The 72,089-nt window shown below is 45.0% G+C and overlaps 1 protein-coding gene across 1 annotated transcript; it reads right to left on the bottom strand.

Annotated features, from left to right (window-relative positions):
* Positions 1-31,781: 31,781 nt before the first annotated feature.
* On the bottom strand, positions 31,782-34,117 carry LOC123446648. The gene is made up of 9 exons (XM_045123215.1): positions 33,960-34,117; positions 33,820-33,881; positions 33,615-33,705; positions 33,430-33,516; positions 33,262-33,315; positions 32,976-33,160; positions 32,754-32,836; positions 32,365-32,465; positions 31,782-32,217 (listed from the first exon to the last, which is right to left on the bottom strand). Exons 1-9 carry the CDS (start codon positions 34,011-34,013, stop codon positions 31,999-32,001), a joined length of 936 nt encoding a protein of 311 aa, XP_044979150.1. The 5' UTR covers positions 34,014-34,117; the 3' UTR covers positions 31,782-31,998.
* Positions 34,118-72,089: the final 37,972 nt, after the last annotated feature.

Here is a 72,089-nt window from a genome sequence, read left to right as displayed (position 1 = left end):
TCAAGACGTCCTTGACGAACGAGGTCAAGACCATGCTTAAAGAGTTAATTGAGGGATTTAAAAGTTCACCCGAACCGGCTATAGTGGTTAAACCCACCGTTTCTGATTCGGAGGCCAACTCCTCTAAGGAAGCGGCTAAAGGTATGCAACCTCCCTCATCTCACAAAAAGGATGGGACTGGAACATATGCCTCAATTCCACCCCCCCCCATGGTCTATGGAGGATCCGTTCCCGCACCACGTCTTAATCTTGTTGGTCCTCCTCCTAAGCTTGTGAAAGGTGACTTTGCTAACTGGGTATTTTCTATTAAGTCTCATTTGAATCACAGCTCAACAAACTTGTGGAGAATCATCGAGCAAGGATATTATCCCCATGATCCAAGAAACCTCACTCCAAGAGAAGATGCAGACAATCAATACAATCACTCCGCTTTGTTTATCCTCCAGTCTGCAGTGCTACCTGAAGATCTTCCTCACTTGCGTCCCTTCACTTTGGCCAAGGATTGTTGGGAGCATATTATGGTGTTGTACAAGGGAAGCTCAAGCATTCAACGATCCAACTATGAAGTGATACTTGATAAGGCCGATGAGTTTGTGATGAAGGAAGACGAGGACCCTCGTGATCTCTATCGGAGGGTGACTGCTATTGTTGTGGCACTCAAGGATCATGGGAGCAAGGATGTGGATGATACATGGGTCAAGCGCAATTTCCTTAAAGCCATCATGCCTTTCAACAAAGCCATGTCATCTGTCATTCGTCAGCGGCCAGACTTCCACTCCTTGTCTTCCAGTGAGGTGTTGGATGAATTCATTGCAATGTCAATCATGAACGAAACAGCCGACAATGCACTTGCTCGTGTTCGATCAAAGACAACTTCACCCAACCTTGCGCTGAAAGCAAAAGCAATGCTTGAATAAGAAGAAGAAGAGGAGGAGGAAGAGGAGGGATGCCCTGAAGAAACAAAGTATGCCTATCATGAGCACATGGCTCTTGCATCAAGGCAATTCTGGGGCAACAAGAGGAACTCAAGACCCTCCTTCACCAAGAACAACTCAAGTGGATTCAAACCCAAGCAACGAGTAAGGACATGTTATAACTGTGGTAACGTGAGTCACTTCGTGGCCGAATGTCCCTATGAGAAAAGGGAAGGCAACGGAGGCAAGCTCATTCGCAAAGACAAAACCAAATCATTTCCAATCAAGAACAACTTTGTGAAGAAACCTCACCCAAAAGGGATGGTGACCCTTGAAGAGTACCCTTCCGATGATGATGATGATGATGATACAGTGGCAACGGCAACTGTTGCTATTGCCACTACACCTCCCCAGAAGGTGTCTCTCTTCAACGCCCCCAACGAGAACCACATCACCAAGTGCCTCATGGCAAAAGGTATCAATCAGGTAACTCCCATCATTAAGACCAACATTACTTCCGCCCCTTCATTGTTAAATTGTGTTGAAGATAGTGATGTTGGGGAACTTAATGAGCATGATCTTGACAAGTTTCTGTGCACTATTAAGGGAGAACCCAAGAAGCACTTTGTTGCTCTCTTGGAACAACTGGGTGAGGCCACTAACCTCATAGAGTCTCATGAGGAGACCATCTCCGAGCTTCAGGGACACAGTCGTGACTATGCCGATGAAATTGCCGAATTATCTAATGCTCTAGAAAAGGAGCGCACTCTTCTTTTGGCTCTTGAGGAGTCATATAACGATGAATGCGCTAAAATGCAAAAGAAACTAGATCATGATGTTGTTCTTACTCGTATGCTTAAGTCTGAAAAGTATGCTCTTGAGGTTGGCCATGACAGACTCAAAGAGGAGTTTGACACACTTGACAAGGCCCACAAGGTCTTGAAAGGTGTTCATTTCTCTCTAAAAGAGTCTCATGATCAACTCCAAGCAAATCTTACCAAGGATATCTCTACTTGCCCTCCCTTTGTGTTAATCGATAATGCTTGTGCAACTAACCCCTATTGTGAGCATGTACATCTTGTGGAGGAAAATGCCAAGTTAAAGGAGAAACTTGAGAAGGGCCTTCTGGCATGCATACAAGGTGAGAAGAGTCTGAACGACCTCTTGAGCACTCAAAAGGGTGTTGTAGGAAAGGAGGGACTTGGACTTACCTCCAAGTCAAAAGGTAAAAGGAGGAACAGGAACAAACGATCTCCCACCCTCATGGACATCTTTGTCAAAGAGGGTGAGGGGACTCAGAAGGTGAACAGGAACAAGGTGGACTATGGAAACCTCAAGAAGGGCAAAACCATCCCTACTAACACAGCCGGCAAATTCAATTCCTCTTATGTCTTATGTTGTGCTAGTGATGGGCATGTTTATGCCAAATTTGTTGGTTCCTACGATGAGGATATTGAATGGGCTATCTGGGTTCCTAAGACCCTTGTCTCTAACATGAAAGGACCCATTAAAAAATGGGTACCTAAAACCAAGCCTTGATCTATTGCAGGAGTTTGCTTCCGGTGGGGTGTCATGGTTGCTCGATAGTGGAGCAACAAATCATATGACCGGAAGCAAGGACTTAGTGGTGGATGTGCATCCTTCTCCATCTATGCCCACCCATGTCCAATTCACCGATGCATCCTCTTCAAAGGTATTGAGATTTGGTAAGGTGGTCGTCTCTCAAGATTTATCTATTGAGAAGGTCATGCTTGTTGAGTCACTTGCCTACAATTTACTTTCGGTTCGTCAACTCGCAATTATGGGTTTTTCGACATTCTTTAATCTTGATACTGTGGTCCTCCTAAGGAGCAAGACTCTTAAAGTAGCCTATGTTGTATATGTTGAAAATGGTCTTTATGTGGTGAACTTCTCAAAGCGACCCACTAAGACTGCGACATGTTTAATGGCTAAAGTTGACGTGGGCTGGCTTTGGCATCACCGTTTAGCTCATGTCAATATGAGATCTTTGCAAAGTCTTCTGACAGGGGACCATATTCGTGGACTAACAAATGTGATTTTTGCTAAAGATCGTGTTTGCAGTGCCTGCATTGAAGGAAACATTCATGAAACTGCTCATCGTCCATCGACTCTTATCTACACTAAGAGGCCATTGGAACTTCTCCATATGGATCTGTTTGGTCCTCCATCATTTGATAGCCTTGGAGGCAGAAAGTATTGCTTAGTGATTGTTGACGACTACTCAAGATATACCTGGGTATATTTCTTTAAAAAGAAGAGTGAAACTCAACAAACGGTCATCAACTTTGCTAATGAAGCGCAACGTCAACATCAAGCAAAGATCTTGATGATTAGAGGTGACAACGGCACCGAGTTCAAGAACTACACCTTAGATGAGTTTCTAGGTGATGAGGGAATAAAACACCAATATTCTGCACCATATACCCCTCAACAAAACAGCATGGCAGAAAGGAAGAACCGGACCTTGATAGACGCTGCAAGGACAATGATGGCAGAATTCAAATCTCCATATAACTTCTGGGCAGAGGCCATCAACACAGCATGTCATGCATCCAATCGGCTCTACACCCGCAAAGGCTTGAACAAGACTCCGTATGATATTCTAACTGGAAACAAACCCAATCTCAAGTATTTCCGGGCATTCGGTTGTAAGTGTTTCATTCTCAAGAAAGGTGCACGGTTAGCTAAATTTGATTCTAGAGCACATGAGGGTATCTTTGTTGGTTATGCTACAAACTCTCATGCTTACCGTGTCCTCAACAAGTCCACCAGACTAATTGAGGAGACGTGTAACGTAGAGTTTGATGAAAATAATGGCTCCCAAGTGGAGCAAAGTGGTCTTTGTGATGTAGGTGATGAAATTCCTCCCCAACCATAAGAAGAATGGGGATTGGTCAAATACTCCCCATTGAGGAACCCCTTGTGGACGAAGGAGAAGGACAATGCTCTACTCAAGTGGAGCCATCACCTCCACAAGCCCCACACGCTTCCGATGAACAAAGAGAAGATTCTCAACAAAATAAACAAGCTCAAGGTCAAGATAAATTGCACAACAATGATGATGTGTCTCAGGATATTCAAGCACTACCCCAAGACTCCGAACCAGCTCATGATCAAGATCAAGTGCAACCCCGAGATCCAGACCAAGTAGAAGCACAAGATCAAGAGCAACCACAAATACAAGAACAAACTAGTGAACCTGCTCAAGTCGAAGGACAAGATGATCAGGAGACTGTCTCACAATTCCCTTCTGGAGCACCAATAGCCGGCTCAAGACGCAAGGGCAAGCAAAGGAAACAAGTCGATGCTCCCCCATTATCTAATGAAGAACTCTTGGAGCGTCGAACAGCCAAGATTGCGAACAAGCTGAGAGTCAAGTCACATCTTATGAAGAATGTACTTGGCAGTTTAAAAAGGGGAGTATCCACCCGTCAACAGATTTGGAATTATTGTGAGCATCACGCGTTTGTTTCGTATTGTGAACCTCAACAGGTACAGGAAGCGCTCGATGATGAGGATTGGCTTATGGCCATGCACGAAGAACTTAACAACTTCGAGCGCAACCAGGTCTGGGATTTAGTGCCTAGGCCAACGGAGGAACATAATGTCATCGGGACCAAATGGATATTCAAGAACAAGCAAGATGCCAATGGGATTGTGATTCGAAACAAGGCAAGATTGGTGGCTCAAGGGTACTCCCAAGTCGAGGGTATCGACTACGGTGAAACCTTTGCCCCTGTTGCTCGTCTAGAATCTATTCGCATGTTGCTTGCATTTACTTCTCATCATAACTTCAGATTACAACAAATGAATGTGAAAAGTGCCTTTCTTAATGTTCCTTTAAATGAGTTGGTCTATGTCAAACAACCCCCGGGATTCGAACATCCCAAGCTCCCCAATCATGTGTACAAACTTAATAAGGCACTCTATGGCCTTAAACAAGCCCCACGCGCGTGGTATGAGTATCTTACTGAGTTGTTACAAGATCGTGGGTTTTAAATTGGGAAGATAGATCCCACTCTTTTTACTAAGAGGGTTAAAGGGGATTTGTTCATATGCCAACTATATGTTGATGATATTATCTTTGGCTCTCCTAACATTTCCTTCAATGAAGAATTTGCTGCACTAATGACTGAGAAGTTTGAGATGTCCATGATGGGAGAGTTGAAGTTCTTCCTCGGGTTCGAGATTAAACAAGGTCTAGAAGGGACATTCATCAAACAAGCCAAGTACACTCAAGATATGCTCAAACGGTTCGAGCTCGAAGATGTCAAACCGGTCAAGTTCCCCATGCCAACAAGATGCAAGCTTGACAGTGATCCCAATGGTAAAGTAGTGGATCAAAAGGTATATCGCTCCATGATTGGATCCCTCCTTTACCTTTGAGCATCCAGACCGGATATTATGTTGAGTGTAGGGATATGTGCACGGTTTCAATCCGCACCAAAAGAAAGTCATTACATGGCTGTTAAGCGAATCTTTCGATATTTGGCTCATACCCCAAACTTTGGCCTTTGGTATCCCAAAGGAGCAAACTTCAATCTAGTTGGCTATTCTGACTCAGATTGGGCAGGAGATTGTGTGGAGAGGAAGTCAACGTCTGGAGGATGCCAATTCCTTGGTCGCTCATTGGTAAGTTGGTCGTCAAATAAGCAGAATTGCGTCTCCTTATCATCCACCGAAGCTGAGTATGTGGCAGCTGCAAGTTGTTGTGCACAATTGCTATGGATGAGGCAAACTTTAAAGGATTATGGTGTCACTTGTGACAAAGTGCCTCTTCTATGTGACAATCAAAGTGCTATCAAGATTTCCCTCAACCCAGTGCAACATAGCAAAACCAAACATATTGATATTCGCCATCATTTCATTCGTGAACATATCAAGCTAGGTGATATTGAGGTTCACTTCATCCACACTGAAGAGCAACTTGCAGATATTTTCACTAAGCCTCTAGAAGAAGCAAGGTTCCGGGAGTTAAGGCATGAGCTAAATATCATTGATTCAAGTAATGTGGATTGAAACTAGGCATGTTGCACCTCACTTTGCATTCTATCTTGGTCTAGATGTAGGCATGGACATAGGGGGAGTGTTGTTCTCTCAATGAACTTTCCCTCCCCCCATTATGCATAAATCAATCTAGTCTTTCACTTTAGCCATTGTCAAATGGCACTTGTGCTTCAAAGACGAGCATTGGTCACGAACCCAAGGATAATTCTTCGCGGTGTCATACCATTGTCTCAAACATAGGTGGCCTCGGCCACCGCCCCTCCCACCTTTCTTTCGTATAGAAGAAAGGATATACAATGACAAGTCAGTTCATATTTCTAGATGCTATTTTTTTCTTACTTGTCATTTGCCCAAGTTCTTCTCTTATCATAGGCCGCGTTGTGTCATTTGCAGCGGTACTACCGCCAGGACCCCAGCGGTACTACCGCCAGGGGTAGCGGTACTACACCAGGACTCCAGCGGTACTACCGCTAGGGATAGTGGTACTACCGCCAGGATTCCCATCTAACACGACCTGCTAGGAAATTTTTAGGGCTGTCTCAAGGGGGAGCTGTACAACCGCCACGGGGAGCGGTACTACCGCCAGGACCCCAGCGGTACTACCGCCCGGCAGCGGTACTACCGTCAGGACCACAGCGGTACTACCGCTGGCCCGTACCCCTTGGGCTATATAAAGGAGGGGGAGCCCATCTTTCCCAGGCTCTTTCTTCTTCCTCGCGGCTCCTCCCTCCCCTAGCCCGAAATCCCCCTGTTTTGATCTCTATTCATGGAGCTCCTTCTCTCCGTTGGATTGGAAGGGTTGCTCCACTTCTCCTTCCTCCTCCAAGGGCCATGAATCCCGGTAAAGGTCCTCCCCTTCTTCTCTTGGTTGATGTTCTTGTTCTAGGGTTAGGAGCATTGGGGGTTTTGCATCCATGTCTTTGATCTTGTGCCTTGTTCTTGGAAGCATTGAGTGTAGGTCCTATGAATCGTCGCTGATTATTTTGCCATGCCCTAGGATTTACTTGTTTTAGATCAAGCACTTGAACTATGTTTGGATTGGATCTAAAACTTGCTCTCTCTTGCCTAGGCATGTACTTATTTCAGTGATACCTGTGTTCCTCATGCATGTAGGTCTGTGGTGGAGTTCTTAGTGTTCATATACAGTCCATGCCCCTCGTAAAAATCGTGTAGCCCTATCCATGAGGTCTATTTTTTCTGTCAGATCTGAAAGTCAAACCCCAGTCGTACTACCACCAGGGGTAGCGGTACTACCGCTAGGACCCCAACGGTACTACCGCCAGGGGCAGCGGTACTACCGCCAGGAGGATTCACTGTGCATTCTTTTCATGTGCTTGGCAATGAGTGTTTATTTGTCTGCCCTTTCTAGTTCATTGCCTTGACTCTTTTTGTCGCCTCTTTTCGCTGTGTGTTTTGTGTCACAGGTGGTTCTCGCCGTTCGAACCCCCCACGGGACACGCAGTCAAAGCAGTATCGCAACCCAGAGGCTCCAGAGGGTTCTGCCACTTCAGGTCTGCAACCCAAAAAGCAGTCCTTCAAGAAGACCGCGAACAAGGACAAGGGGATCAATGTCCGCACAATGTCCCCCAAGGACTTTCTGCGGTTCCGCACTCAGAACCATTATCTCCAAGAGAAGGCTGTGATCAAGAATGTTGACCATGTTTGGGCAAAGGATCACTGCAGGATCTACCGTGATATTGTCATGCATTTCAAGAAGAACTATGTCCCCGTTCAGTGGATTGACCTAGCTCATCTTCAGCGGAACCTGGACTATTTTGGTGATGCCCTCTCTCTGATTGACAAACTGGGCATCAAGGACATCATCACTTTCAAGATGGACTTTGACCCCACTGTTGTTGCCCAGTTCTATGTCACAGTCCACTTCTCTCCTGATGAAGAACGCTCTATGGTATGGATGACTGGGACTCAGAAGATGACCGGTACCTGGCGTGAATTCATGGCATTCCTCAAGGTTGAGTGCTAGGGAGCTGACGCTCCACTTGGGTCACGTCCTCATGCTGCAGCCCCCACTGATAGGCCCCCAGCCAAGGACAGACTGCAGCAACTCTATGTAAGGAAGGGTGTGCTGCCCAAGCATTTGGACATCATGCATCAGATCTTCCGCAACACCCTCTTCCCTCGCATTGGTAACTTCGACGAGGTTCATGGCTCTTTGGTTGAGATGTTGTTGCTCTGTGAGGAGGCTATGACTAAGGAGTCTGCCCCTCTTGATATTTCTGATGTGATGTTCACGGAGCTCTGGAACTGCATCATGATGCGTAAGGTTCCCATCTACGGGCCCTATTTGTTTGCTTATATTCGTCAGAAGTGGCAAGATACTTATCCACAGGAGGAGCTCTACATTCAGTCTGACTACATTGTGCATGACCCTCTCAAGCTTCGCGTCAAGGAGAAATGGGCCAACCCATCAACTTCCTCTCAGCCCATGGATACTGACACAGAGACTGCAGCTGACAGAGGAACTGCCTCTCAGTCCCGCTCTTCTGCCATGCCATCTTGGGCCATCAAACTGCAGGATAAGATGAAGACCCTATTCTGTATGCAGGCCAAGGGTCAGTACCAGGCGCACGTGGCTCAGAAGGAGAACCGCCAGAGGCACAAGCGTGTCCTAAGGGCTCTTGGTGTTGACATCTCCAGCGGATCAGAGGACGACATCACTCCAGAGGCTACTTGGATGCAGGCTCAAGGTTACAAGTGGTCTGGCGCTGAGGAGGAAGAGGAGGAGCAGGACGATCAGGAGGGTACCGACGAGTCTGGCGATGCTGAGGATGAGGAGTAACCACCTGTGGCGTTAGGTGTGCCCCTTTTTGCTGTATTGCGCCAAAGGGGGAGAGAGTCTAGGAGCTGGATTTACTTGCTTTCAGAGTCGAACTTTGCTTTTCTTTGCTTTCTTTCGTGGTTTGCTTCGAACTTGGTTTGCTTCTAGTTTGCTATCGTTTGAGAGACATGAACTTATGTGAGATTTATTTCCATCATATGTTGTGATTCATATGCCCCGTATTGTCATATATCTCTATCTTTTTGTTCTCATATTATTCTCTGTGCAAATCTGGTATTGTCATCAATCCACCAAAAAGGGGGAGATTGTTGGGGCATAGTTTATGCCTAAGTAATTTTGGTGATTGATGACAGTACCGTAAAGGACTAACCGTGTGTGTTAAGGTTTCAGATAACACACGTTAACGACACAAGACGACTCACCTCCTCATTCATGGAACAGAAGCACGGCGCTCTCTACGATTCTCTTTATTTGAGTCATAGGAAAGTCGTACTATTAAGAGGGGAACCGTAGTGGAAAGGTTTGGGTGGAATCTATCTTTGCACGCGCACACTTCACATATTTTCCCTTACCTTCATCTTTGGAGCGGCCCCCGCCACTGTGTTTCTTTCCTCCTAGCAAAATGGTCCCCAGCGGTAGTACCGCTAGCCCTAGCGGTAGTACCGCTGGGATGCTAGCGGTAGTACCGCTGCAGCGAGCGGTAGTACCGTTGTCTGGCGGTAGTACTGCCCCTGGTCAGCGGTAGTACCGCTCCAGGAGCTTAGTACCGCCTGCCTAGCGGTAGTTCATGGACGGACCTTTTTGCGAAGACTTTCTTGGCGGTGGTAGTGCTTTTGCACTACTAGGGGCCAGCGGTAGTACCGCTGGGGCCAGCGGTAGTACCGCTGGAGTGCCGGCGGTAGTACCGCTGCAACCAGCGGTAGTACCGCTAGTCGGCAGCAGTACCGCTAGTCGGTGGTAGTACCGCCCCTGGTCAGCGGTAGTACCACTGGAGTGCCAGCGGTAGTACCGCTGCAGCCAGCGGTAGTGCCGCTGGAGCTCGGGCAGAGAGTGGGAAAACGGTTGGTTTTTCCCCCCACTATATAAAGGGTTCTTCTAGCTGTGGAACCTTATCTCTCACCCTCTCAAGCTCCATTGTTGCTCCCTAAGCTCAAAAGTGCACGATCTCTCTCCCTAGCCAATCAAACTTGTTGATTCTTTAGGGATTGGTTGAGAAGGCCTAGACCCACACTTCCACCAAGAGAAAAGTTGATTCCCCCACCAATCCCTTGCGGATCTTGTTACTCTTGGGTGTTTGAGCATCCTAGACGGTTGAGGTCACCTCGAAGCCATATTCCATTGTGGTGAAGCTTCGTGGTCTAGTTGGGAGCCTCCAAGCTTTGTGTGGAGTTTGCCCCAACCTTGTTTGTAAAGGTTCGGTCGCCGCCTTCAAGGGCACCTATAGTGGAATCACGGTACCTTGCATCGTGCGAGGGCGTGAGGAGAATACGGTGGCCTTAGTGGCTTATTGGGGAGCATTGTGCCTCCACACCGCTCCAACGGAGACGTACTTCTTGTCAAAGGGAAGGAACTTCGGTAACACATCCTCGTCTCCATCGGTTCCACTTGTGGTTATCTCTAACCTTTACTTTGTGTATGCTTATATTGTTGACTATATCTTACTTGTCTTAATAGCTCTCGTTGTTAGCTCCATTAGGGTTCACCTCATTGTCGTAATATTTGTGAACCTATATGTTGTTTACCTTAACTTGCTAAGGTTAATTAAAAAGTGGTCGTTGTCTATTCACCCCCCCCCCCTCTAGTCAACCATATCGATCCTTTCAGCAGGGTCAGCGGTGTTCAAGTTACCCATTGATCGAAAACCCATCTACTCACGTGTTCAGGTATTGAGGATGGACTCTTTCAGAAAGTATGGAGACACGGACGAGATTGCGTCCAGTCCTAGTTGCCCGTAAGCAGTAAGTAAATGTGAGCAAGGTAGGTGAAGCAACTTCGGTTTGTTGCATGTGCACTCACACGTTGGCCGGACTTCATTTCCAATTTTCACCTCATGCGTCCTCACCTCATTTGCACATCCGAATTTGTTGTTAGCTAAGCGGACCTCGAACCTTCGCTCTAGATTTCCGATGGCGACAACACTGTATGATTGGGCTTTTTCCATCTTTTCATCCATGCAGTTCATAAACCTTTAACAGTAACGTGTGTTTGAGTTGTTAGTGATACGAAAGTCAGCGTTTTGATGTCTATATCTGAAATACTTCACCATCCCATAAAAAAATCTGTCAATGATGGTTGTAAGTGGCAAAGCCATGTTTCCTCTGAGGACAAAGTTATATGTTTTGGCGAGATTGGTAGTCACGACACCTTACCCTGCTCAATGTGTGTAACGACCAAGATGCAGTCCTTTCCGATCTGGGGTCGAGGCCCCCGAATAGGAAAGAAGCGCATCTAAGCGTTTCGCAAGCAAGTAACATAGCACAAATAATAATAAAAGTAGACAATTCAGGATTCAACTGTCTTCTTATTAATAACTCCGAGTACAACACAGATACAAACAAGGTAGTTCCGCTACGGGCTACAAAACATGGAAAATGCTATGTTACCCTGCTGCAGGCCCACGATCACGACCACGCCTCAGTCCTCGGGATAGTTCACGTAGAGGCGGTCTGTCTCCTCATCGTACTGCCACGCCAGCTGGGTGACGTCGGGATCATCTGTCTCTGGGGTACCTATACCTGCTGGGAGTTTCGGAGGAATCCGTGAGCCACGGGGACTCAGCAATCTAAGACCTTGGTGCCAGAACTAGTCATGTTATTAGGTAGGGTAAGGGTGAAGTGTATCAGGCTGCAGCATCCTATGATTGATTAAGTGGCTAACTTACGCAAAATAGAAGTAAAGGTGGTCTACACTAGCGGTCGGATTTACTTGATCAGTAAGTGATCCTGAACACCTACCTACGGCATTCATAACCCCACTGTGTTCCCGATCGAAGAGAGATCTTTGAAGGGACAGTCATGGTTACGCACACAGTTGGCAGTTTTTATATATTTATGTTTAAGTTCTCTAATACCGGATGTTAACAAAACATTCCAAGTTGCCACATAACCGCGGGCACGGCTTTCCGAAAGATTCTACCCTACAGGGGTGCTCCAACTAGTCCATCGCAAACGAACACAGGCCGCAAAGGCATCCTCTATCACGAATCTCGTGATCTTGTCGGATTCCTTAGGGGAAAACCTCAACTCTGGGGGAACCCAAAGCTTCACTGGGATTCCTATACGCAAGATATACCACTAAGGTAAGGCAAGCCTAGCAGGACCTCCCGACGTGTCGACGACCCTGATAAGAGCCGCGTATCTCAGTCTCAGGACACGCCGGATGAGTCACACTACAGGTATACCAAACCTCAGGTTGCCCTGTGGTGGCCCCATAGTCTGCCCAGTTTGGACCAACACTCATGAGGAGCACTGGCCCGGGTTGTTGATTAGATCCTCAGGGTAGCTATTCCCTATGCAGTTTATTATTAAGTGATTAGTAAATTAACACCAATGTTGGGTCCTGCCGGACAAGCCTTAGCACTACGCGATTTATCGAGGGGGTCCCCATAACAACCCCGAACGTGTTAGGAGTGATCATTATGGAATCAAACACCGGTAACCGTTAACTAAGGCGGCAATAACGGAACAAAGAACCCGGCAAAAGGCTAGGCCTCCCATCATTTACCAATTATATAGGTGCATTAAATAAATAACAGAATTTAAAATAATGATATCAAGCTCATGTTATCACATGAGTCAAAACACCTGCAACTAGCAACGCTAACATTAGTAGCTGAGCAAGCCTACTTAGCCATACAAGTTTGCTAGGAAGGAGTACGGTGTTTGGGATCATGGCATATGAAGAGGCAATTTAAATTCAGTGGTAGGCAGCGAGCATTATGACATGGAAACGAAACTAGCATAACAAGTCTAGAGATGGAATCAAGGTCATATCATCTTGCCTGTGATATCCTCAGCTTGGAATGGTTCTGGTTCGTCCTGCACGTACTCTCCTGACTCCACGTATTCGTTCTCCGATCCCGGTGCTACCCAACATAATAATAACAGCCAATGAACAGCAGCACCACAAGATGCAACAACCACATGATGCATGAGATGAAATTTGAGCATGCACCACTATTTCTATCACTAGCACAAGCAAATAAACTACTGCAAGTTTCTGGACAGAACTGTACACTAAGCTAGTTTGACATGCATGAGAATGACATGATCAGATGCGGCTCGTGAAAACGGTGCAAAACCATATAAAGAACATTGCAAACGGAGCTACGGATCAACGGGAATCAACGGAACAAGATATGAAGCTCTACGTGGAAGATTCAACACCACACTCACAATTGGCACAAATCTGGTATTCCCAGGTTGCCAAGACATGTAACAACCGAACATGAATGAATTGGAGCAAGGTAGAACACCACAACATCAATTAAGCACATACTTTGATCAAAATGAAAAAACTACATAATCTGCCATAATCTGCATCTTAGCTATTTGGGAGCTACATGCAACATAGCTACAGGCCTCCAAACATGACAAATAATATATGTTTCTGTTGCCAACCAAGATCGCTACAATCACCAGCAAGAATCATAGAAAAAGGAATTAAACTCTAGAAGATACAAGGCCCCAAACTTTCCCAAAACCATCAGATCTCAGGGACTTAGTGAAAATTCCTGCACCTGAGTATCTGTCTCTGTTCTGAAGCTTTTTGACAGCAATCAAAACACAACCTACTGGACTCCAAATGCTTTGAAATTTGACAGGGAGCTTCACAAACATCCCAGGTTCAAAATCCTAGCACTGAACTATGGCTAGTTCTCAACAGAATGACCAGCACATCCTCATTTATAAGAGAAGAAAATGTTTCCAGCATCCCAGACTTAGTGAAATTTCAGAGTTCACTAATCTGGAATTTTTCAGCCACATGCCCACTTTGTCTAGGCATAGTTTGTACACACATAACACCAAGAGGTAATTGACACCACTATGGTGTAGAGCAAAACCTCTACTACTATTACTCAAAAACTCATGCCCTTGGGCTCCACCTATTCCATGGAATCAAAGATCAAACTTGCAACAAAACTGAATATGCAACTCCATAAAGCACCCTACTAAGACAACCACTACCAAGGTAGAGTTCATGTGCACAATGACAAAGTGACATGGGGGTTTGAACCCCATGTTTGTGTCATGCACATCAACAACACCAATACTTATCACAAGCCAACCCCACACACAACATGCTCTCTCTCATATTAAACATGAGGAGGTGCACAACTTGCAAAGGTGGGAAGGTACACACACACACACACATTACAAGCATAACATAAAGCTAGTCCTACTCAATCTAGTTAGAACATACAATAGCTACACTCCCATCCTGATTCCAACACCATCACACACTATTTACTCATGTGCACATCAATGCACTTCATGCCTTGACATGTGTGAGGCTCACTCACACATCAAACACACTAGCACCACATAGTGCAAGAACCCAACTCCAAGCATCAGGGAAACACACTCACATGCACAAACTACCACCACCAAGGCTTAAATCTCAAGGACTTGTGCAATTGCACAAGCATGTGTGTAGGGTTACACACACACTTGCACACACACTCAATTTCAAGCACAAAACTCACACACACATAAATCTACTCCGCTACCACTATCACACTAACCCTACATACATGCCTTCTCTCACACCTCCATCAAACAACAGGGATGTTAAAAAAAATATAAGGCAATGGAACCCCATTGATCTAGGCATGGAGTAGCACACAAAGCAAGGGAAAACAACAACAAAAACAGCAAGAAAGAAAAAGGGAAAATAATTGGGGCTCTGTGGGATTCGAACCCCAGAGCCCCTGGTTCCACACACCACACATATCCACTGCGCTGTTGCTACGGCTGTTGACAAGGGAGGTGGAACGAGCAGGGTAAGGTCTCCCTGCAGTTCACTAAACCGCAAACAATACAACCTAAAAAAAGAAAGTGCCGAGGGGGGGACTCGAACCGACGCCCTCCTACAGGCACCACACACACACACACCACTGGGCTACGAAACGGATACTGGCAGAGGGGGGAACTGAAACAGGTAATCTAACACTTCAATTGACTTGCTCTGCACCTGCGCGTGCACTGCTGCTCGCCGGCGACAGGGTCGCTGGGTAGCCACTGCTGCTACTGCACAAAGGACAGCGCCTGCTGCTGCTGCTCGACGGCTATGCGCGGGGGGGGGGGAGGTTGCCCTGATGTTGCTACACCCATGCACAACGACAGAGACGCAAAGCTACAGCGGGCTACTACGGCGCCACGGGAGAAGTTTACGGCGACAAAGAAACTACCGGGGTTGCTGCTGGCGCTGCGCCACTGACGGAACCATCCGCGGCTTGCTCGACGGCTACGCGGGGAGGGAGCCCCTACTAATCTGCGACCTACGCGCATCTACTACCTCAAACATCAAGCCTCTACCGCTGCTGCTCTAACAGCGAACGAACGCGAAGGAAAACGATGAACTACCTCGGACCTAGGCCGAACCAGGGAGGAAGAAGGAAGGGGGACGACGTCCTCACCTAGAGAAGGAAGTAGGAGGCCGATCTGCAGGAGGAGGCTGGCCGGAGAGGAAGAAGGAGCCTAAGTAATTCCTGCTGATCCGCAGAACCGAAGAAGAGGAGGAGACCACCGGGTTCGCGGCGAAGACGGGCTCGTGCTCGTCGGTGTGGTCGCTCCCCGACCCTACCGACAACGGGAATGGAACGCGGGGCCAAACCCCGAGCTCCTGGACATGGCGGACTCGCCGGACGGCGACGTACACGGGGTAGACGCGGCGAGCTCCTCCCTCTCTCTCTCTCTCTGCTGCTAGCCTGCAGACCTTACCTGCGGGGAGGAAGAGAGATGGGGAAGGTGGCGGCGCACTGGAGGGGGAGAAGGAACCCTACGGAGGAGGAGGAAGACCGGGGGCTGCTTATAACGTCTCGGGAGGCGAGCTTGGAGCCACCAGATCGATGGGAAGGGAGATCAGTGGTGGAGCGTTGATCGTACAGCATGACGTCGCCACGAGGAAGAAGAGGGACGGCGAGTGGGCTGCGCTGCGCGAGGGGGCTTGGGCCGGGGAGGAGTTGGGCCACCACGCCAGGGAGAGAAGAGGGAGCCTGGCCCTTGCCAATTTAAAAACTCCACCTCAGCAAATAAAACCCCAAGAAAAACTAAGGCCTAAGAAAAAATAGAAACAAATACTCCTGGGCACAAGGGAATTATGCCCCAAATTCTTAAAATACCAAAATGATATTTTAACACTAAAAATAATTGTCAATCAGATTAAAATAATCTGAAAATAAAGGAAAATCCCCAAACAAAATAAGTTTAAAAACCCCTCTGCTTCATACCCACATACCAACTAAAATGCTCTAAAGGTGTAACATTTTTATAACAACATAGGAGCAAAAGGATTTGAACTTGGGAAAAAGAATAAATAAAAAGGTTTGGAACTACACAAGGGGGGTTTGTAATTGATGCCAAGCACCACCCTCTCGTTACTTCACACCACATCATAACATATGCCTCAACACATGAAATCACAAGATACATGACCACAAGATTAAAAACAGCACATGGAGTCATATGGCCACATGCACCAACACCTAACACATGAAATGATATGATATGCTATGCATGCATGCATGAGAAGGAAATAGCAAGGAACACACATGAAATCATGGCATCAACTTTAACATCATAATCTCTGACAAGGTGGTCCCACATGAAGTAGGTCCAAAAAGGGAAGGTTCTACACTTGGGGCATTACAATGTGTGTCATGCAGAAGATATCACCTCTCTAGAGGCTCATGCTCTATCCACTGATCAAAGGTTTTAATTGTCCTCCCAAGCCTTCTCCCAGCACCAGGTGGGTCAAATCCTCGCAAGTCACAAAGCCCATCAGGCTCCTCCTCCACGGCAGCTGATCCTGTTGCTAAATGTGCAACTACTGCTTCAACATGTGCCCTCATAGCTGCATCTCGTGTAGCTCTTCTATCTGTAACATGTCTGTGCATGCAAACATTAAGTCTATTATGTATTAAGTTGTACTTCCATAGCTGGTTCTGCTTGCACAATTTCTTGAATAGATTCATGAGGTTTTTATTTCTGAAGTGCGAGAAGAAATTGGCCCCGAGATGGCACATGCACCAACGGCTATGCAAGTCCTGCCATGGAGTTTGTCCATTAGGACCAGGGTTTGACAATGTCTTTATCGCACTGAGTGTACATGCAAGCCTATCATGAAGGATGCACACATTTAGCTTATCATGCACAACTCCTATTTTCAATTCCCTAAAGAACCATGTTCAATTTTCAATGTTCTCACTCTCTACAAAAGCAAATGCTAGTGGGATGCCTTGATTTTGGCCGTCTTGACCAATGGCGGTCAGGATCTCACCCTTGTACTTGCCAATGAGAACAGTGTCATCTACACATATCACCGGTCGACAATGTCTGAAAGCTTTGATGCACACATCGAAAAAGAAGAAGAGACGATGTACCACCCTCATAGTTGGGAACTCTGGCATGAACCAGTCTTGGATGTCGACATAGGTGCTTGGACCCCGGTCCTGCAGTGTGTGGAGAAGCCGGACACTAGTCATATGCATCAAAATACAAACCAAATCTGGTCTCAAGTGTCCTCTGCTTAGCCCTCCAAGCCTTGCCATAAGAAATTGTGTACTTAAATCCGACGAAGACTTATGTCTGGATAGCCTTCACTTCCATCGCTTTGCTCTCCACTATCCCGCTGTAAAGCAACCGAGCAATGAGCGTGGATGTAAGGTTAGGATGATCTTGAGGGATACAGGGAATAACACAAGTGTGATGAACTAAGTCACTGATCACCCACCTTGTGCCATACTTAGGGAGATAGCCATGCACCTTCGCGTGACAACCCAGGTTGTTGCATACCATTGTCAAGTATCTCGGACTTGACATATCAACTACAAAAACCCTTTGCGTGGACATTGCCCAACCAATGGTTGCATCCTTCAGAGCTTGCTTGTTTGGATACATGGCACACATCGCAATGTTGTTCTGGTGATATTGCCAGGCAGAATCATGACCATCTTTCATGGTCATTGTAGATGAGAAGTGTTGACTCCATGATGCAGGATCACTCACCTCCTTAGCATTTTCTTCTTCGTCCGACTCATTGGAATCATCGGCAATATCACCATATCTATCTTCATATTCCATCTAGTTTTGCATGTGCGCATCTATCTTGTCAGCATCTGCCTCGCCACTGCCATAATCATTGGCATTTCCTCCTCCTAGTTGACTGCTCTGTCCTGATTTGTAAACATCATCTCCAGTATGGGACACATAATTTGACATTGAACCATGCATCCCTTTCCTGCTCTGGCCATAATCGTAACCACCCTCGGCTTGAGGTGCACTAATGTGCTTCACGACGGGGAGCACTAAGGCAAGATGATTACATCCCCTGCCCTCGCAAGCTTGTAACCAGCGCACCCACTCAGAGTCACGCTCTATTTGCTTCAAATACGAGGTTTTTTTGAACTAGATTGGGTCCATGATGCATGAACACCGGCGGTGTGTGTTTTAGTATTTAACCCTAGACATCCTGCTAGCCATTCTGTCAACTGACTAACAGACCATGTTCCAGGGGAAGTCATTGTCACCTCAATGTACTGAAATTCACTCAGATCAACTCCCATCTCATTTGTTTGGCCAGTATCGGGGCCATAGTAAAAACCTACTTCACTAAATCAGACATCTCTGTCGACCTAAAAAAGTATTCAACATGAACAAATATTAAGCAGAAGGACAAACTAAAAATATTACCGAATGATATCGACGTAATTGCGTAACTACACTTAAAACTATGGATGGCAACGTAGTTGAGAATCACAAGGACAAAGAGGTTGTCTTATTTGACACATACAGAGAGAGAATGGGTGCGTCTAGACCACCTGACATACGCTTCGACCTCACATCGCTTCTAAGAACAGAGATCGACTTTGATGCACTCACCGTTCCTTTTGAGAGATCGGAGATTGATGAACTTGTCAAACAAATGCCAGCGGCTCAAGCACCAGGGCCAGATGGGTTTAATGGAGCGTTTCTGAAGCCTTGCTGGTCAGTCATCAAATACGATTTCTATGGACTCTGTGATGAATTCCACAAGGGCTCGCTTAACCTAGAATCCCTCAACTATGGCTATATTGTTGGAATTATGCCCTAGAGGCAATAATAAATATAGTTTTTATTATAATTCCTGTATCAAGAGAATCGTTTATTATCCATGCTATAATTGTATTGAATGAAGACTCATTTACATGTGTGGATACATAGACAAAACACTGTCCCTAGCAAGCCTCTAGTTGGCTAGCCAGTTGATCAAAGATAGTCAGTGTCTTCTGATTATGAACAAGGTGTTGTTGCTTGATAACTGGATCACGTCATTAGGAGAATCACGTGATGGACTAGACCCAAACTAATAGACGTAGCATGTTGATCGTGTCATTTTGTTGCTACTGTTTTTCTGCGTGTCAAGTATTTGTTCCTTTGACCATGAGATCATATAACTCACTAACACCGGAGGAATACTTTGTGTGTATCAAACGTCGCAACGTAACTGGGTGACTATAAAGATGCTCTACAGGTATCTCCGAAGGTGTTCGTTGAGTTAGTATGGATCAAGACTGGGATTTGTCACTCCGTGTGACGGAGAGGTATCTCGGGGCCCACTCGGTAATACAACATCACACACAAGCCTTGCAAGCAATGTGACTTAGTGTAAGTTGCGGGATCTTGTATTACGGAACGAGTAAAGAGACTTGTCGGTAAACGAGATTGAAATAGGTATACGGATACTGACGATCGAATCTCGGGCAAGTAACATACTGAAGGACAAAGGGAATGACATACAAGATTATATGAATCCTTGGCACTGAGGTTCAAACGATAAGATCTTCGTAGAATATGTAGGATCCAATATGGGCATCCAGGTCCCGCTATTGGATATTGACCGAGGAGTCTCTCGGGTCATGTCTGCATAGTTCTCGAACCCGCAGGGTCTGCACACTTAAGGTTCGACGTTGTTTTATGCGTATTTGAGTTATATGGTTGGTTACCGAATGTTGTTCGGAGTCCCGGATGAGATCACGGACGTCATGAGGGTTTCCGGAATGGTCCGGAAACGAAGATTGATATATAGGATGACCTCATTTGATTACCTGAAGGTTTTCGGGGTTACCGGGAATGTACCGGGAATGACGAATGGGTTCCGGGAGTTCACCGGGGGGGCAACCCACCCCGGGGAAGCCCATAGGCCTTGGGGGTGGCACACCAGCCCTTAGTGGGCTGGTGGGACAGCCCAAGAAGGCCCTATGCGCCATAGGAAGAAAATCAAAGAGAAAAGAAAAAAAGGAGGAGGTGGGAAAGGGAAGAAGGACTCCACCCACCAAACCAAGTTGGACTCGGTTTGGGGGGGAGACCTTCCCCCCTTGGCTCGGCCGACCCCCTTGGGGCTCCTTGAGTCCCAAGGCAAGGCTCCCCCTCTTCCCCCTATATATACGGAGGTTTTAGGGCTGATTTGAGACGACTTTTCCACGGCAGCCCGACCACATACCTCCACGGTTTTTCCTCTAGATCGCATTTCTGCGGAGCTCGGACGGAGCCCTGATGAGACAAGATCATCACCAACCTCCGGAGCGCCGTCACGCTGCCGGAGAACTCTTCTACCTCTCCGTCTCTCTTGCTGGATCAAGAAGGCCGAGATCATCGTCGAGCTGTACGTGTGCTGAACGCGGAGGTGCCGTCCGTTCGGCACTAGATCGTGGGACTGATCGCTGGACGGTTCGCGGGGCGGACGAGGGACGTGAGGACGTTCCACTACATCAACTGCGTTCACTAACGCTTCTGCTGTACGGTCTACAAGGGTACGTAGATCACACATCCCCTCTCGTAGATGGACATCACCATGATAGGTCTTCGTGCGCGTAGGAAAAATTTTGTTTCCCATGCGACGTTCCCCAACAGTGGCATCATGAGCTAGGTTCGTGCGTAGATGTCTTCTCGAGTAGAACACAAAAGTTTTTGTGGGCGGTGATGTGCGTTTTGCTGCCCTCGTTAGTCTTTTCTTGATTCCACGGTATTGTTGGATTGAAGCGGCTTGGACCGACATTACTCGTACGCTTACGAGAGACTGGTTTCATCGCTACGAGTAACCCCGTTGCTCAAAGATGACTGGCAAGTGTCAGTTTCTCCAATTTTAGTTGAATCGGATTTGACCGAGGAGGTCCTTGGATGAGGTTAAATAGCAACTCATATATCTCCGTTGTGGTGTTTGCGTAAGTAAGATGCGATCCTACTAGATACCCATGGTCACCACGTAAAACATGCAACAACAAAATTAGAGGACGTCTAACTTGTTTTTGCAGGGTATGCTTGTGATGTGATATGGCCAACGATGTGATGTGATATATTGGATGTATGAGATGATCATGTTGTAATAGATAATATCGACTTGCACGTCGATGGTACAGCAACCGGCAGGAGCCATAGGGTTGTCTTTATACTAACGTTTGTGCTTGCAGATGCGTTTACTATTTTGCTAGGATGTAGCTTTAGTAGTAATAGCATGAGTAGCACGACAACCCCGATGGCGACACGTTGATGGAGATCATGGTGTGGCGCCGGTGACAAGAAGATCGTGCCGGTGCTTTGGTGATGGAGATCAAGGAGCACGTGATGATGGCCATATCATGTCACTTATGAATTGCATGTGATGTTAATCCTTTTATGCACCTTATTTTGCTTAGAACGACGGTAGCATTATGAGGTGATCTCTCACTAAAATTTCAAGACAAAATTGTGTTCTCCCCGACTGTGCACCGTTGCTACAGTTCGTCGTTTCGAGACACCACGTGATGATCGGGTGTGATAGACTCAACGTTCACATACAACGGGTGCAAAACAGTTGCGCACGCGGAACACTCAGGTTAAGCTTGACGAGCCTAGCATGTGCAGACATGGCCTCGGAACACATGAGACTGAAAGGTCGATCATGAATCATATAGATGATATGATTAGCATAGGGATGCTTACCACTGAAACTATGCTCAACTCACGTGATGATCGGACTTGAGCTAGTGTAAGTGGATCATGAACCACTCAAATGACTAGAGAGATGTACTTTTTGAGTGGGAGTTTAGCAAATAATTTGATTAAGTTAAACTCTAATTATCTTGAACATAGTCTAAGTCCACTTTGAATATATTTGTGTTGTAGATCATGGCTCACGCGACAGTCACCCTGAATTTTAATACGTTCCTAGAGAAAGCTAAGTTGAAAGATGATGGAAGCAACTTTGTAGACTGGGCTCGTAATCTTAAGCTAATCTTACAAGCTGGGAAGAAGGATTATGTCCTTAATGCTGTGCTAGGAGATGAACCACCCGCTACGGCTGATCAGGATGTTAAGAACGCTTGGTTAGCACGTAAGGAGGACTACTCAGTAGTTCAATGTGCAGTCTTGTATGGCTTAGAACCGGGACTTCAACGTCGCTTTGAGCGTCATGGAGCATTTGAGATGTTCCAGGAGTTGAAGTTTATCTTTCAAAAGAACGCTCGGATCGAGAGGTATGAGACCTCCGATAAATTCTATGCTTGCAAGATGGAGGAAAACTCGTGTGTCAGTGAACATGTGCTCAAAATGTCTGGGTACTCAAACCGTCTAGCTGAGCTGGGGATTGAACTCCCGCAAGAAGCTATCACTGACAGAATCCTTCAATCACTGCCGCCAAGCTATAAAGGCTTTGTGTTGAACTACAACATGCAAGGGATGAACAAGTCTCCCGGCGAGTTGTTTGCGATGCTGAAAGTCGCAGAGTCTGAACTCCGTAGAGATCATCAAGTGTTGATGGTGAATAAGACCACTAGTTTCAAGAGAAACGGCAAAGGCAAGAAGGGTAATTCAAAGAAGAGTGGCAAGCATGTTGCCAATCCGACGAAGAAACCCAAAGCTGGACCTAAGCCTGAAACAGAGTGTTACTATTGCAAGGGTATGGGTCACTGGAAGCGCAATTGCCCCAAGTATCTGGCTGATAAGAAGGCGGCCAAAGAAAAATCAGGTATATTTGATATACATGTTATTGATGTGTACTTAACCAGCTCTCGTAGTAGTGCCTGGGTATTCGATACCGGTTCTGTTACTCATATTTGCAACTCGAAACAGGAACTGCGGAATAGACAAAGGCTGGCGAAAGATGAAGTGACGATGCACGTAGGAAATGGTTCCAAGGTTGATGCAATCGCTGTCGGCACAGTTTCACTTCAGTTACCATCAGGATTAGTTATGAACTTGAATCATTGTTATTTAGTGCCTGCGTTGAGCATGAACATTATATCTGGATCTTGTTTATTGCGAGACGGTTACTCTTTTAAGTCAGAGAATAATGGTTGTTCTATTTCTATGAGTAACATCTTTTATGGTCATGCACCCAATGTGAGAGGATTGTTCATATTGAATCTTGATAGTGATACACACATACATAACATTGAGACCAAAAGAGTTAGAGTTAACAATGATAGCGCCATATTTTTGTGGCACTGCCGCTTAGGTCATATTGGTGTAAAGCTCATGAAGAAACTCCATGCCGATGGACTTTTGGAGTCACTTGACTTTGATTCACTTGACACGTGCGAACCATGCCTCATGGGCAAGATGACTAAAACTCCATTCTCCGGAACAATGGAGCGTGCAAGTGACTTGTTGGAAATCATACATACCGATGTGTGTGGTCCGATGAGCGTAGAGGCACGCGGCGGGTATCGTTATTTTCTCACCTTCACTGACGATTTGAGTAGATATGGTTATGTCTACTTAATGAAGCACAAGTCTGAAACATTTGAAAAGTTCAAGCAATTTCAGAGTGAAGTTGAAAATCATCGTAACAAGAAGATCAAGTTCCTACGGTCTGATCGTGGGGGTGAATATCTGAGTTTCGAGTTTGGTGCTCACTTAAGACAATGTGGAATTGTTTCATAGTTGACACCGCCTGGAACACCACAGCGTAATGGTGTGTGCGAACGTCGTAATCGTACTTTATTAGAGATGGTGCGATCTATGATGTCTCTTACCGATTTGCCATTATCATTTTGGGGTTATGCATTAGAAACAGCTGCATTCACTTTAAATAGGGCACCATCAAAATCCGTTGAGACGACACCATACGAACTGTGGTATGGCAAAAGGCCAAAGTTGTCGTTTCTTAAAGTTTGGGGATGTGATGCTTATGTCAAAAAGCTTCAGCCTGAAAAGCTGGAACCCAAAGCGGAAAAGTGCATCTTCATAGGTTACCCAAAAGAGACAGTTGGGTACACCTTCTATCTCAAATCCGAGGGCAAAGTGTTTGTTGCTAAAAACGGAGCTTTTCTCGAGAAGGAGTTTCTCTCGAGAGAATTGAGTGGGAGGAAGATAGAACTTGATGAGGTTGTCGAACCTCTGATCCCTCTAGATGGTGGCGCAGGGCAAGGGGACACCTCTGTCGTTGCGACGCCGGTTGAGGAGGAAGTTAATGATGACGATCATGAAACTCCGGTTCAAGTTTCTGTCGAACCACGCAGGTCGACGAGACCACGTGCTGCTCCAGAGTGGTACGGTAATCACGTCTTATCAATCATGTTGTTGGACAACAATGAACCTGCAAATTATGAAGAAGCAATGGTGGGCCCAGATTCCAACAAATGGCTAGAAGCCATGAAGTCCGAGATAGGATCCATGTATGAGAACAAAGTGTGGACTTTGGAAGTACTGCCTGAGGGCCGCAAGGCTATTCAGAACAAATGGATCTTTAAGAGGAAGACGGACGCTGACGGCAATGTGACCGTTTATAAAGCTCGACTTGTGGCAAAGGGTTTTTCACAAGTTCAAGGAGTTGACTACGATGAGACATTCTCACCCGTAGCGATGCTTAAGTCCGTCAGAATCATGTTAGCAATAGCTGCATTTTTCGATTATGAAATCTGGCAGATGGATGTCAAAACGGCGTTCCTTAACGGTTTCCTTAAGGAAGAATTGTATATGATGCAACCCGAAGGTTTTGTCGATCCTAAGAATGCTAACAAGGTGTGCAAGCTCCAACGATCCATTTATGGACTGGTGCAAGCATCTCGGAGTTGGAACAAACACTTTGATGAGGTGATCAAAGCATTTGGGTTTATACAAGTAGTTGGAGAATCTTGTATTTACAAGAAAGTGAGTGGGAGCTCTGTGGCGTTTCTAATATTATATGTGGATGACATATTGTTGATTGGAAACAACGTAGAGTTTTTGGAGAGCATAGAGGATTACTTGAATAAAAGTTTCTCTATGAAGGACCTAGGAGAAGCTGCTTACATTCTAGGCATTAAGATCTATAGGGATAGATCAAAACGCCTGATAGGACTTTCACAAAGCACATACCTTGATAAAGTTTTGAAGAGGTTCAAAATGGAACAGTCCAAGAAAGGGTTCTTGCTAGTTTTACAAGGTACGAGATTGAGTAAGACTCAGTGCCCAGCAACTGATGAGGATAGAGAGCATATGCGCTCCGTCCCCTATGCTTCAGCCACAGGTTCTATCATGTATGCAATGTTGTGCACTAGACCGGACGTTAGCCTGGCCATAAGTATGGAAGATAGGTTCCAGAGTAATCCAGGAGTGGATCACTGGACGGCGGTCAAGAATATCCTGAAGTACCTGAAAAGGACTAAGGAGATGTTTCTCGTGTATGGAGGTGACGAAGAGCTCGCCGTAAAAGGTTACGTCGATGCAAGCTTTGACACAGATCCGGACGACTCTAAGTTGCAAACCGGATACGTATGTATTCTTAATGGGGGTGCGGTAAGCTGGTGCAGTTCCAAGCAAAGCGTCGTAGCAGATTCTACATGTGAAGCGGAGTACATGGCTGCCTCGGAGGCGGCTAAGGAGGGTGTCTGGATGAAGCAGTTCATGACGGATCTTGGAGTGGTGCCAAGCGCACTGAATCCAATAACCTTGTTCTGTGACAACACGGGTGCCATTGCCTTAGCAAAGGAACCACGGTTTCACAAGAAGTCCAGACACATCAAACGACGCTTCAACCTCATCCGTGACTACGTCGAAGGGGAGGACGTAAATATATGCAAAGTGCGCACGGATCTGAATGTAGCAGACCCGCTGACTAAACCTCTTCCACGGCCAAAGCATGATCAACACCAGAACTGTATGGGTGTTAGATTTATTACAATGTAATTCGCATGATGATGTGAGGGCTAGATTATTGACTCTAGTGCAAGTGGGAGACTGTTGGAATTATGCCCTAGAGGCAATAATAAATATAGTTTTTATTATAATTCATGTATCAAGATAATCGTTTATTATCCATGCTATAATTGTATTGAATGAAGACTCATTTACATGTGTGGATACATAGACAAAACACTGTCCCTAGCAAGCCTCTAGTTGGCTAGCCAGTTGATCAAAGATAGTCAGTGTCTTCTGATTATGAACAAGGTGTTGTTGCTTGATAACTGGATCACGTCATTAGGAGAATCACGTGATGGACTAGACCCAAACTAATAGACGTAGCATGTTGATCGTGTCATTTTGTTGCTACTGTTTTTCTGCGTGTCAAGTATTTGTTCCTTTGACCATGAGATCATATAACTCACTAACACCAGAGGAATACTTTGTGTGTATCAAAAGTCGCAACGTAACTGGGTGACTATAAAGATGCTCTACAGGTATCTCCGAAGGTGTTCGTTGAGTTAGTATGGATCAAGACTGGGATTTGTCACTCCGTGTGACGGAGAGGTATCTCGGGGCCCACTCGGTAATACAACATCACACACAAGCCTTGCAAGCAATGTGACTTAGTGTAAGTTGCGGGATCTTGTATTACGGAACGAGTAAAGAGACTTGCCGGTAAACGAGATGGAAATAGGTATGCGGATACTGATGATCGAATCTCGGGCAAGTAACATACCGAAGGACAAAGGGAATGACATACGGGATTATATGAATCCTTGGCACTGAGGTTCAAACGATAAGATCTTCGTAGAATATGTAGGATCCAATATGGGCATCCAGGTCCCGCTATTGGATATTGACCGAGGAGTCTCTCGGGTCATGTCTGCATAGTTCTCGAACCCGCAGGGTCTGCACACTTAAGGTTCGACGTTGTTTTATGCATATTTGAGTTATATGGTTGGTTACCGAATGTTGTTCGGAGTCACGGATGAGATCACAGACGTCACGAGGATTTCCGGAATGGTCCGGAAACGAAGATTGATATATAGGATGACCTCATTTGATTACCGGAAGGTTTTCGGAGTTACCGGGAATGTACCGGGAATGACGAATGGGTTCCGGGAGTTCACCGGGGGGGCAACCCACCCCGGGGAAGCCCATAGGCCTTGGGGGTGGCACACCAGCCCTTAGTGGGCTGGTGGGACAGCCCAAGAAGGCCCTATGCACCATAGGAAGAAAATCAAAGAGAAAAAAAAAGGAGGAGGTGGGAAAGGGAAGAAGGACTCCACCCACCAAACCAAGTTGGACTCGGTTTGGGGGGGGGGAGACCTTCCACCCTTGGCTCGGCCGACCCCCTTGGGGCTCCTTGAGCCCCAAGGCAAGGCTCCCCCTCTTCCCCCTATATATACGGAGGTTTTAGGGCTGATTTGAGACGACTTTTCCACGGCAGCCGGACCACATACCTCCACGGTTTTTCCTCTAGATCGCGTTTCTACGGAGCTCGGGCGGAGCCCTGCTGAGACAAGATCATCACCAACCACCGGAGCGAAGTCACACTGCCGGAGAACTCTTCTACCTCTCCGTCTCTCTTGCTGGATCAAGAAGGCCGAGATCATTGTCGAGTTGTACGTGTGCTGAACGCGGAGGTGCCGTCCGTTCGGCACTAGATCGTGGGACTGATCGCGGGACGGTTCGCGGGGCGGATCGAGGGACGTGAGGACGTTCCACTACATCAACCGCGTTCACTAACGCTTCTGCTGTACGGTCTACAAGGGTACGTAGATCACACATCCCCTCTCGTAGATGGACATCACCATGATAGGTCTTCGTGCGCGTAGGAAATTTTTTGTTTCCCATGCGACGTTCCCCAACATATATCACACTGATCCCGAAGTCAACCTTGCCTGAAACAGTAAATGATTACCGACCGATCACGCTGCTTAACTGTTGCCTTAAGATGATTACTAAGATCCTCGCCCAACGGCTTCAGAAGATCATCTTGTGGATTGTGCACCGTAATCAATATGGTTTCCTCCGGGGGAGATCGATCCATGACTGTCTGGCGTGGGCATTCGAATATATTCACCAATGCCAAGTGTCTCGGAAGAAGATAGTGCTACTTAAGCTTGACTTTGCCAAAGCATTTGATACGGTTGAACACTCGGCGATGATCGAAATCATGAAACATATGGATTTTAACTCGAGATGTATTAGTTGGATCAAGTGCATTTTCTCCTCAGGGAAATCATCGGTGCTGTTGAATGGAGTCCCTGGGCGACAGTTCCCATGTAGATGTGGGGTCAGACAAGGAGATCCCCTCTCCCCTCTGATATTCGTTCTGGCTGCAGACCTCTTCCAAACTGTGATAAACAAAGCGATGGTTGATGGAGATCTTACGCATCCCATCGACTCTCGAGGACCTGAGGATTTCCCGGTGATACAATATGCTGACGACACGATCATTGTGATGCCAGCTTGTCCTGTCCAAGCCGCTAAGATGAAGGGCATTCTAGATGACTATGCTGCGACCATCGGGCTGAAGATCAACTATCAAAAGTCGACGTTGGTCCCCATCAACCTGTCCCCCAAAGAAAGCGACACCATTGTGACAATTTTCGGATGCGCGCGAGCCTCCATGCCATTCACATACCTGGGTCTACCGCTGGGCACATCCAAACCCACGATTTTGGACATGACTCCGTTGGTTTGTAAGGAAGAGAGGAAGATAATGCCAGCCATGTCAATGATGTCGTATGCGGGCAAACTAGCTCTGATGAACTCCCTCATCACATCGCTACTCATTTTCCGCATGGGGACTCTTCGGATCCCACCGACGATCGTGGAACAGATCGATAAGATACGAAGGAGGTGTCTGTGGAGGAAGAAGGTGACAGATGGATTTAAAAGCAATGCGCTTGCAGCCTGGGATGCGGTGTGTAAACCCAAAGATAATGGTGGACTTGGGGTTCTAAGCCTCAGACTACAAAATGATGCCATGCTTCTGAAGATGCTGCACAAGTTCTATAACCGTCATGATGTTCCCTGGGTTTCACTGATCTGGAACACACATTATGCGGATGAGGTGCCGCATGTACGGGGACCGTGTGGATCTTTTTGGTGGCGGGAGCTGATTAAACTCATGCCTCTGTTTAGGGGGGTGACCAGGGTGCATGTTAACAATGGCCAGTCCGCGCTGTTTTGGAAAGATGATTGGAACAATGTCGTATATGAAGACAAATTCCCTAGGGCGTTCTCTTTCGTTAGCTCTGAAGATGTTTCCGTCCAAAACTTCCTGAGCATGCAATCGTTGGAAGAGATGTTTTTGCTACCGCTCTCGGTGCAGGCTCACGATGAAGTCAAGCTGCTACAGGGAGAAATACGCGAGAGGATGCTCAACCCTAATGCAGATAGGTGGACATGCACTTGGGGAGCCGACGACTTCAAGACGTCGGAATATCGTAGGTTCTGCTTCAAGGGGGTTGTTGCCCATACAGCTTTCGGCTGGCTGTGGAAATCAAAATGCACGCCGAAGATCAAGGTGTTTGGTTGGTTCTTACTGATGGATAGGCTTAACACGAGAAATATGCTCAAAAGAAGACACTATAGTATAGGTTCTACGTTGGATTGTCTGTTGTGTGGCCGTCATGTGGAGGAGACGCTTGAACATCTCTTCTTTGGATGCGGGTTTAGCCAAAGTTGCTGGGAGCTGTTAGGGATTAGATGGGTTGCATTTGATCATAGACTGGAGGTGTTGCAACATCAGAAGACGGCGCATCCCCGGAAGATGTTCATGGAGATCTTCCTGGTAGCAGCTTGGAGTGTGTGGAAAGAAAGAAACAACAAATGCTTTGAGAATGTGACACCTTCCCTAGACTCTTGGAGACGCAGATTTGTAAGAGACTTCTCCAACCTTAGACTTAGGGTGCCAGCTAGCAAGGCACATCTAGTGGACAACACTGTTGCATCTTTGTTGATCCCCCCTAGGGGTGTAAAACCCTCCACAACCCCCCCCCTCCCACCCACCACCCCCTCCACCCCCCCCCACCTTTACCACTTGCCTATCATCCCCCCACCCCCCCACCCCTTGTACATGTAACATTGTCAGCTTGTTTATATATACATGTAGTAGGAGCCTTTCCTACTGTCTTACACTCAAAAAAAATACTGAATCAACTAAAAATTTGCAGACCTAAATATATTACCCAAAGCTACCGGAGCAACTGAAAATATTCACACACCTAAATATTTGACATCTACATATACTATCGAAGCAACTACAAATATTCACACAACTAAATACTATGGGAACAAACGTTGTTGAACCTTACCCTTGAAGCGTGCGAAGAAACAGCGAACAACTGGCTTCAAACACGGGGACAGGCGACGAACATGGGAAACGAACGACGAACACCGAAGCCTCCCCCCAACCTCCACCACCACCACCGCCGCCGCCGCCGCCAACACCAACACCACCACCTCCAACACCACCACCGCCACCGCCACCACCTCAACAACTCCCACTACCACCACCACTACGAGTTACCCCATCATGAGGTCGAGGTTTCCCTAGCCTCCCCTAACCCTCTAGAATCAAACTATAGTGGAAAATGGGAAAGAAATTGGCCCAAATTTGCTGTGAAATTTGAGCCATTTTGGGGTGGAGAGAGAAGGGAAGAAGGAAAGAAGAGAAAGGAAGGAGGAAGAAGGGGTGCGGCGCGGCCGTGCCTATGCGGCCTCTTGTTGGCTTCGCCAGGGCCGACTGGAAGCCACCCAGGCCGAGAGACATGTTCCGGCCACTTATGGGCAGCCACGTGGCCGAGGGGCCACTAATCGGCCCACTCGTGGACAACACGTCCCTGATGGCTTTGGCAAAGCCGATTGGATCCACTCGGCTTCTGGGAAGCCGACGTTGTATTATTTCTACAAAAATTCAAACCGGCGTAATATTTTGCAAATATAAGAAAAAAATGTATTATTAAAAAAACTAATATAAGAGCGTTTCTCACACTACTATAGTGTCAGAAACGCTCTTATATTATGGGACTGAGGGAGTAATATGGAGCATTATAAATTTCTTACATTCCCCACTTCCTACTTTTGATTTAATAGGATTGTGGCTGCATCTCTGTGTTAGTGCCATAACCCATCCTTAGTTTTTGAATATATTTTTTGAATGCTTAGTTTTTTAATTCTGAATTAACAACCTGGGACAGTAATGGATGTACCATACCTTTTTCTGAACACGTTTCAGGTCGGATTCTCTTGATTTGATCCTCCACTTTATGGAGAATTACGTCAGCTATACACACTATTTGAGAGGCAATGCCATCTGAGTAACCGGCTGATTAAAGTGCTACAGAGTAGTTAGCATGATCAAGCACCTGATAAACATTTTGGGCATGAACTAAGGAGCAAGTGTCGTGATCTGAATGCGTAGTAGCAGCAAGACAAGGAAGCGGGCTGTGCTGGCAGCATCCTCTGAAAATATATTGAGCAGACATTAATAAAAAAAAAACTAAACTTGCAATTCGTAAGTTGCCTGAATTCTCATCATGAAGAAGGCGAGATATAGACGGGATCAAGTGACCTTTTTTCAAGGCTTCATGTGTTACTGCACAGAAATAGAACAATAATATGGATCGAGTGCAATTCACTAACTGCACACAAATAAAAACATGGTTTTTGTATCAACCAATATGCAGAAAAGTTTCCTTTCTGATATGTAAAAAAGTACAAAACACAGGCTGAAAATGATGGTGACATACAAACCTAACTGTTGATTCTCAATCGAATGATGTCATTTTACAATGCAAACCATCTACAAAATCGAATTCAAGTTATATTCTTTAGATGATCTATTATCATAACTGAAGATCTGAATCTTGTGCCCTTTGGTTTGAGAAAGGTATCTCTTTCAACCTAATCCGCTATAGCTCTTTACGCTGTGCAGAGCTTCTTCTTCTAGCTCGACCAACATGCGGCAGAATTCCTCAACATCCTTAACTGCTTCCTTGAATGTGAACCTGAACTCTTTCCAGTGGTATTGCTGAGGGACATCAGGTGCGGTAGCTCTTTCAGGAACCCTGGCGAGCACCTCAAATCCATGGTGATCAATGGAGACCAAGAGTGCATCCTTCAAACAAGAACAAATATGATAGTCAACAGTACTGTGACAATACTAGGGCTTGGCTAATTTGGCCAAAAGGAAAGCTTCAGAAATGAGAAACTAATAATACACTTATCCTACATTGCACTTAGTCCAGATATACAAGACACTTACTCTGGCAGTCACATCAAAATACTCAAAACAGAAAAGTATAAGTGCTCTCCGCCTTGGGTCACTCCTGTTGATACCATCAATAAGCTTTGCAGAGAATGGCACTACAAAAGATAATATATGCATTTAGAAACTGAACTATTACAGTAAAATTAGAAGGTGCAAGAAGATAAGTAGTGCATCTGTTTTAGCAGTCGACTAGCATCTAAATGACATTTCTAACATAAAATGATGCCAGTCAATAAAGTTATTGAAGGGTACATAAGTAAAGATGCATAGCTGAAATATTTTTTTTTATAAATGGAGTTTTATTACTCAATTGTCACATCAAGGTATACAATCGCGTCAAGTACAAAACCCGGAAAGCTGAAATCAATTAAGTAGAAACTCACATAGCAGGTCAGCTTTTGGTGGTTCAAAAGTATCCAACTCAATATTATGGCTGCTCCCAAGTGAATCTATGAAGACACATGAGCTGCAATATAGATATCTCCGCAATCACAAATAGCTCCTTTAAACTAATTACACAGATGACCAACAGATATTAACTGCACCAATGGTAAACCTAAAGAATAGATAATGAATATTAGAAAACAGTAAGACATTTTACCCACCCAATTTCAAACTTCAAGATATTGTAAGAGCTCTCCTCATTGAGCAAGCTGAGGAGACCTTCGCTGCGTGACCTACAACTAGCACTTGCGGAAGACAATACCGTTGAAACCCCATAAGTAGCTTCACTAGCAGCTTTATGTTCCTTCAGAATAGCTTTCTTAAGGCTTTCAGCTATAACCGGGACCTTAAAAAGAGCGTATGAAGCACAATCAGTACTGCTCTGCTGACTACTACTGGGCAATCAAACATGTTCACCCATGTTGGGAGTCTTCAAAACAGGTTTACCTTTGTCTCCTTCATGCGCAGGACATCACCGGTCATAGCAACCCGGGGAGGCAACTGCACCAGGCAACAATATCACCACCCACGATGACACAACTCATACTAGAGAAGGCAATCAAGCAACCATGCAGCAAATTGTGCTGCATTTGAGTTTATAGAAAAAGGACCGACCTTGTTGAGTGACTTGAGCAAGCTGGCAAGGCGGCCTGGGACTGGACTGGACACCGAGAGAGAACCCCGCTCATCGATTATAATGTTCTACACAACAGCCGTTTCATACAATCAATCCATCAGAACATAACAGCAACCACTACTACAAATCAATCAGCCATCGTAAGAAAAATACAGAGCAATACAATGTTGTGCATGTCGTTCTCGGGGACAATCAAGTAGGGCATGCCCTTTTGGACCATGTAGTGCACCCTCGACGTGTAAACCTCCCCCTTGCTGCTCACAGCCCCGAGCAAGATCAATCAAGAACAAGAAAATTTAGTATTTTAGCTGCTACTCGCACAAGCATATGGATCAAGATGTTGAGGATGTAGGAACCGGTGTGCGCACCTTCCCTTGGCGTCGGCTTTGATCGTGTTGAGGTGGGCTTCCCAACTGGCGCCCAGGATGTTCTGAGAAAGACGAGAGGGAGTGAGCGACAGAGCCTAAAATAAGAGGAGCGAATCGCAGAGGATGCTCGCGAGAAGTACCCGGCACTTTTCGGCGGCGGAGAGGGCGGTGGATTTGGCCTTCGCCATCGCCATGGCCTCCGCTCCGCGCGCGCACCAGCTGCTCGAGGAAATGCTTCGGGGAGCGAAGGGGCGCCGCCAGGGGCGAACGGGTGTGTGCGGGTCTGGGGGATCGACCAAGGCGCGCCACCGAGGCACACCAGTGGAGAGGTGCAGAGCCCTGGGCTAGGGGTTCGCGCGGCCTAGTGGGTCTTTCTCGTGGGCCAGTGGTTTAGTTCAAGGATGCTGGGCTTCGCTAAGGCTGCATTGGCGGGCGTTTCCTATTTAACGCTGCGCGCACGTTTGTATGCATGGAAAACCCTATTTGACGCTCTTTGCGTCAAATAGTCGGGCAAACGCACAGGGGCGCGACAAACTAGACTCCCATCTCCCTCTGCTGAAGGCTGTTCCGGTTTCTGCTTCATTTTTTTTGTCCTTTTTTCTGTTTGGTTTTTTCCTTTTATTCCTTTTTTCGTTTCTCGGCTTCTATTTTTTTTTCTTTTTTCCTATGATTATTTTTTAACCTAAGTTCATGTTTTAAAAATTTCTTCAAATTGAGAAAATGCTCTTGATTTTATAAAAATGTTCTAACTTTCAAATATTTGCCGTTTTTCAAAAACATTCCTAGCTTCAAAAAATGTTCGGGATTTTAGAAAGATGTCCGAACTTTCCAAAAAATGTTCGCCATTTTTAAAAAATGTCCTTTTTTCAAAATATGTTATTGTTTCCTTTTAAATTTTATCATTCAGTTTTGTTCCTTTTCCTTTTCCTATTTTTCTGTTTGACATTTTATAGTTTTTGTTTAGAATTTCAAAAAATGTTCTTGCATTCACAGTTTATATTTAAATGTCCGTGCTTCCAAAATGTGTTCATCTTTTGAAAAATGGTTGTATTTCAAAAATTGTTCTCATGTTCAAAAAACTGCATGATATTTGATTTTTTTTCATAAATAGTTCATAGTTTTAAAAAGAATGTTCTTCTTTTCACATTTTTTTAAAAAATGTTCCTGTTTTACGAAAAATGTTTCTCTTTTTTCAAAATTTGTTCACAAATTGAAAACTTGTTCAAATTTTGTTCATCAATTCTAAAATTATTCATGATTTTAAAATGTTTGAGAAGTTCAAAAAATATTCTTCATTTTCTAAAAAATATTTGCCATTTCAAAAAATGTACGTAAGTTCAAAAAATGTTCCTGCTTTAAAAAGTGTACATAAATTCAAAAAACGTTCCCGTTTCAAGAATTGTTCACAAATTTCAAAAAATATCCTTTCCTACAAAAAAATGTTCTATGTTCGTAACATGCTCCTGTTTTCAAATTTGTTTATAGATTAAGAAATTGTTTATGTTTTCCAAAACATTTTTGTATTTCAAAAATTGTTCGCGCTTACAAATTCGTTCATGTTTTCTTAAATTGTTTTCGGTTTCAAAATTCGTTCACAAAATTAAAAAAAATCGTTTTAAGAAATTCTTCGCTATTTCCAATTTGTTTGGGTTTTTCAAAATTTTGTTCTCCAGGTTTAAGAAATGTTCGTGTATCTAAAAAATTGTTCGTGCTTCCAAAAATTTTCACGTTATTTAAATTGTTCTCGCTTTCAAAATTCGTTCTCAAAATGCAAAAAATGATCGTGCTTTAAAAATTTGTTCGCGCTTTCATATTTGTTCGGAGTTTTTCAAAATTGTTCTCCTTTTCAAGTTTTTCTTCTCAAGATTCAAAAAATGTTCATGCTTTAAAAATTTGTTAGCGCTTTAAAATTTGTTCACTTTTTTAAAAATTGTACTCTGTTTCAAAAAAATCTCAAAATTCTAAAAATGTTCGTGCTTTTAAAAATGTGTCCGCACTTTCAAATTTGTTCTCCTTTTCCAAATTTTGTCCTCAAGATTCCAAAAACGTTCGTGCTTTAAAAAATTGTTCCCGCTTCCATTTTTTGTCATGTTTTTAAAAATTGTTTTCAATTTCAAAATTTGTTCTCCAGATTCAAAAAATGTTCGTGCTTGAAAAAGTTGTTCGCGTTTCAAATATGTTCAAGGTCTTTAAAAATTGTTCTCCTTATAAAAAATTTGTTTCAAGATTTAAAAAATGTTCATACTCTAAAAAATTGTTGACGCTTCCATATTTATTCATGATTTTTTAAAATTGTTATTCAAATTCGAAAAATATTTTTTTCTTCAAATAAAAAACGAAAAGGAAAAAAGGAAATAAAAAAAACAAATTAGAAAATAATCAGAGAAGGCAAAAAGTAATAGAAAAATGGACCGGCCCAGTTGGGGCGCCCCCTGTGCGGCGCAGGGTTGCGTGCCGTAGTAAGCGGCAGGTAGAGGACCTCCTATTCGGCGTCCTCAGCGCCAGTTAGGGAAACCGGCGCGTGCAACGCTCCTCCTCATGGGCCGGCCCATGTAAAAATGCGTTGGTCATTAAAATTTTTAAAAAAAGTTCAGAGAATTTCAAAAAGTTCAGATTTGCAAAAAAAAGTTCAATTATTATGAACAAAAGTTCACCGAGTTTTGAAATATTTCATGGATTTTCAAAAAGTTCACATAATTAGAAAAAAATATCATCGATTTTGAAAAAGTTCATCAATTTTTAAAAACAGTTCACAGATCTTGTAAAAAGTTCATGAATTTTAAATTATGTTCATCGATTTTCAGAAATGTCCACGAATTTCTAAAAAAAGTCGATTTGCAAGAAAGTTCACCGATTTCTAAAGAAATTCACGGCTAAGAAAAGTTCATGAAGGATCACTATATGGGCCATCCCATTGCGGAGCGCTCCAGGCGCCGGTTAGCAAATTTTGCGTGTAACCGGCGCCTGTAGGAGCTCCCTGTATGCATTTCGCAAACTAGCATCCGCAGCGCCCCGTACAGGGCCGCCCCGTTACTGTGTATTTGCGCTCTCTCAAAATCGAACCAGCAACCTTACTAGTCGAATTTCCTTTGTATAACCAACACACCAAGAAGCAATTTCTGCAAAGAAACAACTTTTGTTCTGTTGTATTCTTTTGTTCTCTTTTTTCATTTTTCTTTTCCTTTTTCGTTTTCTCTGTTTTCTTTTTTCCTTCTTCCTGGTTTCTTCACTCATCAATTTTTATTTTTTACTTTCCTAAATGCTTGAAGATTTTCCACGTCGATAGTGTTTTTCTACAATTTGATGAAATTTTATTTTCAAAATCATTGAACATATTTAAAAAAATTGTGAGCTATTTTCAAAAGTTGATCATTTGTTCATCACATTCGATGATTTTTTCAATTTGATACACTTTTTAAAAAAAATGATGAACTTTTTTCAAATTGGATGAACTTCTTTCAAAACATTAGATGAACTTTTTTCCAAAATTAATGAACTTTTTCAGTTTTGTGAACTTTTTCAAAATTGATGAACTTTTTTTCAAACATTTGATGATTTTTTTTCAATATATTGTGAAGTATTTTTCTAAATTGATTATTGTTTCGAAATCATTGAACTTTTCTTGAATATGGGCAAGTTTTTTGCATGTTTATGACCTGTTTTCCGAAATCTGAGAAGTTTATTTTTTAAAAAGAAAAATATTTATGAGTAGCTAAGATAGTTTTTAAAGATTTAGCGCTGTATTATGTCACTTGCAGCGGTACGCCATGGTGGTTATGTGGAGACATGAAATGTAGTGTAGTTCGCAAGTTCAATTCTCCGATCGAGCAAAAAAATTGATTTTTTTGTGCATCTTCTATGGTGCCCTGTCGTGGGCTAGCCCATTTTCACACTGTAGCTAGTGCCGCTTCTCCTAATGGGCGCCAAAGGTGCTAACTAGGGACTCCTGCGTTGGTGTGGTGTGCAGATAGTGCGTTTCTCACCCCCAAAATAAATTGTCAAATTTTTTTGATGTAGTATGTTTCTTCCTAATTACCTTGCTTATAAATGCAACTGCACTAGTTTTGCTGAAATAAGCGCGCTGCTGTCTAATCTGGTACATGTGTCACTAGTGAGACATCATGATATTAGTTGTGGTAGGCCTTGAAGGACACCCTAAGGGTGAGCTACATACATGTGTTGATGCCATCTCAGTTTATCCTATTTTATTTTTTAAAACTACAACTTTTGAGGTGTGTATCATAATAAAGATTCATTTTCAGCGTTAGGTTCCATGATGAGCTCATTAAAACTATATCTCATGTGTATATATTTTAATGTTTTATCAAAAGCAAGTGTGATGCTAGATGAGGCAACTTTAGTGCTAAACAGAAAAAACTTTCCTTGGCTAGCGTGTACTAATGAATTCACCTAGCAAGTATATCGCACACAATTTATAAAACATGGCAAACTTGTTTCATCATATTTAGAAAACTAAGCATTATTGATGGGCAACTTTGTGTTATGAAGGTGCGTACATTTTATATTATGCATACACGGTCCTATAATCGACTATCAATATTTTGTAAAGAGGATAAAACATTTCTCATAAGTTGTCTATCATGGTTATGAAGTTATCTACAACATAATATGTGGACTAAGTTATGACTAAGTTTAGAAAACAAATAACATAGCCAACTTCACTCTATAAAAAGCAACTAGTTAGCAACGACAGGAAACTAGTTAGCACGAGTGAACGATTTCAAAACCAAGGTAGGTAACATAACATCACTTTCAGAAGCAATTTTCGTTCTTTGAGAGGCAACTTTAGTATTTCAAATAGGTAACTTCACCACATTTCGTGTTCTAGTAAATTTTGGTTAACATTCTCCTAACTTGCTAACTGCTACTTCTGGGTTATGTACTATTACTGCTTGTATGTCATTGTTTCTAAGCCCCCTATAATACTATGAAGTTGTTTACCATAGATGCCGAGTTGTCTGTCATTACTAGTTAGTTGCCTATCATGGGTGATATAGGTTACTCGTTATTGCTAATTAGTTGCTTATCAATGATGCACAACTGCATATCTTCGCTAATCAATTGCCTACAATACTATAAAAGTTGTCCACAACCATTTCTCACATTGCCTATAATCTAAACACATGGTATTACAATGCTTACTAGTTATGGTAGACAACTTAGAGGTGAATCTAGTTAACTTGATAGTTTTTGGAGATATTCCCTAGAGAATCATCTGATGGTGATATTTCCTTATGTATTCACGAGTCTTTTGTATTGTCCTTGAATATCATCAGTTATATGTATCAATAAGTATGTGACTTGTTTGTGAAACTATATATTGTCTGATGATCATTTTAATAGTCCCTAGTTGATAAGGGTACGCGGACACATATCCTTTGACTACTATACGATTCGGTTGATGACTATGTTTCACAAGTCATGGGCATAGGGATGCTAAACCGATAGTGTGGAGTCAGAGATGGAGATCACCGAGTCGGACAACCCCACTTTGAGACGCCGCGAGACCGTCATCAGTTAGTCTGAAGAACAATGTATATGCCATGTACTAGACCCGAGTGTGACAGCCCAAATGCAATCTCCCCTCCCCTTTTGTATCCTCCTTGTATGGCAACCTTGGAATGTTGGTGTGATGTCTGGTGAGCCCAACTTTGTGTCATCATTTCATGTGCATCATGCCTTCTTGCATTGCATTCTTTCCCTTTTGTTGTGGTTGTGTTGATGTGGGTGTGCTTAGTGATTGTTTAGGTGTGGGGTCAACAAGTGCATGTCAAAACCCATATGTTGCTCCATAAGGAGAAAACCCTTCTCTCTCTCTCTTAATTTGTGGCAGGTTCAAAAGGCTTTGTTTCTGCCCTTTAAAAAAATGTTCATCTTTCCCTAAAAAATCCTTTTCATTTTGTGGAGGCAACCCCTCTGGTTTCTACTTTATTTTCCTTTTTATTTTATTTAAAAATCAAAGCCCATTTGAATTAGATGAATATAATTTTGGACTTCTAAAAATGTTCCACTTATTTTTATAAATAGTAGCAACATTTTAAAAGCCCAGTTATATTTTTGTTTCCACCAAAACTATTTTCCTTTAGCCCCTGTGTTTCGTTTTTTTGCTGTATTGTTTTATTGGGTAGGCCTTCTTAGTGAGAGAGGGATCACCAGGCCCAGGTGAGTGCGATCGGCCGAGGCCTGGCTGGCGGCAGCTTCTTCCTCCTCGATCACGTCAGCACGTACGAACCCCCTGACCACCATAGATCGTTTCTTCTCTCGATCAGACGGCCCCAAGCGGGTGGTGCGAGATACTTAGTAGCCCCGGACCCTCTGAAACCCTAACCCTCGCCGTTTTCCCCTCCCCCTCTCCCTCCTAGCACCATCGGGGCGAGTTCCCGAGCTCCACCGCACCATGGCCGGCTTGGGCAAGTGCCTGATGCGTGGTAGTCCGACGCCCCCTTCTTCCCCCTCCTCGACCAGGAGCTCGCGGGCGCCCATGGGGTTCCATTCCCGTGGGCATCTAGCACCAAGGACGACAGCCTCGACCTCCTCGGCGGTTGGTCCTTTTTCCTCTCCGGCGTGTTCCCTGCAGCAGGACGTCGTCATGCGGCGTGTCTCCCCTCCCGCGAGCCCTCTCTCTCTGCACCATGGGTGAGCGCAGCTCTGTCCCCCCCTCCGTTTCCCTCTCTGCAGTAGATCGCTGAGGTTGCGCGTGGGCGCCGCCCTGCCGGAGTTGCACCGGCAGGATGCGCTAGTTGCCGCAGCTCTGCGTGCATGTGTCTTTATAGGCGTAGGTTCCGCGCCTGTTATGTAGTGCCACGAGGAATGTAGTGCATGGCGTGGATGCGGGCCGTATGCGCCTGCAGGCGAGTGGCTCTGGCGCGCGTCGTCATCGCCAGCGTCTCCCTGCTCCAGCGACGCCCCTTGTTTCCTTTTAGATCTGTTTTGCTCCCTTCTTATGCAAGAATCCCCACGGTAGCACTGTGGCATCGAGCATGCTTTCGTTCGCAGTGCCTCGGGTTCGAGACCCAGCGCCCCCCCTTTTCTTCTCTACGATTTTTGTTCTCCTGTGCTAGCTAGTAGAGCGTGCATATGTGCATTTCTTCCCCTGTTCTAGCAGTAAAACTTCGCCATCATAGTGGCAACCGAGCCACTGCAGCGCCAGTAGGTCGAGGGTTCGAGCCCCTCGCGCGCGCCCCTTTTATTTGGGTTTTGTTTCAATTTGTTGCGTTGTCTGCACATATAGCATAGGTGGGTTACTCCCCTTGTTAGGGCAGTCATCCGAGCCTAGCTCAGTGGATATTGCCCCTGTTGTGTTGCAAGAAGGTAGTGGGTTCGAGTCCCCCTACTCCCATGTTAATTTTTTTCCCTGTGTTTTTAGTTGCTAGCTGTAGTGTGCCTCTGTCAGTGGGTCCAGAGCCCACATGCCTTACTAGGGGGCCCCGGTGAGAATGACCAGTGGGACCCCTGAGGATTATGTAATTTTTGTTGATTAGTGTTGTGATGTATTCCCATATCTGGATATTTCAGAAGAGGTATATGCCAAATCTGGCATATCAAGAACAACCCTTGTTCTTGTTATTAGCAGAGTTTGATCTTGTGTAGTTTTTCCTTTGCTGTTTATGGTGTTTTTATGCATGCATATATAGTAGTGTAATATATGGATTTGGGGTAGGAGAACCCAAGGAATCCAATGGAGATAGTAGTTTCCAGTTTTAGGCAGTCCTGCTGAAGTGTCACTTCATGATGAGGTGGCACCTGTTTACCGGTGTAGGATGGTTTAAGTGCATCTTTAGGGGTTGGGCATCCATGCATCATATTGGGTAGTGCATCCTGTTGTGCATGTGCTGTGGTGAATATCGTGTGTTGATTCGTGTTTCCATTTGCTTCGTCTCGTTAGAGTTCCGCAAGCTTGTCGGAAAAGTGAGGATCCGTTCGACTACGTTGGTTCGTCTGCTTCATGGAGGCATTCTTCTTCCAAGCGGGATCTCAGGCAAGATGACCATTTCCCCAGATACCATTACTATCATTGCCATGCTAGTTTTATCGCTTCTATCGATTATGTCTCGTTGCCTACCACATGTTAAATATCAGCCTCTCAACAATGCCATGATAACCTTCAACCTGTTCGACCTAGCAAACCACTGATTGGCTATGTTACTGCTTGCTTAACCCTGTGTTAGCGTTGCTAGTTGCAGGCGCAGTTGCTTCCATGTGAAAGCATGGGTTCCTTGTCATATCACCATATTAATGCTATTTAATTTAATGCACCTATATACTTGGTAAAAGGTGGAAGGCTCGACCTTTCTAGCCTGGTGTTTTGTTCCACCTTTGCTCCCTTAGTTTCCGGCTACCGGTGTTACGTTCCATAAATGAGCGCTCCTAACACGATCAGGGTTGTTATGGGGACCCCCTTAATAATTCGTTTGAGATTAAAGCTGGTCCGGCAAGGCCCAACATTGGTTCTACATTTCCCAACATAATAATTTTGTTAACACTGAAATGCATAGGGCGTCATCAACCCGAGGAGTAATTTTACATACAACAGGGGGGGCAGTGCTGATGGTGTTGGTCCCAAAAGGACAGACTGCGGGGCCACCACAGGGCAACTCGAGGTTTGGTACCTGTAGGCTTTTCCATCCGACGTGTCCTGAGAACGAGATACGCGGCTCCTATCGGGTTCGTCGACACGTCGGGCGGCCTTGCTGGATTAGTTTTACCTTTGATGGAATATCTTGTGCATCGGGATTCCGGTGATGCTTTGGGTAATCTCAGAGTTGAGGTTTTCCACTAGGGAATCCGACGAGGTCGCGAGCTTCGTGATTGAGGATTTCTATGCGGCTTATGGTAATTTGTGATGGACTAGTTGGAGCACCCCTGCAGGGTTAAATCTTTTCGGAAAGCCGTGCCCGTGGTTATGTGGCAACGTGGAAACTTTGTTTAACACTGGTTCTAGATAACTTGAAGTAATTTAATTAAAATATGCCAACCGTGTGCGTAACCGTGACTGTCTCTTTCGTGAGTTCTTTCTCCGATCGAGGACACGGTGGGGTTATGTCTGACATAGGTAGGTGTTCAGGATCGTTCATTTGATCATCAGTAGTTCATGTTCGCTATGCGTAGATCTTCCCCCTCTTATTTTCTTGTACTCGTAAGTTAGCCACCAAATAATGCTTAGTCGTTGCTGCAACCTCACCACTTAACCATGCCTCACCCATTAAGCTTTGCTAGTCTTGATACCTTTGGAAATGAGATTGCTGAGTCCCCTGTGGCTCACAGATTACTACAACACCAGTTGCAGGTACAGGTAAAGGTTACTTGGCGCGAACGCGTTGATTGCACATTTGGAGTTGCTTCTTCTTCTTCTTCTTCTTCATCGATTTAGGATGGGTTCCTGGCCGGCAGCCTGGGATAGCAAGGATGGACGTCGTTCTTATTTTTCTCGTTTGTTTTCGTCCCTAGTCGGACCCTGCTCTTACTCTTGATGATTATGTACTGTACTGATGTGACTCTGATGTAGCTTGTGGCGAGTGTAAGCCAATTCTATTTATATCTCATCTTTTCAGTACATGTACTTGTAACGATATCCATTCTTGCGACATGACGAGATGCGCTTCTATTCCTGATGAGGCCTTCGTGCCAAATTAAGGATAGGGTCGCATCTTGGGTGTGACAAGTTGGTATTAGAGCAGTACCAACCTAGGAGCCCCCTTGATTGATCGAACTTGGCCGAGTCGAGTCTAGTGAAAAACTGCTTTGAGTCTAGTTATATATCGGAGAGTAGGATTATTTTTTATCCTCTTCTATTCTCTGGTGAGGAATCTTGGCGTAATAATTTATTCTACTCCTCTTCTCACTCCAAAAATTTTTAGGATCACGCGGATATTTTTGGAATCTATATGATGCCGATGTGACAGAGTTCTGTCTTGGTGCCTCCTATCTGCTTTAAGTCTCAGGGGAGTTGAGCTCCAGGGGATTCTTGAGCACATCGTTATCATTCAGATTTCTTAGTATCTCAGAAGGAAGGATGTTCGTAATTGCTTCAATACTAGTAGTGGTGAGATAACCCCGATGTCCCCAGTACTGGTGCAGATTGTTCGGGAGTACTGCCATACTTTGTATCGTTGTGATCACGAGAGTCTGTTGTAGATGAAGGTCTGAGATTCTGGTCATGTGTTGACGGATGTGATACAGGTGACGGGTTAGTATAGGAGTTGTGTGATTATTACTCCTTGTATCCGTGTACCAGATTGCATGACCAGATATTTCGGGAATTCATAGGTGGGAATTCAAGTAGTTTCTTATAGGACAATCTTCCAACAAATGCATGATGTTAGATTGGGGTTCGACATCTAGTGGATTCCTGTCCACGAAAATATCGGACGAAATCTTTCTCATGAGTTTGTTGTAGCGACCCGACTCAATATGAGTCAAGCCTCTGGTGTTTCCGTACCATCCCAAGATCATGCTGGTACACACTCAGTACATCAATGTATATATCAAGAGTTCAATCACACAACTTTATTAATCGAAATCTCATATCGAGTACTTTATTACAATAATGAATTACAATAAAGTGGCTGAAGACCATCTCATGAGATATCTAACGAAGACTAGCGGAAGCATCAGGTAGACGAGTCCATCTGACTCCAGGGCATGTCGTTGAGCGTAGATCGTAGCTTCACTCCTGGTCGGAAAAGTACTCTGCAACATGATACGTTGCAGCCATGTAGGTCAACATATGGAATATACCGGCAAGTCATCAAAGAGAGGGGAAAAATAATAACCAACTATCTCTACATGCATATTTGGCAGGTGGGGCTATAAGTTTTAGCATAAAGCCAATTTTCTCCTACAACAAGAGAGGGCTGAAAGCAAAATATTACTACATTGTTTGTTGTTAACGAGATGGTTCCGCCAACCAATTCTCGTACCCGAGTTGTTGTTAATTCCCACATCATTATTACGTTGTGTCGAGAGTTCAGGGAAATTTCAATGCCTTCGGCTCAAGTTGTCCATGACCGTGGACACGGCTAATCGATTAGGTTTTGGGCACTCTGTAGAGTTTTGCACACGTTCCCCACAAGATTTGATCGCCTCCGTGTATGTCCTCGCACTTTAGGGTGTTTGAAGACCGGATGATCAAAACATGGTCTTTCAACGGGTCCCTCTGAATCCCTGTCGGTGCCCATCCATTCCTACTGTTCTCCTACATCTGCTAGGACCGCCTGTCCAGAGTCGCCGCGTTGTCCAACCAAGCCAGAGCCCATAATGACTTGTGGCTGTGCAGGTAAGCCTTGGGTCTTGAAGCCTTCGTCCGTCTCTTCGAGCTTGGGTGAAGCTTTCCGCAAGATGTCATGGCACGTCTCCAGCATCCCGGGGTTGTCCACTGGTTTCTCCAGGGAGCCCGTCAAACCGTCCTTCACCCAGAGTTGCATTGCTTGACGAGGTCTTGAAAATCTTGACTTAACCGGTCTTGGTTATTTAATTATCCTCGCATCACTCATGTTATGCACTCAACCAGAAATCCGTCTACTCAAGCATAGCAATATGAAATTTGTCGTCCCGGGCCAAGTATCCGGGTTGTTGTGTGCCTACCACATGATACTACAACCTATAACTATAATTTACAAGTACCTACTCAGCATGCAATTTGGGCAAAGAAAGGTGAAACTACCATGCAAAGAAAACATAGGAGATAGTATGATCAAAATGACTTGCCTTGATGATAGTTGTCTTGATCGAGCGCTTCTAAGTAACAAGCTTCGCACTCCGGGTGATCTACCGATACAAACAAATACACACCATAAGCACTACAATCATCAACAACTAAAATAACATCACGAGCATAAAGTAGCTATGGCATAAAGTGAAATAATTCACTTCGCCTAACTAAGGTAGAAAATGTTTCTGTCAAAACCCCAAGTAAAAATATTAATTTTTTTTGAAACTTATACGACAGTAAGATATAATCACTAGGAAGCAGTAGCAAAAAGAATCAAATAAAAATCATTTTTTAAACTCCTGGAATAAGCAAAACAAGGTTTAAACTAAATCTGATCTAATTCAAATTTGAAAATTTCAAACATAGACAAATTATATGTTTTTAAAAACTACAGAAAAATTGTGATCTACTGGAACAATAATCAACCTCATTGGATCTCTAGATCAAAAGTTATGAGCCAAACAAAATTAGAACTTTCTCTGTTTTGGAATTAAACAGAAAAAATAGAACTGATTCTAACGGACACTGTGTACACGTGGCGCTCTCTGATTGGTCTACGGGTGTTTGCTACGGGGAAATCTAACAAACGGCCGAATCTTAACAAAAACCTCTTCGGCTAACAATAAGTGGGGCAGAAAACCGTTTGGTTTTTATTTAAAAACCGAAGGGGTAGCGTGATCTAATCTAACGCGTCTATTCTAGATCCAACGGTTGAAGAAACAGAACAGAGAGCTCACCGGGTCTCCTTCTTCTCCGGCGAGACAGGAAGGTGGCGGTGGTTGTGGGCGTCCTTGCGATGGTCGGCGGCGGCGTCCGAGGCGTGGGGAGGACGGAGGTGGGTCTCCTCCGTTGATTGGCGGCGACGGCGAGGTGCTTCGAGGTCGGGGGAGAGCAGGGGCGGTCGGGGAAGTTCCTGTATCGGCCAAACTCCGGCGAGATGGTGGTGGGACGCTGCGGTGGCGAGGTGCTCGGGCTAGTGGGAAAAATGGAGTGCGGTGATGGGTACTCGCTGGTGGTCTCGGTGGTGCGGGGGGAGTGCGGCAGCGAGCAGGGTGGCAAGGCGGTTTTTCTACTGGAGCTTGGGCTCCAGCGAGGTTGCGGCGGCGTTCTGGCGTGGGGAAGGAGGAGGGGCCGAGGGTGGCTCGGGGGTGCGGCTTAAATAGAGGGAGAGGGGGCCGAGGGAAAGGAAAGGGGGGAGGCCGAATCGGGGGGGGTCCCGGCGATCCAGGGGGTGGCGCCATGGAAGGGGCCGTGCGCTGGGGAAGGAAAAGGCACGGGAGAAGAAAGGAAAGAGGAAGAAGAAGGAAGGAAAAAAAAGAAAGAGGGGGGGGGTGCGCTGGGGGGCTGGTGGCGGTTGGCCAGGGATGTGGATCCCTGGTGATGGGGGATCTGGCCCAAAAAAAAAATCTCCCAATTTTTTTTAAACAGCAAGAAAAGAATAAAAGGAAATAAAATAAAATAATTTATATGGGGTATTATATACCCAAAATTTTCAGAAAAAAAATCTCTACACGATTAACATTTTTCCAAGGGAAAAATAAAAACTTTAAAAAATGTTTTTTTTCAGAGAAAAAAACTCCTAAGGTTTTATTTTCTTTTTGGCAATTATTTTCTCCGTGAAACTTTGGTTTTTCTTGGCTCAAATATTTTCACAAATACCCCTGATTTGGGAGGGTCATATTCCTCCAATCTTTCTTGCTTGCAAGAATTTATTTGCGGGGTATTTCTTGTGGGAAGAAAAAATAGAGAAGCAAGGAGCAAATTTTTTAAAGAATTCAAATGCAAACTTTATTGCAAACAAAATGCATAGATGCTTAGCTATATTTGTAAAACATTCCAAGGTGGGAAAATTGGGATGTTACATTTGTTCTGGCTAATTGCAAGCTGCATCCTTTGTTTGGTTGGAGTTTGGTAATTTGTGTTGCTTCGATGTCAAGTGGTGATTTCAGATCTTTTCAAAGAGGTGTTCTCATATTTTTATGAGAGTATTAATTCTTTTGCTCTATCAATTGTCTTATCAATTATTTTCAACCGGAGTCATCATATCAATTCCGTTCAACCGGTGTGTTTCTCTTCAAGTGGATTCAATCCTCTCCAATTTTTGCAAGATCATTCTCTCATTTTATTCCCGGAGTTCATCTCATTTGTCCCAAGTTGTCTTTGTTTTCCCCGCCCTCCCACCCTTTTTCTTCGGTGATTCAATTTTTCATCCAAGAGTTTCTTTTCATTGTGCTTCCGATATCTGTTCTTTTCTCTCTTATCCGGTGATTCATTGTGAAGATTCTCAGGAGCTTCATGTTCATCCTTATTCAGTCTTGTTAATTTTTTCCGGTGAATTCAACTTAGTTGTCTGTGTCATCTTATCCATTCATCCTTGTAATTCTTTCCTATGTTGGGAATTCTTTTCAGGCTATCTTGTTATTAATTCCTCTCTCTTTCTATCCGGAGTGTTAAAGATATTTCAGAAGTTTTTGTTTCCAATCTTTTCAATTATTTCGAGGTGCTCAACCTCATCTAGTTTTTTCTTTTTACCAGTGCTATATCAATCCTTCTAGCAATCTTTTCAACGGTGGTTTCTTTGAGTGGGCCCATAACCCAGAGGTTCTTTCCTAGGATCTTAGTGAAGCTCTTGTATTTTTTTTCCCGGAGATCTCTAATTCTTTCATCTGTGACGTAAGTATGAATTTCATCAGTCTTATTCCTTCTTCAAGATCGTTGCAAATTTATTTTCGTCATTGGATCAACTTTTCCTCGTCCTTATTCTGGAGTGTCTAAGTTATTCTTGGTGGTGTTCTCCTCATCATTTTCAGTTTGGAAGACCGAAGAAGTGTTTCTCTCGATCTTGGTTCATTCTCTTGGAGATTCATCATTTCAGCTTTGTGCCATCATCTTAATTGTTGTCAATCATGAGTAATTCCTTTCATGCTATCCGATGCTTTTCTGAATTGTTTTCATTCTCGATCTTCCAAAGGCCATCATTTCAGAAGAATCTTTGTTCTCAGCTTTCAGCTTTCATCCTTAATTCTTCTCCATTGTTGTCTCTTCGTTCGTCTCTCAATTATTCCGGTGCCTTGTTCAAGTTTTCTCTCAGGTGGCTCATGATCTCTTCATTCTCTTGTATCTCCAGTCATTCATGGTTGCCTCGTTCATTTCAATTCTCGCCAGTGTTTCTTGCAACAATTCTTCTAGTTTGTGCTCATATCTCTCCTCAATCGTTTCAAGAAGATTAAGTGGTATGCTAAATCCGTTGCTTGTCATCAATTTAATTTGATGAGGGATGAGCATAACATAATTCTTATTCTTGTTCTTCCTTCTTCCAAGAGATTTCAATTCTTCTTCCGGAGTGGCTATTGATATCAATTCTTTTCTCAAGTGTTCTTATCTTTTCTTTTCCGGAGTTCTAAGTTCTATCAAGTTTCTGTCCGTGAGGCTTCATCTAAATCTTGGCAAGGTCATAATCTTATTCTTTTCTACCTTCATATTTTTGCATCATTCATTTGTATACGGTGGTCCTTCATGGTGGTTCATCAAGATTTCATTCTTTCTTAAGCGGTCTTCAAGATTCTTGTTGGGGTACCTCAACTATTCTTTCTCTTGCATTTATAAGTGCATTTGTTCTTCCTTTATCCTTTGAGGTGGTATTATAGACTTCTTGTTAGTGTAGGAGCCTCGAAGAGTTTTCCTTTCAAGAATGAGATAATTAAATCCACCAATTCTTTGATCATGAGATATTTTCAACCCATGATTTCTTCATTGAGCTATCTTGGTTTGGATTTCACCTAAAGCTTTTCCTATGGATTGTGCTATCATGGTGCTTGTCATTAATCCCAGTTCTCAATGCACCCTCTTGGTGTAAGAAGTTTTGATATCCTTGCTTTCTTCTATCCTTGGTTCTTGTAGTGGTTGGTTGTCACGTCATATTTGTTGAGATGATTTTCGTAAGCCCACTACTATCTTATTCTTTTCGTTGTTGTTTTTCCAATAACTCCATTCAATTCTTCTCGCAAGGGTGCTTGCTAAGTTCATTGGAGTTAGTAGTTGTCATTCTCTCTTCATTCTCTTCTTCCATTTGAGCTAGTTCCTATTCTATTGTTCCGGAGTCATTGTGATGTTGCTCTTTTGGGTCTATCATGTTGTTCTATCAAGATCATGGTGTTCCCTTGTTCTATTTACTTGTTTGTTGTGAATTCTGTCTAACTCTCTCTTCTTATCGAATTTTTTTCCCTTTTTCCTACCGAAGTGCTGCCGAAATTTTCCGTGAATTCTTGCTTCTTTCTCATATCAGTCCTCATCTCCTTGCAACCTTAAAGGATTGTTGGTTTCACTCGTTTGTCAAAGAAGCGACTAAATTTTACCTCTTGTGCCTTCTCATCCTCTCCCCCCTTTCATTCTTGGATCTTGGGGCGAGATCCTCTTGTAGTGTAGGAGAGTTGTGACAACCCAAATGCAATATCCCCTCCCCTTTTGTATCCTCCTTGTATGGCAACCTTGGCATGTTGGTGTGATGTGTGGTAAGCCTAACTTTGTGTCATCATTTCATGTGCATCATGCCTTCTTGCATTGCATTCTTTCCCTTTTGTTGTGGTTGTGTTGATGTGGGTGTGCTTAGTGATTGTTTAGGTGTGGGGGCAACAAGTGCATGTCAAAACCCATATGTTGCTCCATAAGGAGAAAACCCTTCTCTCTCTCTCTCTTAATTTGTGGCAGGTTCAAAAGGCTTTGTTTCTCCCCTTTAAAAAAATGTTCATCTTTCCCTAAAAAAAATCCTTTTCATTTTGTGGAGGCAACCCCTCTGGTTTCTACTTTATTTTCCTTTTTATTTTATTTAAAAATCAGAGCCCATTTAAATTAGCTGAATATAATTTTGGACTTCTAAAAATGTTCCACTTATTTTTATAAACAGTGGCAACATTTTAAAAGACCAGTTATATTTTTGTTTCCATCAAAACTATTTTCCTTTAGACCCTGTGTTTTTTTTGCTGTATTGTTTTATTGGGTAGGCCTTCTCAGTGAGAGAGGGATCACCAGGCCCAGGTGAGTGGGATCGGCCCAGGCCTGGCTGGCGGCAGCTTCTTCCTCCTCGATCACGTCAGCACGTACGAACCCCCTGACCACCATAGATCGTTTCTTCTCTCGACCAGACGGCCCCGAGCGGGTGGTGCGAGATACTTAGCAGCCCCGGACCCTTTGAAACCCTAACCCTTGCCGTTTTCCCCTCCTCCTCTCCCTCCTAGCGCCGTCGGGGCGAGTTCCCGAGCTCCACCGCACCATGGCCGGCTTGGGCAAGTGCCTGATGCGTGGTAGCCCGACGCCCCCTTCTTCCCCCTCCTGGACCAGGAGCTCGCGGGCGCCCATGGGGTTCCATTTCCGCGGGCAGCTAGCACCAAGGACGACGGCCTCGACCTCCTCGGCGGTTGGTCCTTCTTCCTCTCCGGTGTGTTCCCTGCAGCAGGACATCGTCGTGCGGCGTGTCTCCCCTCCCGCGAGCCCTCTCTCTCTGCACCATGGGTGAGCGCAGCTCTGTCCCCCCCTCCGTTTCCCTCTCTGCAGTAGATCGCCGAGGTTGCGCGTGGGCGCCGCCCTACCGGAGTTGCACCGGCAGGATGCGCTAGTTGCCGCAGCTCTGCGTGCATGTGTCTTTATAGGCGTAGGTTCCGCGCCTGCTATGTAGTGCCGCGAGGAACATAGTGCATGGCGTGGATGCGGGTCGTATGCGCCTGCAGGCGAGTGGCTCTGGCGCGCGTCGTCGTCGCCGGCGTCTCCCTGCTCCAGCGACGCCCCTTGTTTCCTTTTAGATCTGTTTCGCTCCCTTCTTAGGCAAGAATCCCCACGGTAGCGCAGTGGCATCGAGCATGTTTTTGTTCGCAGTGTCTCGGGTTCGAGACCCAGCGCCCCCCTTTTATTCTCTACGATTTTTGTTCTCCTGTGCTAGCTGGCAGAGCCTGCATATGTGCATTTCTTTCCCTGTTCTAGCAGTAATACTTCGCCATCGTAGTGGCAACCGAGCCACTGCAGCGCCAGTAGGTCGAGGGTTCGAGCCCCTCGCACGCGCCCCTTTTATTTGGGTTTTGTTTCAATTTGTTGCGTTGTCTGCACATATAGCATAGGTGGGTTACTCCCCTTGTTAGGGCAGTCATCCGAGCCTAGCTCAGTGGATATTTCCCTGTTGTGTTGCAAGAAGGTAGTGGGTTCGAGTCCCCCTACTCCCATGTTAATTTTTTCCCTGTGTTTTTAGTTGCTAGCTGTAGTGTGCCTCTGTCAGTGGGTCCAGAGCCCACATGCCTTACTAGGGGGCCCTGGTGAGAATGCCGAGTGGGACCCGTGAGGATTATGTAATTTCTGTTGATTAGTGTTGTGATGTATTCCCATATCTGGATATTTCAGAAGAGGTATATGCCAAATCTGGCATATCAAGAACAACCCTTGTTCTTGTTATTAGCAGAGTTTGATCTTGTGTAGTTTTTCCTTTGCTGTTTCTGGTGTTTTTATGCATGCATATATAGTAGTGTAATATATGGATTTGGGGTAGGAGAACCCAAGGAATCCAATGGAGATAGTAGTTTCCAGTTTTAGGCAGTCCTGCTGAAGTGTCACTTCATGATGAGGTGGCACCTGTTTACCGGTGTAGGATGGTTTAAGTGCATATTTAGGGGTTGGGCATCCATGCATCATATTGGGTAGTGCATCCTGTTGTGCATGTGCTGTGGTGAATATCGTGTGTTGATTCGTGTTTCCATTTGCTTCGTCTCGTTAGAGTTCCGCAAGCGTGTCGGAAAAGTGAGGATCCGTTCGACTACGTTGGTTCGTCTGCTTCACGGAGGCATTCTTCTTCCAAGCGGGATCTCAGGCAAGATGACCATTTCCCCAAATACCATTACTATCATTGCCATGCTAGTTTTATCGCTTTTATCAATTATGTTTCATTGCCTACCACATGTTAAATATCAGCCTCTCAACAATGCCATGATAACCTTCAACCTGTTCGACCTAGCAAACCACTGATTGGCTATGTTACTGCTTGCTTAACCCTGTGTTAGCGTTGCTAGTTGCAGGCGCAGTTGCTTCCATGTGAAAGCATGGGTTCCTTGTCATATCACCATATTAATGCTTTTTAATTTAATGCACCTATATACTTGGTAAAAGGTGGAAGGCTCGGCCTTTCTAGCCTGGTGTTTTGTTCCACCTTTGCCCCCTTAGTTTCCGGCTACCGGTGTTATGTTCCATAAATGAGCGCTCCTAACATGATTGGGGTTGTTATGGGGACCCCCTTGATAATTCGTTTTAGATTAAAGCTGGTCCGACAAGGCCCAACATTGGTTCTACATTTGCCCAACATAATAATTTTGTTAACACTCAAATGCATAGGGCATCATGAACCCGAGGAGTAATTTTACATAAAACAGGGGGGCTAGTGCTGATGGTGTTGGTCCCAAAAGGACAGACTGCGGGGCCACCACGGGGCAACTCGAGGTTTGGTACCTGTAGGCTTTTCCATCCGACGTGTCCTGAGAACGAGATACGCGACTCCTATCGGGTTCGTCGACACGTCGGGCGGCCTTGCTGGATTAGTTTTACCTTTGACGGAATATCTTGTGCATCGGGATTCCGGTGATGCTTCGGGTAATCTCAGAGTTGAGGTTTTCCACTAGGGAATCCGATGAGGTCGCGAGCTTCGTGATTGAGCATTTCTATGCAGCTTGTGGTAATTTGTGATGGAATAGTTGGAGCACTCCTGCAGGGTTAAATCTTTTCGGAAAGCCGTGCCCGCGGTTATGTGGCAACGTGGAAACTTTGTTTAACACTCGTTCTAGATAACTTGAAGTAATTTAATTAAAATATGCCAACTGTGTGCGTAACCGTGACTGTCTCTTTCGTGAGTTCTTTCTCCGATCGAGGACATGGTGGGGTTATGTTTGACATAGGTAGGTGTTCAGGATCACTCATTTGATCATCAGTAGTTCACGTCCTCTATGCGTAGATCTTCCCCCTCTTATTTTCTTGTACTCGTAAGTTAGCCACCAAATAATGCTTAGTCGCTGCTGCAACCTCACCACTTAACCATGCCTCACCCATTAAGCTTTTCTAGTCTTGATACCTTTGGAAATGAGATTGCTGAGTCCCCTGTGGCTCACAGATTACTACAACACCAGTTGCAAGTACAGGTAAAGGTTACTTGGTGCAAGCGCGTTGATTGCACATTTGGAGTTGCTTCTCCTTCTTCTCCTTCTTCTTCTTCATCGATTTAGGATGGGTTCCAGGCCGGCAGCCTGGGATAGCAAGGATGGACGTCGTTCTTATTTTTCTCGTTTGTTTTCGTCCGTAGTCAGACCCTGCTCTTACTCTTGATGATTATGTAATGTACTGATGTGACTCTGATGTAGCTTGTGGCGAGTGTAAGCCAATTCTATTTATATCTCATCTTTTCAGTACATGTACTTGTAACGATATCCATTCTTGCGACACGACGAGATGCACTTCTATTCCTGACGAGGCCTTCGTGCCAAATTAAGGATAGGGTCGCATCTTGGGCGTGACACCGAGGTCCTCGCATGTTCTCGGGATGAGGATCGATTCACTTATGGTTTATCAAATGCTACTCCGTACCTCATTAGTCATAAAGGTAGCTTTCGGGGTGAGTTGTGAGACATGTCGTGGGACATGGTTGAACAATATGGGACTTACCCCTCGTATAAGGAAAGATATTTTGTGGGGCCTCTCGAGTGAGCGCACACAACTAATGCAACCACCTCCTATACAAACGGTTTTTACCCCCTTTTTGTGACGTAGTTTTAAACCGTCACCTTTCCTGTGTGGGCGATAGGGGGGCGTATCCCACATGACGCACATAAATCATCAGTGATGCCTACTCCGGTCACGCACGCTAGGCAAAAATAGATTGTGTGCGATGGGTAGGGCCATCACAAACAGACATAATGTAGAAGTGGTGTGAGATGTGCTTAGCATCCCACGCAGTGAATCCCACATACGTTTCCGTTCATATTGTACATCACACATAATTTTCTTCATAACATCATCTATGATAGGGGTGGCCATCACACATGATAGTTATAATTCTGTCGATTGCCTTATTGGCTTATTCAATACATCATGTCTGGTGCCTAGAAAAAAAGTTCGGTATATGGATGTCCATAAAAAACACTTGTTATGTGAAATTTTTTGTGATAGGGTGGCCTAACGCACACAATTGTCGATCGGAAGTCGTGTGTGGTTTTTCGCCGATCCTACACGCTATCTTTCTAGAAACCATGTGGGTTTGTTGATGTCATCGCATACGGTGTTGTGTGAGAAACCGTTTGCAATAGGAAACCCTAATAATCAGCCTAATTGCTCTATTATTTATAATCCATTTAGTAATGAAACTGACATTTCATATCAAGCACACAATATATTTCATATTCGTATTACGACAACCAGGATTTCATAATTGAATTACATCAAAGTACAACATCATATAGGCATATACTACCTAGCTACCCAATTACACAACAAGACCAAGTTTCAAATGCAACATCTAAAACCTTTGGAGAGTATCATCATAGACGATAAATAGACAGATGGGTCTCGTCTAGAAAATTGTTGAAGCGGAAGGCGAATATTGAGCCTTCAATGATGGTGAAGGTCCTTGCAACTTTAGGCCACTGCATGTGGATGATTGCCAGCCCATCATTCGTCCTCTTGAGGAAGACTTCAAGATTATACCGTGGGTGCTGTATGAATACCTTCCTCGCCTCTTGACTATACAGGTGGTTTGAGACATAATCATCGATGAACTACCTTGAAAAGGACTGAAAACAAAGACATGCATAAATATGTTATCTAAAATTTGAAATGGCGCAAAGGGAAAAGGACAAGGTGAAAGAGATAGTACCATCTATAGTTGAATGATGTCTTGTTCATTATGCAGAAAAACATCTTGTTGTTTTCCGTTGCTAGTTTCTTTATCTTAACAATCTTTATTAGTTTCTTGATTTAAGTGATATTTAAGGACACCTCATTTACACACATGCAAAAAGGGTCGAACAGTGGGTCTAAACATCTTACAGTAGGATCTACATGTGCAAGAAAAAATTATTACAAACCTAAATATTAGAATTGTTCCTGCAATTGCACAATAATGTGCTATTTGCCAATGATCATGGATGTGCAAACCTCGATGGTAAACTTCAATGTCTCCCATTGTTTCCCCTGCATATATTTAAGATAGATATTTATCAGATTATAAGTGAGATTTGGCATACTATCAGTAAAATATGTTAACGAAAATTAAACGCATTGCAGATCCAATAGATTAATTTGAGCCACATGGGAAAGCTAGTTATCTAAACGAAGGTCCATGGTCCTTTGTATATTTCCTCCCTCATTTCATTTCGTTTAGATAACTAGGAAATATGGCAATTGTATATGTTTCATATGTATTTAGTACATCCAAATTCAATTTGTTTCTCACATGCATAACCTTACAAAATTGTACACACAACAATCGAACATCACATTGCAAAATTAAACTAAACAGTTAAATGATCACCACAACAAATGAATCAAATAGTCAAATGGTCACCACAACAAATGAACCAAGCAGTTAACTGGACACCACATTGCACAAATGCACAATAGATCATATAAGAAGATGTGATCGCAAGTAGCATTACATTAGATATTTCACGCGCAAATGCAGAATAGAACATACTAGAAGGTGAGATTGCAAGTACCATTACGTTGGACATTTCACTAGAATTTCTAAATGAAAGGCAAGAGCAGCACACACAACAGGTAAACTAAACATGCTTAACCGGCATAGCTAGTTGAACATAGGTACTTTGTAATAAAGCTAAGAAAAACAAGCTATTCCTCACAGTCGGAGATATCGATGACGATGGGTTCCTTAAACTTGGAATAGGGGAGGCCTCCACATCGTGGGCGCCCTCCTCGTAGTGGTGAGTGGCTTGATCTAATCTCGACACCAACCTACTGGCTTTGGAGCTGAGGTAAGCACGAGCATGCTGAGAAAACACCTTGTAGTCTTCGTCGAAGGCATCAGTGATGCCCTCAAGAAAAGACCATGACTTGTCGTTTATAGCAGCTAACCATGTGGCGGCATCCATGCATGAGGCGCCATGGTGGCCTAACGGCGAGGTGCTCCTCCAAGATCTAGGGGTCAACACACATGGCAGCCATAATGGCCTCATCCGTGCGTGCTCCCGCAATTTGCTTCTCCGCTACCAAATGCTCCTTGAGATCCTAGCTATATTGCGTGCACCATGGCTTTCAGCAGTGATTACGTGGAGGATGGAATGGTGATTTGGGTGGAAGGTGTCGCGCCAACGGTCGGGGAATGTGGATGTAGGAGGAGGGGTGGGGAGAGGGGTATGGGGGAGGTGTGAATTACCTGACTAGATGGACGAGGCCAAGTAGTAGCAAGGAGCGTCACCAGTGAAGAGGCGGCGCTGCAAGCAATAAGTGAAGGTTTGAACTAGTAAATGAAGGAGGAAACAGGGAAAATGTGGCTTTTGGTTGGTACCAAGGGTGCGGAGGTAGATATTTCCGCAGTACACCAAAATTTTAGTTCGGTGCAACGAAAAACTGGCGCGGAAAGTGTCATCGGACACAGTGCCTTATTATGAACTATGTGAGATGCATGCAAATTTTGGTCTCCAAGCTTTCGACGTAAGATAATGGACACTACAATGCACATAGTTCGTGCCAGCAAATTATGTGTGATGTACTTGAATTTCATTTTCATTTGGAAGACGGAATGGGGATGTGGTGGCAAATTTTGGTCTGATTCCCTTGGTTACAATGGTTATCCACGTTGTCGCATAATTTAACATCAATTGCTAATTTGGGTACTAGAAAAAAGAGCCTACAACACAGCCCACACTTACTTAATCGAGCAATTAAATAGAGCTAGTTTACCTAAACATTACTGTAACAAAAGACCAGCGCTCTAGACAAAGACTAATGTTCCGCCTTGTAACAGCCTGGAACCGACGCTCCAGAAGATTCCTCTTTTATTCCATTGTTGTCGTGTGATTTATTTGGTTGTCGCGTTCATCATCGCATCATTCGCATTGCATCGACACTCCATTTTCGTCATTTTTTCAAACTTGCATCCTTAATTAGTTGTCGGTTCCCTCCGCTTTTATCGCCGACCGTTTCGAGACTAACCACGCACGCATGCGCTCGCAACATCGTTAAATCTTGTTTTTAAAAGTGTGCATAAAACTTTATCGGATTGGGATCAAACTTGGCATGCGGTCTTATTATAGTGTAGGTAGGCCGCTTGCCAAATTTCATTGCAATCGGAGTCCGTTTGATACCCGAACCATTAAATGTATGGCGGCACTATAGCCGGTTTACTTAGCGGATGTTTGGTATTTTAAAACTTTGTGTCGGGCCACAACCTTCCCTCTCTTCTTGGACCATCCCCTTACACAGCCACCTAGCCCATCTAAACCCACCTTCGTTCATGGCCATCGTATCATCATCGAACAGACACAATTCATCCCACCATAGTTCCATCCCTATATAAGGGCATATACAATGATGCTATCTTAGGAGTGCCACATAGGATAAATGATGAGGTGGAGGAGATAGAACTAAAAAAGGCTTTGTCTTCTCTTATTTAAGATAAGACAAGAGGTGATATCTTAGCACAATATGTCTCAACATGTTTTTAGGAATAGTTAATTATAGAAGATAAGGCTAAGATACGACCCATTATAGACTCTTTTTTATCATCTCTAAATTACATGCAAACTTTAAGATAAGACCATCTTATCAACCATTGTACATGCTCTAAACACCTGTTATAAACCAAGTCCCTAAAAATCCTCCACCTTGTCTCATCCCCGCCGCCAGGTCACCTCCATCCTCGGGATATCCTCCGACCACCTGCCCAAACCAACACCACCACCTTCCTTGATATCCACACCCAACCAACCAGCCCGCAACCATCCATCCCTCTAGCCGATTGAAGTTGGCTTGCCCAAACCAACGCGTGTGCCATTTGGATTACAGAACACATCACATTTGTATTCACATATGATGCGGCTATTTATACAGCAGATGTACAAGGGGTGAGGGAGATCGTGGGCAACAGACGTGGCCTGAGCATGCCGTGCGTGCGAGAGCAGGTCGTCATGTGCACGCAATGCACGCAGAGCTGAAGAACAGGTCACGGCTGTTGGCCCTCGCCTGGTGTTGCCGCGCGTCTGACAATGGGCTTCCAACAGCCCCCCGCAGCCGAAACGTGGGGTTCCCGGACATTGAGGTTGGACCGGAAGTCGAGGAAGATGCGCGTGGGCAGCCCCTTGGTGAAGACATCGGCGAACTGAGAGCTTGTCGGTACATGAAGGACGCGCACTTCGCCGAGCGACACATGCTCCCGGACGAAGTGCAAGTCGATCTCCACGTGTTTTGTACGCTGGTGCTGCACCGGGTTGGTAGCCATGTACATCGCGCTCACGTTGTCGCAATAGACAATGGTGGCACACGCTGGTGGTTGATGGAGTTCGCCAAGGAGTTGGCATAGCCACACAGCCTCAGCGACGGCGCGGTACTCTGCTTCCGTGCTGGAGCGCGAGATCGTGTGTTGTCGTTTGGAGGACCACGACAAGAGTTTGCCGCCGAGAAACACGCAATACCCGGACGTGGAACGGCGCGTGTCAGGGCATCCGGCCTAGTCGGCGTCGGAGTATGCGACGAGCTCGGTGGAGGCAGAGCGGTGGAACTGGAGCCCGAGATGAGTGGTGCCACAAAGATAGCGCAAAATCCTTTTGAGTAGCTGGAAGTGTGAGTCGCGAGGAGCATGCATGAAGAGGCAGCATTGCTGAACTCCATAAGAGAGATCAGGCCGGGTGAGGGTGATGTACTGGAGGGCACGAGCGAGGCTGCGATACAGAGATGGGTCATGGAAGAGAGGACCGGCATCAGCGGGAAGCTTGGCGTGCGTGTCAACAGGAGTGGGAATGGGCTTGCAGTTTAACATGCCAGCCCGATCGAGAATCTCCAAGGCGTACTGCTCTTGAGACAAGAACAGGCCGGCGGAGGTGGATGCTACGTTGATGCCGAGGAAATGATGCAGCGACCTGAGGTCTGACATGGCGAACTCCTGGTGAAGAGAGGAGATGATGGACTGGAGGAGGGTAGTGGTGTTGGCAGTAAGAATTATGTCATCGACATATAATAGAAGGTAGGCGAGATGGGCACCGCGGCGGAGGATGAAGAGAGAGGAGTCTGAACGAGAGGCCACAAACCCGAGCCGGAGTAAGTACGAGGTGAACCGGGAGAACCATGCCCATGGTGGCTGTTTCAGCCCGTAGAGCGAGCGGTTCAGACGGCAGACGCTGGTGGGGTTGGCGGTGTCGATGAAGCCGGAGGGTTGTTGAGCGTAGACGGTCTCAGCGAGATGCCCGTGCAAGAAAGCGTTCTTGATGTCGAGCTGGTGGATCGGCCAGGAGCGCCCAACAACGAGGCTGAGGATGGTGCGGATTGTCGCCGGTTTGACCACGGGACTGAAGGTCTCGCCGTAGTCAACGCTGGCTTGTTGCGTGAAGCTGTGAAGGACCCAACGTGCTTTGTAGCGAGCGAGCGAGCTGTCGGGATGCAGCTTGTGCCGGTAGATCCACTTCCCTGTCACCACGTTGGAACCTGTAGGACGAGCAACCAAATCCCAAGTGTGATTCTACAAAAGCGCGTTAAATTCCTCAAGCATAGTGTTGCGCCAGTTGGGATCCTATAAGGCAGCTTTGTAGGAACAGGAAATGGGGCTAATGGAGGTGGCGGAGGTATGCAGGCTGAGTTGGGGTTTGGGAAGATGGAACCCGGATTTAGCGCGGATGCGCATAGCATGCTGGTTATCAGGGGGAGCACTGGGAACGGCTCGGGGAGGAAGAGGTGGTGTTGTAGGTGGAGTAGCAGGAGAGCAGGAAGGACCGGGCGGAGGCGTCACGGAGGGTGGGGTGGCAGGCGCAGAAGGAGAGCTAGTGCTGGTGCCGGCCGGTGAAAGGGGAGTAGATCCTGCATGCGATATGGGTGGCGAGATGGGCGGGAGATGCACGTGGGGCCTGGTATGAGGTAGGTGTGGAGGAGTCAGGCGGTGGGCAGGCGCGGTGATTGGCGGCAGGTGCACAGGTGCGGACCGAGGTAGGTGGGGACGATCCGCGCGGTCGCCAGGCGCGGGGATTGGCGGCAAGTGTGCATGCGTGGGCTGAGGTGGGTTGATAGGATCCGCGCGGGGCCTAGAACGAGGTTGGTGGGGTTGGGGGACAGGATTCGCGGGATCATCTATGGCTGCCTGTGGTGGGGAGGAGCGCGGTGTGTCGTATAGGAAGATGAATTCGTCAAAAGTGACATGCCGCGAGAGGATGACTTTGCGTGTGGCTAGGTCGAGGCAACGGTACCCTTTGTGCTCAAGAGGGTATCCGATGAAGACGCGGCGAACGGCACGGGGCGACAGTTTATGGGCAGTAGTGGGGTAGACGTTGGGGAAACAAAGACACCCAAACACTCGGAGATGATCATATGTGGGGTTCCGGCCGGAGAGGTGGAAGAAGGGTGTGGCGTTGGCAATGGCGGAGGAGGGACGCCGGTTGAGAAGGCGGGTGGCAGTGTGGAGGGCCTTAACCCAAAAGGTGGGGGAGATGGGCATGGAGAAGGAGTGTGTGAAGCACATCATTGGTGGTGCGAATCATCCGTTCGGCCTTACCGTTTTGTGGCGAAGTATATGGGCAAGAGAGGCGAAGGGAGGATCCGCGAGAGGAGAGAAAGCTGCGGAGCGAGGTGGTGAGAAACTCGCCACCGTTGTCGCACTGGATGCACTTGATGGGCACACAGTATTGTGTGGCGACGTAGGCGAAGAAGCAAAGCAGGGTGATGGACGTGTCGGACTTAGAGCGGAGGGGGAACATCCACGAGAAGTGCGAGAAATCGTCAAGGATGACGAGGTAGAACTGATAACCGGAGACGCTGGCTACCGACGATGTCCATAGATCGCAATGCACCAAATCGAAAGGGGCAGTAGTATGAGAACGCGAGGAAGCAAATGGTATTCTTGATTGCTTGCCCAAGTGGCAAGATTTACAAACATGGAAAGGCAAAATATCACGATTACATGGTGATTGAAGAAAAGTTTTCGCTAGAGTGGAAAGGGAACTATTGCTAAGGTGCCCGAGACGCTGGTGCCACAAGCCGCCATCGACGAAGAGGATGTGCTCGACGGTGCTGGAGCTGAAGAACGGGTAGAGGTCGCCGTGGCTACTTGACGTCATGAGGATGCGGCGGGTTTTGAGGTCCTTCACAAAAAAACCAAAAGGATTAAATTCAATGGTGCAAGAATTATCACGGGTGAAACGACGAACAAAGCTGAGGTTTTTGATGATGGTGGGGAGACAAGAATGTCGTTGAGAGAGAAAGGGCCCAGACTGGTAGAGCCAGTGGCAACGACAGGGATCCGTGAACCATTGCCGACGACAATGCCATTGGAATGACGCGAAGAAGCATATGACAGTTGGGAGAGATTACCCGTCTCACCAATGACGTGGGAAGTGGCGCCGGTGTCGAGGAACCACTCGCCGGAGGCCTACTGCTGTTGCTGCTGCGCGATGTTGTTGAGGGCAGCGTAGCCGTCCCAGGGAGCCGGGGTAGAGGAGCTGGACGCCCCGACGTTGTAGACTTGATGCTGCTGGCCTGGCCGGGGTCCAAGGACACCGGCGGAGTTTGGCATCGTCCAGGGCGCGTGGGTCTGTTGCGGAGGTGGGAAGGGGCTCCCGTACGGGGCGAAGTAACCCATCCACGGGTGCGTGCCGAGTGGTTGATGAGGGGAGCCGTGCCCAGCAGGAGTGGAGTTGCCGCCCGGGTGGTTGCGGCCACGACCACGACCACGCCAACGGCCACGGCCACGGTTGCCGCCGGAGGAGGGCTCGGTAGGGGACTTCCCCTTGTCCGCCTGGTTGCCGGAGACGAGGCGGTCAGATCGCGGCCCCCGGAGGAGCCATCGGGGGTGGTGCCGATGGAGAGGGTGGTGGCGTCGTCCGAGCGTCCGTCAGCGCGGGCGCGCTCGTTTTGGGTGATCTCCTCGAGGAGGAGGCGGGAACGAGCCTGAACGAAGTTGGGGAAGGGTACCTGCATGGGAAACACCATCGCAAGCACGTGGAAGCGGCGGCTGAGGCCGTTGATGAACTGGAGCGTGAGGGTGTGGTCGGCGATGGGTTCGTCGACGTCGTCGAGCGCGGCCGCCAGCGACTGAAGGCGACGGGCATACTCGGCGATCGTCAGGTTGCCCTGGACGGTGCTACAGAATTCGGCTGAGAGGAGGAGGGCGCGTCCGGCCTGATTGTCGAGGAATAAGAGAAGGAGGGTGTGCCACACCCGGCGCACCGTGCTGGCCGGGGATACAACGATGGCATAAAACTCATCAGAGATTGTGGAGTAGATCCACAATATGATGGTGATATCATCATTGCGCCAGACGGCGTCCTAGAGGAGAGGGTCGTGTTCCTCGTCGACGTGATACCGGACATTGTATTTGCATAGGATGCAGTAGAAGAGGTGGCGCCATTTGGAGTAGTTACCGACAGCGAGGTCCAGCTTGAAGCGAAGGAGGTGGGTGATGGTGGCCGGAAGACCGTCAGCGAGGGCCGGTGCCGGCGCGTCGGGAATGTCGAGGGCAGGGACGAGGGCGTGGCCGACACCGCGATGGAGGCGATCCGCGAAAGGGGCGGCGTCAGCGGCCGTAGGAGCGTCGAGAGTGTCGTGGCCAAGGGGAACCGCTGGCACATCCGGGGCGCGGGGAGGGCCCGGTGCTGCAGGGGCGGGTGGGACGGCAGCAAGAGGGGCCAAGGGAGGGAGGTTCGCCGCTGCCGCTAGGTCGGTAGAACGGGAGCGACGGAGCAGGCGATTCATGGCGGAAGCGTGGGGTGGATCGGAACCTGCTCAGGTACCAAGTTGGATTACAGAATACAACACACTTTGAAAGGACGTGGATGTCGCCTAGAGGGGGGGGGTGAATAGGCGCTTTAAAATAATTACGGTTTAGGCTTGAACAAATGCGGAATAAAACTAACGTTTAATTTGTCAAGCACAAAACCTACAACAACTAGGCTCACCTATGTGCACCAACAACTTATGCTAAGCAAGATAAAAAACTAAGTGATAGCAAGATATATGACAATAAACAATATGGCTATCACAAAGTAAAGTTTATAAGTAAAGGGATCGGGTAAGAGATAACCGAGGCACGCGGAAACGATGATGTATCCCGAAGTTCACACCCTTGCGGATGCTAATTTCCGTTGGAGCAGTGTGGAGGCACAATGCTCCCCAAGATGCCACTAAGGCCACCGTAATCTCCTCACACCGTCGCACAACGCAAGATGCCATGATTCCACTAAGGGACCCTTGAGGGCGGTCACCGAACCCGTACAAATGGAAAACCTTGTGGGCGGTCACCAGTACCCGTACAAATTGCTCGGGGCAATCTCCACAACCTAATTGGAGACCACGACGCTTGCCCGGAGCTTTACACCACAATGATTGAGCTTTGAGACACCACCAAGCTTCTAGGACGCCAAAGCATCCACGAAGAACAATATCCAGGGTACTAAGTACCAAAGGTAATAAGCTTCTCAAACTTCACTTCCACGTATCTGTGGAGAACTCAAACCGATGCAACTAATGCAATGGCAAGGGCACACGGAGTGCCCAAGTCCTTCTCTCCCAAATCCCACCAAAGCAACTAATGCTAGGGAGGAAAATGAGAGGAAGAACGAAGAAGAGCACAAAGAACTCCAAGATCTAGACCCAAGGGGTTCCCCTCACTTAGAGGAGAAAGTGATTGGTGGAAATGTGGATCTAGATCTCCTCTCTCTTTTCCCTCAAGAACTAGCAAGAATCATTGGAGGGATTGAGAGTTAGCAAGCTCGAAGAAGGTCAACAATGGGGGAAGAACACGAGCTAAAGAGATAAGGTTTCAATGGGGAAGAAGACCCCCTTTTATAGGTGGGGAAAAATCCAACCGTTAAGCCTCATAGCCCGCACAGAGCGGTACTACTGCTCATGGAGCGGTACTACCGCTCGGTAGGTTCACCAACCATGATGAGGCCAAAAAGGATGCAAAAGACAGTCCGACAGAGCGGTACTACCGCTCCTGGAGCGGTAGTAAAAAAATACTACCGCTCCGGGGGCGGTACTACCTCTCCGGGGGCAGTACTACCGCTACAGGAGCGGTACTACCGCTGGATACTGAAACTGCTGTAACTTTCACATACGGACATCGAATTCAACGAAACCAAGTTTGTTGGAAAGCTAATGACATGGTCTAACACAATATTTATAGAAATATCAATGAGAAGAAAGTGAGAAAAGTCCCATAAGAAAATGGTAAGAACCCTTCTTCGAATAAGACCAGTAAAAACTCCCAACATCGAAAACATCATAGAAGATGCATATGGACTCCGTTTTCGATGAACTCGAGCGTGTCATGAAGATGACCATAAGCTCTAAAACTCACAAAGAGAAATACCAAACAAGAACCAAGAAGTATGATGCAAGGATGCAAATGGTTTGATCTCTCAACGAACGATGCGATTAAGCTACTCACTTGAGAGCCCCTCTTGACAGTACGACAATCTATCCTAAAACAGAAAACCTATCAAGGGTAAACCTATACCTTGCACCTCGTCCTCTTGAGCTAGATGACGATGATCTTGGCTTCCTCAAGATGGACCACCTTTCTTGCTTGCGTTGGCTTGATGAAGACTAGTTGATTGCTCCTCCATACACAGTATGGGTGAGCTGCTCTTCAACATATCTTCACAAGTCCATTGCCACCATCCTCCATCACTTGACGTCATCCTCCATGGGTTGAATGAGATATTCCTCTTGATGCAAGCCCATGGAAACACACCTAACCCCACATAGAACTCTGAAGAAGACCATGGGTTAGTACACAAATACGTACTGGACAATGCTTACCATACCATGGGATCACTTGATCCCTCTCGGTACATCTTGTACGCTTTGTGTGTTGATCATCTTGATTTACTCTTTGTCTGACGATCTTGATCAACCTTGTGTCTCTATGACCATTCTTTGGATAATACCTTGAATACCACCTTGGTCATCATATAAACTCCTTGAACCCAACAGATGGACTTCAAGAAGTGCCTATGGACAAATCCTATAAATATAACTTAAGGCAACCATTAGTCCATAGGAATTGTTATCAATTACCAAAACCACATATGGAGATATATGCTCTAACAATCTCCTCCATTTTGGTAATTGATGACAACCACTTCAAGAGAGTTTATATAAGGAAATAAACATAACCAAGCGCACACATACAAAGCAATAATGCATGCGTGCAAGATGTAAATGCTTACGCAATAAAAGCAAAACCCTCTAAACATATCCAAAGTAAACTCTCTAAACTTCTCCCCCATTGGCATCGATTGCCAAAATGGACGAAAAGTTTAGAAATACAATATAGTAGGTGGTCCTCCAAAAAGTGTGTACTTCTCAGCAAATGAGTGCAAAGAAATACACAAATACAATGATAAGTAGTTGGAGGAAAACAAACTACATTGAGGACCCAAAGATTGCAAAAATAAGGATCGTATGGCACAAAGACATACAAAATAGAAGCAAGCAATCAAAAGATACCATATGGAACAAACAATCACATGGTCCTTCGAACCACATGAATAAAAGATACTATGATAAAGGCAAATGAGTGTTTTATCAGAACTACAGAAGCTCCCCATTATTTGTGCACTAATAAGAGATTTTTGTATTTGATACAAGTGCATAAAATAGGATCGTTGCTCCCCCAAAATTAATAAAAACACACAATGAGTGCAAGAAGATAGATGGGACAATAAGCATATCACTTGCACAAAACAAATGGTTGAGCAACATGTAAAAGAAGCAACTTAAGAATAGGCTCAACCAAAATAATGTGTGTGAGTCATGGCAAAGCACTTGAGAAGACTAAGATAAGGATGAGCATTACTCATCAACATAGTCTTGATGAAATGAGAAACAAAGTGCAAGACATATCATTCCCACACACACATACTAGAAAATGGGTTCACAAGCTTACTTATAAACAAAATAAGAACGAATGCTTCTGACAACCCATGGTGAAGATAGGAAATAAGAACCTTGTTAAGAGGAGGAATACCAATCGAAATGGCAAAACCCTCATCAAGACAAGCATGAGGAAAAATAATCTTCACGGCCAAAGAGTGCATCGAGATGTAGGAAAATAAGATACGCACTCAAGACAAATCCTTTCACGAAGCCACCAAAACTAAAAAAGGAAATGCAACGGTGGACGTGAAAGAAAAGAGGATATCAATTAGAGATGTAACTTCTCTCATGTGTATAAGATTCTAAATAGAAGACAATCATGATGATATATATACACAAAGAAGGATGTACACACGAAATGGTTACAAGAAGGAACAAACAAGATATCCAAAAGGAAGTCATAAATATATCAATAAGATCTTTGCTTGGAAGCATAACACATGGCCTAATATTTTCTTATTGTACAAGATGAAATTCCAACATACGAACATCAAAGACATCCCAACTAGCAATAAGACATCATCGTTTGTATGCTTTGAGAAAGGAAACAAGTACTACAAGAACGAATCAAGAGATTCATGCCATGATGCAACCTGGAAAAGAAAAGACAGGTTTGGGCCTTTGCAAGAAATGAATGCATGAAGTAGATACTTGTTACCGAGACAACAATGAATTGATGTAGTAGATAGTTGTTCGTTGATCATCCTAACTTGGCTCCAATAATCACATGGTCTCAACACCTTCCTTGTAGGTGAGCCGAGCATCCAACGCATCTCCAATTGTTTCTGGAACAACAAAACAAACAAAATGATGCCCAAGCTCATTGGGACCAAAGAGTTAGAAAACCAACAATACATAGGACAAACTCCACACACATATGTGCACAAGGATATGAATTTGAATTTCATGCACACTTTAGCCAATTTATGACAAGGTGGAGTTTCCCCTATATATTGGGTCAAAGAAAGAAAGCAAGCAAAAGAAGCTATATATAGTAAATATGCATGCTCAAGGCTTTCAAGAATCAACTCAACACAAAGTTGATAATACACCAAAATACAAGGTATCAAGTGATAATAAGATACCAAACGAAAACCTATCACTTGAAGGATATCAATTAAAATATACCTCAAGAATGAGATATCCATTGACACATGCCAAATAAAAGGAAACAAGATACCAATCAAAGGAAAACAAACACGAGGTATCTAGTTTCCAAAAGAGAGCTAGGTTCCAACACACCAAACCCTCGACAAATTTTCATGATGACACAAAGCATCATAAAGATCAAGACTTGCCTCCCATCAACACACACTTGATGGGGATCAAAAGATTTTATGATGGGCGAATAAGAGAGTGTTCTAAAGAAAATAGGATAGCTCCCCCAAGGGATGTGCATTATATAGAATTTGCATTTAAATACAAAATGCACAAGATGTGATCATAACTATCTCTATATCTATAAAAACACTAGACATGTTAAAATAGATCAACAAGAGGCAAGGAAGACAAACGACACACAAAATCCAATGTAAAGACGATTAGCAATTCCTACCACATGATGGGAATACCAATTGTCAAGGACAAGAAGTATCTTGGAAATAATACTCATTGGTAGATCGCAAATATATCCAACATAATCTTTACCCATAAAACGCAAGCAAATGACACTTGTAGAGCTAACATGCCACCTAGGAACAAGATAATTTACAATATCAACACTAAGTGGCAATACCTCAAATGTACACATTTTTTCTAGGCTTGTAATATGCACATAGCATATTACTCCTCCATAATGTGATAACCCAACAATATTAACAAGTGGCAAATTAAAACCAACAAGAGATAATTAATGGACCATATAGAATTTGAATTTCTCATGAGTAAGACATACCACATAGAAACTAGATAATCTTGAAATATCAATACTAAGTGGTATTCCCCATGTATACACATTTATAGGATTGTGAGGTGTGCAAAGCACATCACTCCCCCACAATGGGATAATCCATTAATCTCTCACAAGAGCCAACAAAGATACAAACAAGATGCAAAAAGGCTCAATACAAGACTCACATGTACATGATATGCAAACCAACATACACATACTCGATTACTCAAGATAAGCAAGTTAGAAGCACAACATATACAAACACATGCAAGGTACAAAACCACAACATGCAAAGGGGCAAGCAACTAACAATGTAAACAGTTTAAGTACAAGTTACCGTAAGGAGGCACATTGGATATAAGATAGAAACTCGATAATCCAAATGACTTGGCTTGAGAAAATATGAATGATGAGGACCCCTTAATTCTTCATTATGTATCCAAGTCTCTAATGTCCTCCACAAACACCTATTGATCAAGTTTGAGCTTGTTGGTCCCCAACCACATTGGGTCCTAAGAGGTTAGTCACAATAGGCTTGGCAACCCAAATGGTACTTTTCTTGACACCACTTTGAGTACCAACAAACTTGGCAAACACATTGCCAACCTTATCCTTCCCAAGTGAATAGATATCATCAATAATGATTGGGTTGGATAAATTACCTCTCGTGCAAGAAGAAGCGAAGTGACCCATCTCACGACATAAGTAGCAACATCTACCCTTTAATTTCTTCCCTATTGATTTCTCAACACGAGGAGTGTTGGCTTGGGTCTTCTTGGGAAGGGGCCTTTCTTCAACTTGTAGTTGAGTATGTGAGTGCACTTGTGGCCTCTTCCCTTGTTGTTTGTGACTTTGGAGCTTCTTCTTTAGTGGGCAAGATCTAACATGGTGCCCTTCAATTTTGCACTTGAAGCAAATAACCTTGGCCGAATTCTTGACTTGTTCTTGGCCCTTCTTATTGAAGCTTTTGGACTTATTCTTCTTGTTGGAGTTGAATCCAAGTCCATATTTTTCATTTGGGGATTTTTGCCCACACAAGACATTGTTGAGTGTGCACATTCCTTCATGACTCTTTTCCAAGTATTTCTTCAAGGAAGTGACTTGGGCCTTGAGCTCTTTGATTTCCTCTACATGGTTAGTATCAACAGAAGTACTAGAGGAAGTATAAGCTTCATTGTTAGAGCAAAAAGGCATGAAAAGTAATTCATCACAAGATGTAGCAACATTGTGAGTAGATGAATTACGAGGACTAGCACATGCCAATATAGCTTTTTGACTAGAAGTAGTGCTAATGTCCACATGAGGCTCACTCGATGTTACCTTGGTAGTAATAGCCTCATGAGCTAATTTTAGCACATTATGGGATACTAGAAGATCATCATGAGAGCTTGTGAGCATTACATGACTTTCTTCCAATTTCCCATAATTGGTAGATAGCAACTCGAGTTGAGCCCTTAGCTCAACATTCTCCTTTAACATGGATGCTTCACAAGAAGTAGAATTAGTAGCACAAGCATCATTATTAACAATAAGAGGAGAAGGCAACTTGGCAAGCTCTTGAGCATATGAAGCTTCAAGTTGAGCATGAGACTCGGTGAGTTCGATGAGCGAACTCTTAATAGCCTTTGAGCCATTTTCGAGGTGCTCATAGTCCTCAACGAGTTTAGCATGTGCAACTTCAAGCTTATCATTTTTAGTTCTAAAATCATTAGCCACCTCGAGAGCTCTGTCATGGGATTCCTTTAATATAGATGATTCTATAGCAAAGGTTTCCTCAAGAGATTCCTTGGTGGTTTGTTCATTTTCAAGAGCTTGAGATAGCTCCACGATCTCATTAGCATATTCACGCTCATGACCTTCCATTGTCTCAGTGGTGGCCTCATACTCCTCGAGATGAGCTTCCAACTCCTCAATGTATTTCTTGCCCTCAGTGGCAATAGACATGATTTACAAGAAGTTGGAACAAGCAAGCTTATTCTTATAAAGAGATTTAAAAATCATTTCACCCTTCATTTTTAAGGATGCAATATTATCACTCTCTTCATCATTATTCTCATCCCCATTATCATCATGAGATATATTGGGATTCAAAGTAGGAGATACCTTTGAAGCCTTAGCCATAAGGCAAAAGTGAGTCACAATAGATGATGATGTAGGATCCCTTGAAGCATCATTCAAGGCCACATATTGTTCCATGGAGTGATGAATTTCCTCTACATTGTTAGCACAACAACTCAAGGAAATATATACATTTTTATCATGGCAACAAGATATAGGAAGCATATCATCATGAGATTTAGTCAAGCAGTTTTTACATGATATGAAAGGACTATCAACACAAGCATGTAAAACATTTAGAGTGTTCGAAGTGTTAATGCCCAAAGATGAAGAATTGCAATAATATAGTGATGAAGGATCATCAACAATAAACCCACTATCATCGTTGCAATGATCACCACTACTCACCATATCATTACCTTGTGGCAATCCACATGTAGGTGAAGTAGATGAAGTTGAGAAGACCACACGACCGGAGGTGGAGGGAGAACAATCATTCCCACAAATCTTGGACATACCATATTTATCTTGAAGCTTTGTCCACAACTCATGAGCATCCCGGAATGGCATGAGTTGAAATATAACTACATTGCTCAAAGCATCAAAAAGCACATTAGAAGTTGAGCATTGAGATAAGAGTTTTTCTCATCCTCTAAAGATATATTTTGAGAATCCTTTGGAGGAGAAAAACCCATATCTACAATTCGCTCTAAACTTGGATCCAAGACCCGAAAGTGATTAAGCATGCGAATTACCCAAACATCAAAATTTGTGTCATCGAAACTAAGAGTGTCAGTGAATCCTAAACCCCTAGTCGACATCCTTACTCTCTAGGTGGTTAAACCTAATAAAGAGAGACCTAGCTCTGATACCAATTGAAAGGACGTGGATGTCGCCTAGAGGGGGGGGGGGTGAATATGCGCTTTTAAATAATTACGGTTCAGGCGTGAACAAATGCGGAATAAAACTAACGTTTAATTTGTCAAGCACAAAACCTACAACAACTAGGCTCACCTATGTGCACCAACAACTTATGCTAAGCAAGATAAACAACTAAGTGATAGCAAGATATATGACAATAAACAATATGGCTTTCACAAAGTAAAGTGCATAAGTAAAGGGTTCAGGTAAGAGATAACTGAGGCACGCAGAGATGATGATGTATCCCGAAGTTCACACCCTTGCGGATGCTAATCTCTGTTGGAGCGGTGTGGAGGCACAATGCTCCCCAAGATGCCACTAAGGCCACCGTAATCTCCTCACGTCCTCGCACAATGCAAGATGCCGTGATTCCACTAAGGGACCCTTGATGGCGGTCACCGAACCCATACAAATGGCAAACCTTGGGGGCGGTCACCGGTACCCGTACAAATTACTCGGGACAATCTCCACAAACTAATTGGAGATCCCGACGCTTGCCCGGAGCTTTACACCACAATGATTGAGCTTCGAGACACCACCAAGCTTCTAGGACGCCAA

Source organism: Hordeum vulgare, chromosome 4H, assembly GCF_904849725.1.
Source record: "Hordeum vulgare subsp. vulgare chromosome 4H, MorexV3_pseudomolecules_assembly, whole genome shotgun sequence".
Lineage (NCBI taxonomy): Eukaryota > Viridiplantae > Streptophyta > Magnoliopsida > Poales > Poaceae > Hordeum > Hordeum vulgare.
The sequence above is the reverse complement of the archived record's forward strand: the minus strand, read 5'-3'. Positions and strand labels throughout refer to the sequence as shown.

Bases quoted from the DNA above. Each gene is read 5' to 3' on its own strand.
- LOC123446648 (XM_045123215.1), bottom strand. From the start codon at position 34,013: ATGGCGATGGCGAAGGCCAAATCCACCGCCCTCTCCGCCGCCGAAAAG. The intron at 33,517-33,614 runs GTATTGCTCTGT...GCTGTTGTGTAG, and splicing joins AGAACGACATGCACAACATT to AACATTATAATCGATGAGCG. The intron at 33,161-33,261 runs GTAAACCTGTTT...GCTCTTTTTAAG, and splicing joins TGCGCATGAAGGAGACAAAG to GTCCCGGTTATAGCTGAAAG.